This window comes from Rattus rattus, chromosome 10 (assembly GCF_011064425.1).
Source record: "Rattus rattus isolate New Zealand chromosome 10, Rrattus_CSIRO_v1, whole genome shotgun sequence".
Classification (NCBI taxonomy): domain Eukaryota; kingdom Metazoa; phylum Chordata; class Mammalia; order Rodentia; family Muridae; genus Rattus; species Rattus rattus.
The window spans coordinates 58,873,024-58,938,385 of record NC_046163.1 but is presented as its reverse complement, the minus strand read 5'-3'; the positions used below and the strand labels follow the sequence as shown (position 1 = coordinate 58,938,385).

The following is a 65,362-nucleotide window of genomic DNA, read 5'->3' as shown; positions in this document are numbered from 1 at the left end:
CACATAAAGACGAAGCTGCACACTACAAGTGTGTAGGTGGTCTAGGTCCAGCCTCTGCACGCTCACTGGTTGGTAGTCCAGGGTCTATGAGCCTGGGCTAGTTGACTCTGTGGGTCTTCTTGTGATCATAAATGTAATTTTGCCACTGTTACGGGTGGCACCATCCCTTGGGTTAGGATCCTGCACTGTGTAAGAAGGTGAGCTGAGCACAGGTATTCATTGCTCTTCTTGATTGGAGATGCAACGTGACCGGCTGCTTACAGCTCCTGCTGCCTCCACAGACTGTACCTAACCCTTCCAGGGGCTGCAGAGATGGTTCAGGCTGCTCTTATAGAGGAACCAAGTTTGATTCACTCTCCCACAAACACACTCTCCTTAAGGTGCTGATGTCAGGGTGCTAAGACAGTGGTGATAAGGATAAAAAAAAAAAAAAAGCACTTTGGGAAATACAGAAATACAAGTTCTCCAGAGTTCCAACCTGTTATTGAGTCTCAACTTCCAGATCTGCCGCCTCCTTGCTAAGTGCCACGAAGCACCACCTATGAGAGAGCTCCAATGTCTTCTGGGAAAGTGGTCCTTCTGAGGGTTCAAGATGCAGCTCAGCATCCAGAAGCTGCTCGGCGGATGACTCAAGAAGCCAAGGTAGCTGGGGCTCCATTTCCATTTTAACCAGGAAGGCAAAGAACAATAGGTATCCCTAGGACATCGATGACACCAGTAAGGTGGCACCAATGGTCACGTGTCCACTCCAGCAGTTTTGATCATCTGCTGGCGTCACAGCTTGGGCCTTTAATTTGGAGAAACAAAATCCTTTAAAATAGTGTTTCTGAGATCCCCAACAAATGCTAGGCACACACAGAAGTCACAACTCAAAACTTTGTTACTGGCTGTAACCCAAAGTAGCACGCTGGCTTATTCAAATCTAGAAAGCCTAGCCTGGTCCCTGGGTGAGTAATGGCACATGACTAAAATTAGCCTGGCCATCTGCTGAGACAGCAGCTGGCTATTCTAAGCGCTTGAGAGCCTGCCTGAAAGTGGGGCTGAGCTTCCCAGGGAAGGAGCCAGAGGCCTGTGGCCTCGCGGTCAAGGGGAGGACAGGACAGCAGTTAAAGACTTGAAGGGAGCCAGGCTAATAGAGATTGGAAATGCAGAGTTGTGTTTTCTAGTTTCTTATATTCTCTGGATCTCAGATTGGCTGATTTAGAAGAGTGTCACACGCTGTTGGGGACTCTGGCTCAGATGACCTGTGGAGTTGAAGGCCTTCTATGGACCCTGTGATAGGTTTGTATATGCTTAACCCAGGGAGTGGCACTATGCACAACCCAGGGATGGCTTAACAGGGAGTGGCCCTGTTGGAGTAGATGTGTCACTGTGGGCGTGGGCTCTAACACCCTACTCCTAGCTGCCTGGAAGTCAGTATCCATCAGCAGCCTTTAGATCAAGATGCAGAACTCTCAGCTCTTGCAGCACCATGCCTGCCTAGATGTTCCCACCTTGATGATAATAGACTGAGCCTCTGAACCTGTAAGCCAGCCCCAATTAAATGTTCTTATAAGAGTTGCCTTGGTCACGGTGTCTGTTCACAGTAGTAAAACCCTAAGACAGAGCCCAGAGCCCCATCTCTCATTTCTGCTCTCAGAGAGAAGTGTACCTGAGTGAAGATTTAAACATTTATCTAACAGTCGCTCATAGCTTGTTCTTTGATTTAGAGCCGCAGCCAGTGGCCCTGTGTGGCTGCCCCAGCCTTACCTTGGACACAAAGCCTTAGCTGGTCCTCTCGCCATTGTTCACAGCCCAGTTCACACTTGACTTTGAAACTTTCCCCCTTTCCTTTTATATGACTGAGTATTTTTGCCTGCCTGCTAGCCTGCAGAGGCCAGGAAAGGATGGCAGATCCCCTGGAACTAGAGCTGTGAGTGGTCGGGAGCCACTGCAAGAAAACCAAACCTAGATCCTCTGCAGGAGCAAGTGAAGTGCGTCAAACACTGAGCCATCTTTTTGGCCCTGTCCCCCGGACCTCACTCCTTTTAGCTGGTGCTGGTAATAGAATTCTTGCACTTGTCAAGTGTTTATCGCTGAGCTATGCCCCCAGCCCAATAAAATTACCTTTTGGGGTATTGGCACATTTGTTGCAGAAAGTAATGGATCCCACTGCAACATTCCCTACATATTCACCACCGTATCCTCTTACCTTTTCTCCAATATCTTATAAACATTGTGTGGTGTCATCACTATGTGGCAGGATCCACATGTCAACGTTGGGTGTCCCACTTCCCATTCCCAGCTTGTGCTTTCAGATGGAGGCCTTCGAGAAGCCTAGTCCTCCCCCAGCCCCCGCTGTTCTCAGCCCCCAGTGCTGGAGTTAGAGGTACTCTCAGCCCTGCCTGGCGTACGTGAATGTTAGGATCCTGACTTAGGTGCACATTTTTATGCACTAAGCACTTTTCCAGAAACATCGCCCCAGCTCCAAATCAGCTTGTCACCAGACAAGTGTCTCATAGTGTAGTCCAGGTCGGCTTTGAAAAAGCCTGCTGCCTCTGCCCGCAGTGGCGGAATCTCAGGTACCAGCAGCTACCTGCTAATGCTCAGTGCGGATGTGCAGGCTCTAATAGAGACGCCCCTTTTCAAGGCTAGGAAATCACCCAACAGGAGCGGAATGACTAGCTGCCCTTTTTCTTTTTTTAATTAGAAAGAAAAATTGAGACCATTTCACGTAGCCAGGCTGGCCTCAAAACTTCCAAGTGCTAGGATTACAGTAATGTAATAATATGTAATAATGTTATCATTAGTGTATGCTATGTCTACATCAGGGCCCGTGCCACCCCTGGATCTCTGCTGTCCTAAACTCATTCCTAAAAGCCAGACCATGATGTTTACACCGAGGCCAAGTTCCAGGCAGGTCGCTCTGCAGCAGTTTTGAAGCGTGCTGGGGGTGTCTGTTGCAGTTGTCTTCGCCTCTCTAAGAGGGTCAAACAGAATCCTGACGCCAGCACACTGCAGGAACTCACGTGCCTCTCAGGACCTCTGTGAACACGGCATGGACGTGCTGCACTGCAACAGTGCAGTCTGAACGGCTAAGGATGGGCTGGACAGACACTGTCCGAGGGCTGCTTGTCCAGATGCAGGCAGCGGGGCAGCTCACCAGATGGGCATAGCACAGCACTCAGACCCTGGATTTTGGGGTAAGATTGTTGTTGATTCTGTGAACATGGCAGCATGGGCCTAGGCACTAGTTTTTAATCGTATATCGATCTCATTTGTGGTTGCTGTGGTTTGAATGAAAATGGCCTTGTTCACAGGGAATGGCACTATTAGGAGGTGGCCTTGGAGGAAGTGTGTACTGAGGGGTGGGCTTGAGGTTTCAAAAGCTCAAGCCAGGCCCAGTAGATCACTGCCCCTTACTTTGGATCCAGATATAAAACTCACAGCTGGGTTGGGGATTTAGCTCAGTGGTAGGGCGCCTGCCTAGGAAGCGCAAGGCCCTGGGTTCGGTCCCCAGCTCCGAAAAAAAAAAAAAAAAAAAGAACAACATAAAACTCACAGCTACCCTCCAGCATCCTGGGTGCCTGCGTTCCTTCCATGGTAACAATGGATTACACCTCCGAACTGCAAACCAGCCCCAATTAAACGTTTTCTACTTGGTTTTGGTGGCACACACCTTTGACCCCAGAACTCAGGAGACAGCCAGTCTCTGATCCAGGCCAGCCTGGTCTACAGAGTGAGTTCTAGGAGAGACGGGACTATACAGAGAAACCCTGTCTGGAAAGAAAAAACGCTTTTCCTTTGCCAAGAGCAGCCATGGTCACGTGCTTCTTCAGTACACTAGAAACCCTAACAGAGAAGCTGCTTTTCTTAGGGGGGACCAGAGGTCCTCACCCAACCAAGGCTTCTTTTTGCAGCTTCTTCCTTTCTGGCTGTCTTAGTACTCAGAGATCCATCTGCCTCTGCCTCCTGAATGCTGGGATTAACGCAATGAGCCACCACTGCCCTCTAAGACTTGAATTTCTTAAACATGGGGAGCTGTAGCAAGTGAACATTGCAAGAACCCTCTTCTTAGAATGAAATAGTCAAGAAATAGGAGTCAGTTTGATTATAGGGAGCCCATTAAGCAGCATCTCCAAACTAAGACTACGCTGTTCACCAAACCCCGTGAGGTACTTGCTCTTCTCTGCTGGCAGAAAGGCAACCGGGAGCTCATGAGCTACTGACCGTGACCTGTGAAGGGCTGGAGACGGTCAGCACCGAAGAGGGGCACGAGCTTGACCGTTGTCACGTGCCGAGACATTCACACTTCTCATCAGAAACCTCACACTCACTTTTGTCCCTCGGCCTAACTGCAGCTACAGACCTGATTCTACAGAGCAGAACGCCAGGCCACAAATGAAGTAGAAAATTTAAGTTTTCTTCTTTCCTGTCTTAATTGAATCCTGCTTTTTGTTCCTCCCACCAAAAATCAAAACCACCAAAACAACTCCAAGCATTTAAGTCCTTGAGTTAGGGGATGGTGGGGGTTGATCTTGGATCTGTCAGCCCTACACACTTCTACAGAGGTCACAAGGGGCCCTGACCTCAGAGCTGAGTGTAGCTGTCAAGCAGTTTCCAAATCCCAGCTAGCTCTGGGTGGCCTGTAGTTTTGTGGTTTTAGGACAGGACAGTGCAGAGGTTCTCAACTGGGGTCACAACCCTTTGGGGGTTGAGCAACCCTTTTACAAGAGCTGTCTAAGACCATTGGAAGACTATAGATATCTACATTATGATTTCATAACAGCAGCAAAATTACAGTTATGAACAGTAGCAACAAAACCAATTCTACAGTCGGGGTCATCACAACACGACTAACTACATTAAGGGGTGCAGCATGGGGAAGGCTGAAACCCACTGGCATGGTTAGTCCTACTGCCTTGCCAAATATTGGAAATCTGAAGGGAGATATACTTTTGGGGTTCAGTGCTATAGGGGCCCAGAGGAGATGAGGCACACAACACAGGAATAGATAGCCATTTGCATTTTAATTGAGAACCATAGCCCTTTGGGTGGCTATACTGATTACAGACGGTTCAATGTGGAAGACAAATTGCTCAGGGATGAATCAAGAATCCCAAGCGCGACTTCGAACCGACCACACTACAGGCTCAGTTCCCCAGCTAAGTGCTTCAGGAGCCCTTTTTTGGTTACCCCACGCTATCACTGAAAAAACCAGCAAAACAAAAAAAGCCAAGAAGGCTAAGAAGGGGACATACAAGATAAAAAAGAAAATCTATATAGTATGAAATTAGTTTTTATTTTTAGCTCAAAATAAATGCTTAACATTTTGCCAAAATCAAACCAAAGATGAACCCTTGAAAGAAGGGAGGAAGCACATTTTCCTTCCCTGGGGAAGCCAGTAAGGCAGACATTGTGACTGTGACGTGGCGGTTTCTTCCCTCAGGACTAGTCTAGGCAAACAACAAAAACCTCTCCCCAACTTTCCCTCTACTGCCAGCTGTCTATCATGGCTGCGCCTGGTTGGACAAACCACAAGCAGCCGTCCCACTCCAGCGCAACCTATCTGTGTAAAGCCCTTCCTAAGGAGATTCGGTGAGGGTGCCACCCTGAGGCGGCAGCATGGCTGAGGTGTTGTGGTGTTTGGTGCAGAGGCACTAGGGGAATTATCCCCTAGGCCCTGGGTGCTGGCACAGCCCGCCTTCGCTCTACCACAGGGAGGTCTTGAAATTGAACTTCAGTTTCAGTAGGTATTTCAGATTCACCTGAGCAATGTCGTAGACAATGTACCTGGGGAGGGCGGCTGTCAAGGAGCCAACAGTTGAGACCCCAAGACCTCCTCCTACCCAACACTCAATCTCCCAAGGGTGGGGAAGGTTGGTGCCCAGAGAGACAGGTTTACCCGTGCAGCAGGGAGTCAGACCTCAAGTCCACACAGGAGACCACCCAAGGGCAAGTTGCCACTGTCCCCATAGAAGCTGCCCTGGGCAGTAAGAGCACACGCACAGCTCCACGCACAGCCCGGCCATGAAAGGATACTCGTTATACAGCAGGCAGGTGTCATTAACACCAGATGGGATCCCTGTTCCCAGCGGAACCTCTACACCATCCAGGGTGATGCTGGCCGAAGGGTCAGGGGCGGTTTTGCCCAAACCTGTAAGGTGGAAGGGTCAAGTGTTAGGTATAACAGGGGGTGTGGAACAGGAGGTGTGGAAATGTCCTAGGTATACAACATCTATTTGATACAGGATGTGTGTGTTCACTTTAAACATCCTTTAGATGCAAGCACAGACACTGTAAAGAAAGGTTCCAAGGCAACACTCTAAACCAGTAAAGTTATAGTGGTCCAGCTGAGGTTATACCCTAGGCATTGACCATCATATGCTACCCATAATTCCAGGTGCACCAGAGGTCCTCTGGGCCCTTATATCACTGCTCAAAATCTGAGGTGACCTGTGCCCTGCTTAGTTCATGGTACCCCACAGAACTCCCATGGCATTATGACACAAGGACTGAGGCAGTTGTTTCTAAATGAACCTCCTGCAGTGAGAGTGCAGTGCTGGAGGAAAGGCGCCCCCACCCGAACCTGCTATGTCAGGCTGGGGACAGTACCTTTGACACTGTGCTTGCCCTTGGGTAACTTGCTGATGTGAGAAGCATGCTTGAGTTCGTACCTATTCAAAAGAGGACAGTCTCAGAAGAGCCTCTGGTCACTGGGCTCCCAACCAACACTCCCTCAGCATCTTTACTGGCATGGAAACTAAGCGCTTACAGAATCCTGTCCACCCTTACCCTGGCACCTCCCTCCCCAGCTCCTGACTCTTCTCAAGTAGGGAGTCTGGAACTGCCGCCACTGCTGGGGGGTTATTTCCAAAGAAGGGCGGGCACATCTGGAGTTGTGGCCAGCTGCTTGGTGGTTCCCGTCTAGTCTACCCTATGGCCTGCTTCACCATCTCGTTCTTCTGGTCACAGCTCACCAGATGGAGGTTGCCAGAGGATGGAGGAAACGGATCTTCTCTTTGAACAATGATTTCCCTGCCTCCCTGTTCCGCAGAAGGACTGTGCTGCCAGGTCTCGGCCTCTGCATTTCTGCCTTTGGTTTCATAGCTTCTCTGAATCTCCCTTGATCCCGAGGTGCTGTCTACTGCACTTACAAGCCAAAAAGACTCGACTCTCCTTCTAGTCCACTCTACCCACCCTGCTCAGAGTCCGGACACTCACATGTTTCCAAGGGCAACTTCTCCCAACAGTATTAAGCCAATCGGGTCTCCCTGAGACGTGTGGCAGTAGTTCGCACTTTTGGACACCATATCAGCAAAGTAGATTCCTTTCCCAAACATGTAGCCTGTCTGGAGAGTTGGAAGAGGGACAGCGGTAAACCTTCCAGTGGTGAATCCCCACACGAGCGGCTGCCCAGCTAAGCTCCACACCAGCACCTCCCAAGAGGAAGGGATAGCTCTCTTTCATCAAAGGCCAGTGCTTACAGGCGGGCTGTGTGAAGTCATGCAACAGCCGAGGATGCCACTTTCTCTTTACCAGGAAGTCTCATAAGGCTAATGTGAGTGAGTTAATAATCACTACTCACACTAAGCCAGGCACACATATACATCCAGCAAGCACTGATGTCACCATCCAGCCACACACCAGTACCTAGCACGAGAGCTATAGTCACCAAGCCCCTTCCTTTTCTTTACTCTCTACAGTGAGTGAGGGGCTGGGATGGCATCTCAGAGGGCCTGTTCAGTCCCTTCTGTAACCCAGCAGGGGACATCATCTATCCCTTGTCGTCCTTTTTTTTTTTTTTCTTTTTTTCCGGAGCTGGGGACAGAACCCAGGGCCTTGCACTTGCTAGGCAAGCACTCTACCACTGAGCTAAATCCCCAACCCCCTATTTTTTTTTTTTTTAATGGTGGAAATCTGAGAGCTCATGGATGCTGCCAGCTGAGGAAAGGCAGAGGCATGTCTGGGTCCAAAGCCTGTTCTCTTCTGACAGGGCCTGCTGCAGGCTGGACTCTCAGGGGGAGATCACTGCAGGAACAAGTAAGTACTTCTGTCTTCCCATAGAGGGCAGCCACTTACCACAGGTGCTTCAGGTGGGGCTATCCGCAGACCCTGTGACAGGATGCCTGCGAAGTTGGTGGTCCTGGACCCGTGCCACAGCAGTCTCCGGTTGTGAAGCTGCCTGAAGGGCTTGTAGCGTTGGCTCTCTCCCTCTCGCTCTATCTTAAAGATCTGGGCAGAAAGTTGGCAAAAGGGGGACAGAGATATTGTTACTCAGGTTCCCTGAAGGGATAAGTGGACTCGGGAGTGTCCAGTACTGACCACTGTCACAAGAGCTAGGACGGTTTAGCTCTGCCACATCATCACAGATGGGGATGGGATGACCCAATGCAAGTGTTCCAAGGCTCCATTTAACAGGGACGAGCCATTACAGACATCGGGGTACACACCTAAGGAACCTTTTCTCCGAGACTGTTCTCACTATGTAGACCGTGCTAACCTGGAACTAAGTATGTAGCCTTGGTCTGTTAAGCCTCCCGAGTGCTGGGATTAGAGATGTGTATCACATCTGGCCCGGGGAACTTTATCATGAACTTCTTTCTGGTAATCATATTTTCTGACAAATCTGGGGCACTTTCAATACCCAGAAAAAGCCAAGGCCAACTGTACACCACCACTTACTTTCCTGCTCAACAAACATGTCACCTCTGCTTACTAATAGTACAGCTGGGCAGCTGTGGCACAAGCCTTTAATCCCAAGCACTCAGGAGGCAGAGAAGGCAGCTCTCCTTGCCAGGCTCGCCTGCTGTAAACAGCGAGCTTCAAAACAGCCAGGAGTACATAGAGATCCTGTCTCAAAAACAAAGCAAAACACTTTCTGAGCCAGGAAAGAAGTGGCTAGGGAGACCTGGCAGGACGGAAAAGGGGAAGAGGAGTCTTACGTCTATCACTTCCAGGTCATAGGCATTGTGCGTGGTTGCGTGAGTGTTCTTCACATACTTCCTGATGACCTCAGCCTCTTCAGAATCTCTGTCAACCACCTGGAGAACAGACATCTGGAATTAGGGCAGGGAGACACCCAGAGAGGAAGAATACTGACATACTAACCTAGAAGTCGCCAGGGGCAGTTCATACTGCCCCAGGACTGACCCTGTAGGCCAAGGCCAGGGCCCCATGAGCCTGAATATTTACTTATCCATTCAGACTGCTAGAGGAGAAGCTCAAAGTTCTTGCCTCATGCTAGACTATGAGTTAAGCTGGAAACAGAGGTTCACCATTACTGAGGTGGAACAAGGGAACTATTCTGACCAGGAGTCGAGGAGACCAGGATGTCACAAGGTGACACCATACAATTTTCTTTTCCCTATCCCAGTCCTAGGGATGGACCAAGGGGCCTTTCACATGCCTAACCACCAACTATCCCCAACTCCACCTCAGGGTTCTGGGGACAGTCTCTTGTCTATGTGTACCACAACTGGTTCAGTGCATGCCCAACTAACCAGTGATGTCATCGTAGTCATGCGCGGGAGACTATAGATGTTCTGTACATTTTCTTGCTGTAAGTTTGGAAAACCTAAGAATTCTGATTATCTGTGCTCTCAACTACAAGCTTTGTAAGAGTTAAAAGCAGGAGCTTCTTCACCACGAATCTTCGCTTTCCCATTAAGAAGGTGCATTGGCATCACATTCTAGTGGTGAGGATGGCAAGCTTAGGGAACAGTTTAGCCACCTGGAAGTCCACTTGGTTTGGGCTATATGGGCCACCATTTTCTTTTTTTTTTGGTTCTTTTTTTTTTTCCGGAGCTGGGGACCGAACCCAGGGCCTTGCGCTTCCTAGGCAAGCGCCCTACCACTGAGCTAAATCCCCAACCCCCTTTTTTTTTTTTTTTTTTTTTGGGCCACCATTTTCTAATGTGAGACCCACTTGTTCATTCTGTACACATTCCTCTCCATTCAAAGCTCCTAAAACCTGTACCCCTCTATCTGCTGTGGGACACCAACTTCCAAACAATGGAGTAAGCTAAGAACCAAAGGGGCTAGAGAGATGCTCTTCCAGAGGTCCTAGGTTCAATTCCCAGCAACCAGTGGTGGCACACAACCATCTATAATGGTATCTGATGCCCTCTTCTGGTGTGACTGAAGATAGCAACAGTGTATTCATATAACTAAAATAAATAAATCTAAATAAAAAAAATTTAGATAGATTCTATTCAGTTATATCCCACTTATGTCTGGGTTTGAGTAGGAAGGCTGCTCAAGCCTCAGTTGGTCTTGGGTAATAAGGCAAACTGTCCTTTTAGTGGACTTCTGCAGAGACTACTGTGCTGGCTGGTTTTATGCCAACTTTACCTAAGCCAGAGTCACGGGAGGGAACCTCACATGACAGACTGCCTTGATAAGACTGGGCTGTAGACAAGCCTGTAGGCATTTTCTTAATTAGTGATTTAGATGGGAGGGCCCAGTCCACTTTGGGTAGGGCCGCCCGTGAGCTAGTGGTCCTGGGTTCTATAAGAAAATAGGCCAAGAGACCCATCAGGAGCAAGCCAGTTAGCAGCCTGCCTCCATGGCCTCTGCATCGTCTCCTGCTTCCAGGTTCCTGCTGAGTTCCTTCAGTGACAACTGAGATGTGGATGCATCTTCTCTTTCCTAAGTTCCTTTGGTTTGGTGTTTCAGTAGTAAGTAACTCTAACTAGAATAAATCCTCTCCTCACTATTTCATGCCTATGGGAAACGCGGCATCTCTAATGACTGAAATCACATGCACATGGAAGGATATGCACGGGACCAGGGTAGACACAATCAAGACTGTGATTAAAATAGAGCATCACCCAGCCCACACTACTTTTGCAAACCTTTATTTCAATCCTTTGATTAAGAGGCCAAGAATCTGGAAACATCTGGCCCAGACTTCAACCACCAGTAATACTTGGACTGCAGTGAGTCCATGCTGCCTGGCAGAAACAGGGTCAGAGGATGGGTGTACTGCTGACCTTGTGTGTCAACTTGACATAAGCTAGAGTCATTACAGAGAAAGGAGCCTCAATTGAGGAATTGCCTCCATGAGATCCAGCTGTAAGGCGCTTTCTCAGTGATTCATGGGGAAGGCCTTGCCCATTGTGGGTGGCGCCATCCCTGGGTTGGTGGTCCACGGTTCTAGAAAAGCAGGCTGAGCAAATCATGGAAGGAAGCAAGTGGGTAAGCTGCACCCTTCCATGATCTCTGCATCAGCTCCCGCCTCCAGGATCCTGCCCTGTTTGAGTTCCCACAGGGATGGATTACGATCCTGAAGTATAAGCCAAACAAACCCTTTCCTCTCCAGTTTGCAGTCTGCGTGGCAGCAATAGAGACCCAAGACAATGGGCACGCCAGATTCAGGCTCTGGCTGGGACAGTGGCACACACACTTCAGACAGGGCAATTCCCGCCCACCTGAGCCTTCAACACAGCCCAGTTCAAGTGACTGCTTGGGCCCGAAATAGAAGAAAAGGAACTTTCTAAAACCCAGTCTCCACCCCGACCTGAGGCTCTAGCTAGCTCAGACTTTCCAGGGGGTCTCAAAGCCCAGCAGCAGCACCTGGATATGTGAGAATGCAGCCTCAAGGCTTAGCCACACACCTGAGGAGCTGTGAGGACGGCCCACCTGCACACGTAGGTTGGGGCCGCTGCTCTGGGGTGAGCTACTGAATGCTACATGGGAAGGGCAGGCCTCTCACCTTAATGTCAGTTTTGAGCTTCTCATAGTTGACATCGATGGGGTCCTTACTGCTGTCATCAGACCCACCCCTGAGAAGACTATAGGCAACCTCGATGTCCAGGAGGTTGTCCAGCATCTCCACCTTGGCCTGGGGACAGAGTACAGAGCTGGGAGCTAAGTCCATAGGGAAGGAGACAAACAAGCCCTGACAGGAGTACATGCAGAAAGAAGATGACACCCGCTATCTCCCCTTAAGGGGAAGAGCCTGTGCTGGCCAGACCCTGCCACCCATCGCTCCTCACTCACAGTGGGCACTCAGGCATTTCTCTGCATGCTAATAAGGCTGATGCCTGGGGAAGGGAGGGGAAGATGTCAGACGGATGCCACAAACTGGCCTAGGTCAGGGACTCATGGGGACCTTTACGTGGGACAGAGAAATGGTCTTCGTGAATGACAATTTCCTAAACTGACTTGGTAAAGCAAAGGAAAGAAAGGGGAGATCCGACTCTTAGAGAACACAGAGAGGAGGGCAGTCCCAGTAAGACCCAGCCCCGGCCCCAGCCCCACAGCCTATTTATTACCTGTACACTGTCTGTGTTGTTCAGAAGTGGGGGCTTCTTCATTCCAAAGTCATGGGGGATGAGGGTGTAGAAGCGATTGGAGAGATCCAGGATCTGAGATTCACTGCTGCCTTGGGACACTGCCTAAAAGGGAAGGGGACAGACAGAAGGAACACAGGACTAAAGCAGCTGCTGTCAACACAAGCAGGGTCATTAGCATACCTTCTCAATGGAGTAGTGGCACTGGGGCCCCCAGGGTAATGGTCCTGTAACTGCAGCTTATTTACACAGAGAACTATATGCTGTTACCTACTTCATACAAAGTGCTACTGCAAGGCTACATGGGGGCTCACGGCTACTGTGGAAAATTCCTGTGAATTTTTGTTTGAAAACTGTTCAGCTGGGCATGTTGGCACACACCTGTAATCCCAGCACTCAAGGCAGGTGGATCTGTGAACTGGAGGCCAGCCAGGTCTCACAGTTCTAGGCCAGTGTGGGCTACATAGAGAGACCCTGTCTCAAACAAACAAACAAACAAACAAACAGAAAACTGTCCACAGCGTTGGGGAGCATCCACCCGCTACAGTGGCAGATACAGTCTGCTCCTGCTACCCAGGGGCCATGAGCCAGACAGACTGAGATGGGAGGCCCAAGTGTGGAAGCAGGGACACAAGCTCACTGCTCAGAGGCACCCAGGTTCTACAGCTCACGAGGCCCAGGAAGTCTACTTTGCTGGGTGCTTTGTTTTCTTCTCAAAGATGCTACACCCCACCTTCAAGTACAAACAGAGCCTTCTGGTCTCTTGAGGATGAAGTGTGACATAGGGCTGGACTAGACAAAATTCTCTCCCATATTTCAATTTCTAAGGAGTTTATTAACTATCCGATAACTAAAATCATGACTACGTGAATTTTGTTAACAGTCTTTGAGCAATGAACTGGACCATAATATTTACTGAACTGAAAAAAGTCCAAATCCTCATAAAGTACAGTTTAGTAATGTCTGTCACTCTTCCCACACAGTAGATGTTGCTACTGTTTCTTACTAGAAGAGAAGCCGATGGCTGGAGGACTGGAGGTACTTGCTTACCTGCTGGACCTCACTGAGGATAGAGTAGGCGGCCTGGATCTGCCTTCTGCTCAGTTTCCCCAAGGGCATCTTCTGAAGGTCAATCTGAGGAGACAGGGAACCTAAATGCATTCTGCATTGTGGTGACACACCACTGTTCCCTCACAGGAGAGCGGTGGCCCGCTTGCACAGAAGGTGTCACCCTCCTACCCCACCCTGTATGCTGTGTAACACAAGCCCAATGCATACAGCTCAGCACTTCTGAAGGAAGACCCAACATAACTCCTACAATCCCACAGGACCGAGCTGATGGACTAAACCTCCCACTGTACTCTAGGGCAAGGAACGGTGTGTGTGTGTGTGTGTGTGTGTGTGTGTGTGTGTGTGTGTGTGTGTGTGTTCTTATGACCTTTGCTGCCATCCAGTTCAGAAACAAGAGCCTCAAAGTTCTGATGAATGTTATTTTTCAAAAATACACGTGAGCCTTTCAAATCGGCCACCCTAAAGGCTATGCACACTTAACACCACTGTGACTAACCACACTACTGCAGGATCCACTGTTAATCAGGGTACTGGGCTGTGAAGGCAGAGATCATTGTGTTAGTGATGAAGAGCGGACAGATCCACACTTGTAAACTGGACCAACTGTTCTCAAGTGACATCTACTCCCTCCTGTAAGTGAGCCGGCCTGCACCGTCTCTCAGTGCCTGAGGAGACGCACCTGTGTGCCCGTACATTACTGCCCTAAGACTGCGGCACTGGGCACATCCACCAGAGCTGCCTGATTTGCAGAGCAGCCTGTAGCTTATGGACTTGTGGCCAGAGAATAGGAGGCTGTGTGGCCAGCCAAGTACACAGGTCCCCTCCTTGCTAGGAAGACTACAGGTGAAGTGAGAAAGCCTATTCTTGACAGCCTGTTGTCCATGCCATGTAGGCCCACTTAGGAGCAACGTGGTTCCAACTGGCATCATCTCACCCCACGTGTGTGAGATGAGCAAGGCCTCTTAACACAGCTGCACCCAGCCCCAGGGTTTAAGAGAGCTGACTGGAGTTTGGCTGATTGACTGGAGCATGGATCAAGACAGTAGTGGTCACAGAAATTTTCTTTACAGTTTAATTTTTTTATTATTTTATGTCTATGACTTCTTTGCTACTTGTATGCCTGTATCACTTGGGTACCAATGCCTGTGGAAGCCAAAAGAGGGATTCTCTTGGAGCTGACGTTACAGAGCTAGGACTCTTATCTACTGAGCAGTCTCTCCAGCCCAGTTTTCTTTGTCTACAAGTGAGTGGAGGTTGGGACTTCCATTGGCATCAGCTAGCTGGTCTGTCAGCGTCGCAAAGAACCAGACCTTCCTAATACAGAAATCAAAATGGCAACAGGCAATAGGGGCCCGGGGCCCAGGATAGTCCTCTACAGTCCACCACACGTCCCACCACAGGGTTACGGGGCAAGCGGGCGCTGAGCTGGGTGGACATTTGTGGCCACTTGAGTTTTAGAAAGGGAAAGTAACACAGTTGAACTCGCCTGGCTCAGTGCAAAAAAACGAGCAGAGAGCATGGCCTCAATACCCACCTCGTACTCCACCAAGGCCTTCTTCATGCTCTCCACGTCGAAGATCATCCCGACGAGCTCCTGCACCGGCTTCGGCAGCTTCGACTTAGTGCCAGGCTTCACCGCCAGCTTCTTTACTGCCTCTTCGTCCTTCAGGGAAGTGGGGAACCAGAAAGAGGACAAGGAACATGGGTTAGGTACAGCTAATGAGGACACAGGATAGAATACTGCCACCAAAAAAGTCAAACTCTCCAGACAATGGCGGCCACAGGGCACAGGCCCATGCATTCCCCCATGCCCTCCTGACTGCTTCAGGTTCACATCCCAGCTGTTCTGACGATGTCTGTCTGCCTGCCTGCCTGTCTGTCTCTGGTATGCTGGTGCCCCGCAGAAGCTGCCCGGTGCGCATCCATACTCATTTTAGAAGGGAAGGCTGCAGTGAAAATGAAGCTCAGGTCACCACAGGAACTTGTTAGACAAAGTCTTCCCTTTGCCTGCAGCTGCTTGCCCGGGGCTGCTGCAGGACCCCGCTTACATGTTCTCTACAGAACCACCCTGAGGCTTGGTCTCATGCTCTGCCAGCCAGCTCGACAAAAACATGGCACATCCCAGCATCCGCCATCCCTGCTCTGCCTCCACACAGCACTCTTCACCTATGAGACAGTGAGATTGTACTCCTGTCTTCCCAAGAATCTGGTTAAGATCGACTGCTTTGTGATTGCCTCACCTCGTTTCATACCTGAGGTCTGAGGAGGCAGGTGCTGTGCCTGGATTCTCCTTGGGTTCAGCTGCAGTCACCTGTGCTGCCCAGTGCTGCCACCATTCCCAGTAGACCTACTCTGTGTACAGAGCTTTAGAGGTGCTTTTCTGTCCTGTGGGTATGGCCCCACTGGAGGGCAAATGGATCTATATGCTTTAGGAAGCCATAGTAAGTAGATATTTCTTATGACCCAGTGACTCCATCTCTCAGAAATGAACCTGAGAGGCACTCAGGTCTGTGTGCTCACCCGAATCACCACAACGGGTGCCTGAAGAGAATCTAAATGTCTAACCGAGGGGGAAGGACTTGCTGTTTTCATCAACTGTGATTTCTGGCCCACCACAAGATGGAATTCTATGTAATCTGAAGAAATGATGCTTTAACTGTGCAGGGTGGTTTAAATTATTAAGATTAGCTTCATGATTTCTGCTTTTAAAATGCCAAACTACTTCTGTCTCACATTGTGGCCCCGTGGAGAGTGGTGTCTTTGGAGAGTGTATGGCGTGGTCCTGGCCGTGAAGGAAGAAATGGGTGAGCACCACGTGCACTGCAGGATTAATGCAGGATTCCAGTATTATGGTGAGAAGTGGCTCCGAAGGTGAGACAGCCAGACACAGACATGTGCTGGGACAGTTATGGCTAATCCCGGGCAAGGAGGGTACTACCCTGTCTGCCTCTAAGTCCAAATATCACCTAAGAGGTAACCGAATGCTGCCTCATAGCACAGAGACTTTCAGGATAGGCACAGTCTACTCGGGGGCAGAGCACACCAACCATCCTGACCCTACTTCACTTCAGTTCAGTGGTGACACATGGATTCCAATGCAATCTTCTACAAGCAACTTCAGAAACCGCCTTTCCTTGGTGCCCCAATCTCTACTACCAGTGGACCTGACAACACTGCGACTGCACACACCTGTAATCCTAGTGCCCAGGAGGCTGAGGAGGATGTGAGTTCAAACCCAGCCTGAGCTCCCCCCACTCCTTCCTTACATTCGATGCTCTATGGCATACATTTTACAAAATGTTTTCTGTGGCTCCCAACATGCTCATGTGACGTCCACCCCTCACTCTCAGAGCACACTGAAATGTCAACAACCCCAAACTTGTTTGTATTGTACTTGAGCTTGGTGTACAAACCTCATACACGGCCTGATTTACTAGTTAGGATTTTATGTTACAGAGATGGTGTTCAGCATATTCTTCTGACGTTCTTGGGTAACACTGGCCTCATGGAATGAGTTGGTTCAGTTTTCCTCCACTTTGGGGGGAAGAATTCGTCACCTGGTATTGTTAACTCTTCTTTAAACATATCTGTGGAGTTAAAGGAACAGACCTTATTGTGATTACCTGGCCATAGTCAATCTCCAGAGGGTAGAACTTCTTGGGATACTTTGTGAAGTTTTTCGAGTGCCAGGCATTTCCAGTCTTCTCTTCGTATAACTTCATGAAGTGTTCAACAGCATCCTCTTTGGACGGCATCTGCTCAAGCTTGTTACTGCCGATAACTGTGCCCACTCGGCCCCAGGACCGGAAGATCCAATACCTGTAAAGGGACAGAGACCAGGGTAAGCTTCTGTTCTGTTAGGCCCTCCTCCATAAGGGGCAGCATTAAAAGCACGCTCTCTCCTTCATGTGTTGATTGAGTGGTGCTGCAGGTGGAACCCAGGGCCTCGAACACACTAGGCAAGCATCTATAACTGAGAGAGGATGTTTAAACTATAACCTTCATTCTAGTGATCAGCAAGTGTGGAATAGCATAAAACGATAAATTTGAAGTCAGGTGTGGTAGCGCACACCTTTAATCACAGCACTTGGGAAGTAACAAGAAGGTGGGCCTCCGAGTTCAAGGCTAACAGAATAGCCCAGTGGATCAGTGGAGCTACACCCGTGATGGTTAAGCAAGGCAGCATAAGTGACACTCAGGAGTGGCTATTTTTTATGGAGGAACTTCAAACGCTATGGGCTTTTGTGACCGTTTCTCTTGCTCCAGGCCCTGCAGCGGCCTGACTTCCCCAGGTGGGCAGCACACACTCAGTGTGGAGGCCCAGGCTCACCTGCTCTCCTTGTCGGACTCCAGAAGTTGCAGTTTGTAATAGGAGTTAGTCCCTTTCACAATGTCCACCAGGCCAAGCGTGGCACTGAACACCTTCCCGCCTTTCTCCAGGACATGTGCAGAGTGTTCCAGACCTGCCCCAGAGACAAAGCTCCTATGGTTCTCTCCCTTGAAGGGAGAGGGTGCACAGAGGCCTCGTGTCCCCAGCTAGTTTCATGTCACACCACCTTCAGAGGTACCCACTGACCCTCATGCGTCCAGGACTGGCCTGCTCCCCTCTGGCTACCCTGACTAGAGACATCTCCTAATCTCCCAGGGCATGGGAGGCTCTGATCACTCACCAGAGTCAGGATCAACGGCTGCTCCTCCCTTCAGAGTTAGTTTCATCCTCTTTTCAGACTTGTTGACACCTTCGGAGGGAAGGGACAGATGAACACAAAGACTCAACTAAGGCAAAGGCAGAACAGTTTCCAGAGGCGTCTGTCATGGCAGCTGCACACCACCTGTTGCCCCATAGGGCCTGCTGCTTTGTGTCCGCTCAACACTGAACTAAAGACACTGCTCGCCACAGCACCTTAGGGACACAGAACCAAGGTCACAGGTAGGGCAGCTGGGCCTCACCTTCCTCCTTGACAGCACCCTTGCTCTTCTTGGAGGGTGCAGCTGACTTCCCCTTGGGGACCACCACTTCACCAGGCTCTACCTTCACCTCAGCCCCCCAGGAGGACAAGCTATGGGCTGAGAGCAGCTCTTGGAGGCTCTTAGCTGAGGCAGACACATCCTGGAGGAAGTCCTCACACACGACTCGAACATTGGCTGCTTTCACTTCCTCCATCTTCTTACTCATCTTCTCCACCTCCTCTGTTTACAACCAGACAGGGAGAAATGAAAACCTCAATCGATAAGCTGAACGGCCACCTTCCTACAGTCTGAGAAGGCCAACGACCCCATGACCAACAACTTCTCTCCCAAGCTGTACGCTGAACCTCATCTCGGCAGTCACGCTCCAGTGGTACTGGCTGTCCCTCTGGTCCACAAAGCCAAGGGTGGCCACCGTCTCTAAATCCTGAGTGTGGTGTCAGGAGGCACTCAGCAGAAATGGACTCTTAGGCCCAGACCATAACACTTAGCAGAACAGTCTTAATATAAATGTGGGTCTGGAATCCATCACCAGACCACAAAGTGGTAACCTCCGCCTGCCTACAAAGGAACCCAGGGTCATCCATGAACACTGAGCAGTGTAAGCTTATGGTGACTGGGACCATGAGCCTGTGTGAACACACGGAATACAGTACAAATACCAGTTTTACCTTCAAGCTACAGTGACAAGAGTCTGACCCTAGCTGTGCCACAGAACCCTCACCACCTCTGAGAGGCACGCGCCCGTCAAACTTACTCTTAGTGCTGATACACAAGGAGGCCTTGTTGGCAGATCCTGTCAGCTTGCCTCCGAGTTTCTCAATCATGGCCTTTGCTTCGTCCTTGTTCTGGGAGAGCTTACCAAGAGTCAGGATCTTCATGTTAGACAGGGGTTTGTCTGGGGTAAGAGATCAGAAGCGTCAGGCTAAGACCATTCTACTGCGCTCTCAGGAAAGGATGAGCGAAGGCAAGACAAAACAGCTGGCTCTTCAGGAGAAGCCAGAGTCTGGCCAGCCCTGGCCTTTACTCTTCTCTTTGGGAAAATCTTATGAAGAAGACAGAGCAGTAGGGAAACAGAAGGCAGAACAGTGTGCAACAGAGAAAATGGGGTAGGGCATAGGCTACACAGAGAACAAACGAGTGATCCATGCTGGCTACCCTGGGCCTGCTCAGGGGCAGACTAGAAAGGCTGAATCTAGAGATGAGGCCAGAATGCTCGGAAGAAGGTGGGTGGTGAGAGCTCTGCGTCCTTCCATACTCTTCCTCCCAACTCCCGAGTAAGAAAGCACAAGCTGACCAAGCTGAAAGGTCTGATCAGTCTGGCCACACTGAGCTAAGCACCAAGTACCCAGCACTGACTGCCAGGTTGGCATGGATGGATGGGCCTCTGTGAGTAAAACACAGCACTAGTTATAGTCAGGCCATGGCCTCTGCTTCAGATCTCACAACTGGGAGATCTAACTGCTCTTTCTAGGGGGTGGAGAGTGAGGACACCACCTGCGTTCACTGAAGTCTCTGTAGAGAACAAAATCACTGATTTGGGTGTGAACTGCAAGCAAGGAGACAGCAGAGAAAGGGTCTGTCAAGGAGGGAGCAGAAAGCAGGCTCTAACTGACCACATGTGTTTGCAGACCCCAGGATTCAAGCAGCGGAGAGGACTTGGGATAACGAGTTCACCATTAGGGGCAGACTAGGTGCAGCTGGGCTAGTGCCCAGAAGCAGAACCTTGTCCTCTGCCCACACCAGCATGGCCTCTACAGCCTTTAGGAGTGTCCACATACCTGAAGGAGCAAGTAGCACTCTCCTTCCCAACAAGGCACAGTGATTCACTGCTTATGTGGCCTCGGTCATGTCTATCCATGACCAGGGTCTCCCCAGGCTCTTGATGGTCGGTAGTGCAGGGAGGACAAGGGGCCTGGAGACTGGGGATGTGGTTCACGGTACACCGGTCGTATATTCTGAACACACTCTAAGGAATGTTAGCCACATGGTACACAGACCACAGGACATCCACTTCACTATGCTATGTCCTTGCTTGGCATGACTCATAGGTTGAACCCAGTCCATAATCCTTCCTGGAGCCATACCTGCTGGTGCAGAGGAGTTCACAGCTGTGGGTGCAGAGGTGATCGAGACGGGAGGTGCTGGTGGTGCTGGGGCGCTGCTCTCTGGAGGGAACAGCCGGTCCTGCTTTTTGATCTTTAATTTCTTGAGGTAGGATATTTCTCGGAATTCCTAAACAATGTCAAGTTTTAGTTTTAAAGACATCAGAGTTTTCTTAAAATAAATTTACAATAGATTAAGTGGGATTTGCCCTGTGAAATTAAATCATCTTTTAAAAATCCCTATAATTAAATAGGAAAGGCTTAAAGCTCCCAGGAAGGACGCGCATTCTTGTTGTGTTTCTCAGGCCTTATTCCCTACACCTACGAGAATCCAGGTACTGTGGGTGACCTAAGGGAGAAACCTTACCCTTAGGGAAACAATGCCAGTGAGGCGGCTCAGTGAGCACCAAGTCAAGGGTCTGATGGAGTTTGGCCCCAGAGCCCACACAGTGGAAGAGTCTCCCACAAGCTGTCCTCAGCCCTCCATGTGCCCCTCCCTAGCTAAGGGTAATATTTCAAAACAATAAAAACCCAGCTGACAACTTAGCGGGGGGAAGTAGCGCTGACCTGGGAGGTACACTGGGACCCGCCTGTCCTCAGGCCACTTCTCTCGAGCATCTATCACATGCTGTTAGGTGCTACGGCATGGCTTAAAGCCCCTTAAGACTCATACACTTAGGCCAGGGCTGACAGGGTGTGGGTGACAGACCTTTAATCCTAGCACTTGGGAGGAAGAGGCAGGAAGATTTCTGCGGGTCTGAGGCCACCCTGGTCTATAGTGACTTCTAAGACAGCTAGGACTACATAGAGATACAATAAACTATTATCCAACATCAAAATCCAATCAACTATCCAGGCACAGGGGAACCCTGAGCACACATTCCCAAGAAAAGGAAGCTAGCGTGAGAGGCTGCACAGGCGTGAGAGGCTGCACAGGTGTTCTAGACCACCTAACCACAAGGAGAGCTAGAGAACCTGGAGCTGATGACAACATCAGCAGTTTCCAGAGTCTGGATGAGGAAAGACAAGGAGAACACCAAGAGTATTGGGGCAACAGATGTTGTAAATGATGTTTTCCTGATGGCTACATTTCTTTCTACATTTACCAACACCCACAGGCTGCACACCACCTAGCGCGGCCTTAATGTAATGCAGACTGCAGGTGATGCTGTGTCAATGTCGCCTGTCAGCTCTCAGGGTGTACTACTCTGGGGCAAGGCATTTATAGTGGGAAGGGTGTGTAGGATCCAAAACCAGGCAACAAAACACACCCAGTAACAGATTCTTCCCAAAGGAAAGGCTAAGTCACTTGCTCATTAGGGAGGAGCACATGCTTGCAATCACCGTGAATTATTCAGTATCATTACAATCATTGATTATCATCATTATTATCCTGCGGCTTACAGTAGGCCTTGCCCTGGGAGGATGGTACTTGACGGTGTCTGGTGAAGAGCAGTCCCTGTGCTGCAGAGCACCTAACAGAAAAGTGACTTTCTCAGAAGCTGTGCCCATACTCAGTGAAGGGTAAGTTAGGTGCCAGACACCTCAGACGCACACTCACCAATGCCATGTGGCACAGGAAGGTTAGAGGGCATCTGCCCTCAAGAAAGCAGTCCTGTCTGAACCGAGTACAGCACACAAGGGCCAGGAGGTGGGGAATTCAGGAACACGTGCAGGCCCTGACAGATCTGCCAAGAGCCAAAACAGCAGAGCTGCCTGGGCACAGGCATCTGGTAATACACAGGAGCCTATGGGACCCTGGGGTGCAGAGACTTAGACAGGAAGGGCATTAAGGGTTCTAGGGGACACCACATAGCTTTTAGTCTGAGCTAATCACCTAGGGGAATAATAAAGTCATAAACTCCACAGTGTACGGGGACAGCAAACATCACCAGACTGTAAAGTATCTTGCAGCACCACTCCAAAGGACAGAAGCACAGTCTGCATCTGATGGCTAATTCTGTTCACTGCCGTCTTACAAATGTTCCCACCAAAGGCAGTAAAAGGCACACAATGCTACGTGAGAGAGTGAAGCAGACACATTGAAATGAAAAGGCGAGAGAACAACAACAGGCAGACTACAGAGTGGCTACTCAGGCCAAGGCAGAGGGAGTGAACAGAGAGAACGAACTCTTAGTATTGATTATGAGAAAGGATGAGAAACACGGACTGTCATCTTGTGGCATGGAGCGTGGACATGTCCAGAAGGTGGAGGGAGTCATGCTTTCCGGCTGACAGATTCCAGGAAGCTCCCCAACCCTTACCTTTGGAGTTACCCATTCCTTTCGGCTGGGATTCTGTGTCTTGACCATGCACTTGGTCCAGGCAGTGACATCCCCAGTACAGTAATAAGCGTCGCTCTTAAAAACCAGCTGTCCTGAACACTCCTTACAGGGCAGAAGGGCCCCAAACGCCATGCCATCAGCGACTCGGTCCAGGATCTGAAAAGCATGGCAGAGACCAGGGGCTCAGGAAAGGACTAGAGCAGATGGAGAGACCTCTAGCAGGCTCTGTCCCCTAGAAAGAGGCTGCCTGGGCTTTGCAACACAGCCCAGGCTTTGCGTTTTTGAGTCCTTATCTCCAAGTAAAGGGCTCCTGCAGCAAACACTAATATAGAAATGGCCTAAGTAGGTGCGGGTGGGCTTAGCAGCCCTGGGACATATGGCAGGCAGCGGACAGCAGTTCTCAGGAGAGTGTGATGTCAATCCAAGGCAAAGGCACCTGCCCACCTTGTTACCTCACTGGGTTCTAAACCAGGAGAGACATGTGGCAATGCATGGCATGCTGGGGTAGCTGGGGGAGGAGATGGTGACCAGGACTGTTTTTAACAAAATCTCATCAAACATTTGATTTTACCAATAAAGACTTGGGAGCCAGATGTCTGCTGCTCAGAGAGGCAGAGAAAGCACCTAGGTGGCCTTCCTTCTCAGCTGAGGTCCCAAAAGGAAGCTCTCCTAAACCACACCATCTCAAAAACCCCGTAAACTGAACGTCCCTCCCTCTCCTTTGGGTATACCTCTCTGTCCTCCTGCCTCCCTCTTACTCTGTTTTTCCCACTGTTCACTTCCTGTCACCTGGTTGCTTGCCTCTTGACCCATGCTGACTTTACTGAGTCTTATTTACAATTAACAGAAGCTTAGATGGAAGGTGTGTGTTAGGATGAGCCACACCACAGCCAGAAACCAGTTTTCCAAGTAAATGACGCAATATCCTGCAGCACAGGCCAAGTCACTGCCATGCGACAGCGCCATGGAGCTCATTTCCTGCAGGGCCTCCTGTGTGTCCCCCACAGCATAAAGGGCACTCACTGCTGACTCTCCAGATGGTACTTGCTGCTGGTTGAAGATGAGCAACTCCTTCAGGTCGTTGGTGGAACAGGCTTTCTTCAGCTCATCTTTGATATTCCAGATCAGCTCGTTCTGAGCCTGAGGATGAGAGCCCTCAGCTGAGATCAGTTCTTTTCCAAACCTTAATTAATAGCTTTCTTACCTTACATTTAAAAAAGTTACATCCAGTCATTGATGTGTGTGCACTATCGTGTTTCACAGGGCACGTTTAGAGGCCTGAGAGTGTGGGGGTTAATATTCTCCTTCCATAATGCAAAGGCTTGGGTTTTTGTTGTTGTTTTTTGGGGATGGGGTGGGGTCCTCACTTTCTTATGTGACTCTGCTGTCCTGAAACTCACTATATATACCAGGCTGATTGGCCTCTAACTCTGCCCCCCAAATGTTAGGATTAAAGATGTGTATTATTACGCCTAGCCCCTAATGTAGGTTTTGTAGGTCAAACTCAGGTCACTAGGGGTCAGTGAGGGCCTGGCCACAGGGCACCTGGGACACTGTTCAAGGAGGTGGGATTCGCTGTTACTGAAGCAGGGAGTATGGGCTTCTTTCTTCTGGGATAATAAAAGTCTGGGTTATACACTTTAAAAGTCCAATCAGTAACTTTTAAGGAGAGACTGAGGTGGTGAGTGAGACAGAATCTGACTCAGGAACCCAGGCTGGCCTGAAGTTAAGCATGTAGCCCAGGCTGCCCTCAAATTTACAGAAATTCTCTTGCCTCAGTCTTTGCTGGACTTTGGCCTGATGACCCGAGTTTGGTCCCTGGGACCCGAACTGTGGAATTGACTCCATCATGGAGGCTCACAACACCACCCCTAACTTGGTCTGGGTTATCTGGATACCCTTTTCTGACATCTTCTGGCACCAGGCAAGCATGTGGCACAAACACACACACATATAAAACAGTTATTCACATACAATTAGATATGTATGATTGACTGAAACCTCAACTCAGGTTACTAGACTAGGTGAACAGTATCTTCCCGGCTGTTTCTCCAGGGCTGGTCTGACCAACTCCACCCTTAGGTTTACCCCTCAGGCAAACCCCTGCACACATCAAAATAAAGCATAAATCTCTTGGGCACAGTACAGAAGCATCACCTGTCAATAAAAAAGCTGTTGGCCTATTAGCTTAGACAGGAAATAGAAAGTGGGAGTTTCAGTAGGAAGAGAGGAACTCTGGGATAGTCAGGCACAGGAAGTTAATTAGCTGATGGAGATGGTCGGATAAGCCCAAGAAGAAGTAACTATCCACGTGGCAGGACTTAGAGTAAACAGGGCAATGACAGCCAAAGCTTTGGCCTAGGCATTTATTCATTGATAAATCAATCTCAGAGTTGCTATTTTGGGAATTTGGGCACAGATGGCAAAGCCCACAATTATAATAAAGCCAGGCAATGCTCTCAGAAAACATTTGCAAAGTAAGAAGGAGACCACTTGTAAGTAAGACTGAATCCCTTATTGCATGGGCCCTGGTATCAACCCTCAGAAAACTGTTTCAAGGCACAGAGAAGGGACTGGAAGTTCTGGGCCCCATTATCTTTCCCAATACCCGCCTACAGATTTTCCTGCACACTCAAGCTCAAGCAAGAGCATAAGTGATCCCTTCTATACTGGGACTGGAAAACCCTGATTTCAATGTCTAAGTGCCCACGCTTCGATGGAGCTTTTATGCACATCTCACTCATTCTGCCAGGGAGGTAGGCCGGGGTGGACCTCTCTCCCTCCTTGGGAGAGCAGGCTATGTGGGTCGTGCAACGGCTGCACCTCCTACGATGGAAGCAGGGGTGCTGGCCCTGCCCACACCAAGGGAAGGTTTTAACTCCACTGACCGAGGCCATCACCTACCATCCCTGCTTCCCACTTCCGGTGCTTGGGCTCTCAATACCAACGCCCTTCTCTCTTCTCCCCAAGGCAGGGCGCACAGTGGGAGGGCAGAAGCAGCAGTCTGTGAGCACAGGTCTCACAGAAGTGGCAGACCCATCTCCCTTTTATGGCTGAGGCTAGAGACTACAGAGACAGACTGAAGTAGAGGAAGGAGCTGAGAGAGTGAGCCAATCCTTCGGCCTGCTTTTATCACTGGCGATGCTGGAGAGAGAACACCACCACACTTACTGAAAGGCAAATGCAAATATGTGAAAGAAAAATTAAAAAAAAAATCAAACAGAGGGATGACTGGAGCCATTCATGACTCAGTTAAGAGCACCGGTTGCTCCTACAGAGGATCTACATTCATTCCCAACATCCACACGGCAGCTCTGAAGTCTCTCCAGTCTAATCATAGGGCTGCAGGGAGCAGACGCACGTGAGACACACAGGCAGGCAAAACACCCATACCAAGAAGGAAAAAGAAGCAGTTGAATATCACACACACATTTAAGCAGAGGGCTCCACCAATCAAAACCAGATCACATATGCTTATAATTGAGCCAGTAGCAAAAGCTGAAGATCACAAACTCAGGCTCTGGAAAAATCACGTTCCCAAGACTGTCCAGCGCCCAACGTTCTACAGGTGGCAACCGCTTCTCAGCCCCGACAATCAACTCTAAGGAGCCTTCCCTGGCCAACAGCCACCGGCTTAGTGTGGGGAATACTGCACGCGCTCCAGCCCTTTGTTGACCTTCCTTCCCAGGCGCCTGCACTGAGAACTGGCATCTGAGGACTCAGTCTCATTCTCCAACACTCATGAGTGAGCTGCAGGTGTAGGGTGCCACATGATGCCTCGACGGGACTGAAGCATCACCGTGTCTGTCACCCAGGGTCTAGGAAGACACGAACATTCTACATGGTTGGTCCTGGCTGCAGACCTGGCATCTAAGGCCTCATGTGCTCCATTACCCAAATAAAAATGGTCTCTATGAACAAGGACAAGCTCGGAGAAAGCAGCCTTGCACACGAGAGTTTCTCCTGCTCTTGGTGAGTAGGGACAGCCAAGTGTCCTGCATGAGATAGGACAGAGGACACACAGCCCAGGACTCACCTTGAGCGCCTTTTCCAGTTTACTACTCTCCTTGTCCTTTCCTTTTTTAGATTTCTTTTTGGCTACTTCATCTATTCCATCCACCTCGTCACATTTTCTCTTTCTGAAAGAAATACAGGACTTAGTAAGAACCCTCGAGACCGATGCCCAATACCAGGTGACATGCCACAATGTCACTTTAGCCTTGTTAGCTGCAGCCCAGGCAGACGGGAGATGCTATGCCATTCAGGGCCTCTTCTGCCAATAAGGAGGGGCCTGGAGCTCATCCCAGTGTCCAGAACAGCCAGGACAGACCAAGGGCTTAGGTCACATCTCATGCTAAACCCATATGTCTCTTGCATACAAAATGACTGGGAACTGTGGCAAAGTCAAACACAACTATAAGAACTGAGTCTGGAGTGAGACAGAGCTGCTCCCCAGAACACCACGCAGCCCGAGTTCACCCTGGCACTTTCTAGAGCCACGTGCTAGGAAGAGCAGGACTTGCAGGGCTATGGTGATAACGAGATCAGGCACAGAGCTGAGCATGCTCCAGCTCTCCAGCATCATGTCATAGAGACAGCTGGAGGAGCCCAGCACCCTGCCTGCAACTGGCCAAGGGCATCCTCACCCTCTGGCCTGACTTGCTAATATCACATTCCAAAGCCACCCGTGCTGCTCTACAAACTTGTGTTAGGCCCACTGAGAGCGCAAGAAGCTGCCTGGTGACAGCAGCATTGAAGTTGCTTGTGAGCACAGCACGCCCATTAATAGGCTAGTCTAGGAGGAGGCCCTTCCATTCTAGATGCTAATTCCATGTGTGCCCATCTGTTCCAATTCCAGGCCCTTCCCACTGTTCTTCTTTTTGTGAACAGCCATGATTCTCCTTCCCAGAGATCCAGACACAGAAATGCCCCTGCCGCAGGACTGTGGCAATATTAAAAGAACACAAATGTGGATCTTCACAGGGTTTGGAACCATGGCCATCACCTGTGCAAGGAAACTTGGATGGTCCACAAGGGTGGTCTTTTACTATCTGAAGCTTGTAAGAAAAAGTGTCATAGTCTGTGGAACCTGGCATCTGGGGGCAGATGTCATGGCTGGTGAGCTGGTGGGTGGGTTAAGAAGCAGCAGATGTCCCAGTCTCTCTGTGACCTCTGCTCCTATTGCCACAGCTCCTGGCTTTCTGATCATCATTGGAGGGATGGAACCCACAGGCTTGTAGACCTCCCCTAGAACCCCACACTCTAACCAAAGCCCACCTACCCTTCACTCTTGACTGCCGGGAGCTGCTTCTTCAGAGCTTCTTTGTCTTCTGCAGAGAGGAGGCTAAAGCCCTTGAGCTGGCTGGCACTGTACTCAGGCCGGAAGCCCAGCTCGTCCCGGTTCTTGACAAAGCAAGATGGATGGTACCAGCGGTCAATCATACCCAGCTGCGGCTTCTCTGGATCCAGCATCTTCTTGGACAGGCGCATCTGACCCTGTTGGGAAAACCATGTGGCATCTAGGGAATGACAAGGCAGGACAAGGAGTAGCTAGCCTAGGGCAGAGGCGCATGTAGCCGATTTGAAGCTTTTAGAAAGTTCTGACTTTTATACCATCAAGGACTGTAAGGTAATGTTAGGCCCCAGCACTCACATTCAATGAGACTGACACATGACCTGCTGTGCTAATAATCTTATTAGTTAGTATTGCTTACACATTCTAAATGACTATCTACATACCTATACTTGGACAACTAACAGTAAGTGCTTGTCTAAGTGCTAACGTGTCCCTGATGGGTTAAGATGCTGACAATGTGCTGCGCTTCCTGGGACGGCTTTAGTGTGGCAATTTATCCAACAGGGCCTTTTTGTCCGTCTCACCCTCCCGTGGACTCTGGTCGCTATAATGAAGGGTCTGATTAAGCTGCAGCGATAAACACGAGCTGGCTCCTGCCAGCCTGCCAGGTGTATAATTCACCAACTGACATTCCCGATGTTCCCATCTGTGAGGCAGCTGCAAAGAATTGGGCCAACAGGGATCCGACGATGCAGAGAACTCCATCTCAGGCTGACGCTCTAGAACACAGAGCAGCTGCAGCTCCCTCAGAGGCAAGAGGACCACAGTTTTTGCCTCCAATTTTTAATGGTGAAAGGTGAGGACATTTACCAACTACATTTTCCTTAGTTTCATGTCTGCTACATTTAGATCTTGAACTATTCTCAAAGGTCCTATTCTAGCTCTTTCTTGGGAGGCAGTAGGTAGTAAGGCCTACTAGAAAGAAGTTAGAGCTTTGGGTTTCCCCCTGATATTAAAATGTTGGTCTTCCTTTTTGATATCCCACAAACTAAACAGGCCTCCCTTGCCACATGCTCCTGCCACGACAGGCTTAAAACAACAGAACCAAGGGATGGACCGTGACTGAAATCTTTGAAACCGTGAGCCAACACCAGCCTCCTCCTCCTCAGGTGGACGATCTCTGGCATCACATTGTCTACCACACAGAAAACTGACTCACACACTACCCAATACAACTAATGCTAAGTGAGTCACAGCCCAGAGATGGGAATGCTGGCAGGCACAGGCTTAGCTTCTACCGTTCCCAGCAGCACAGCCAGTTAGCCACTCCACCTGACTGGCCGCCAGCCTTCAGGGACAAGAGCTGGTGGCAAGGAGGGCTGGACTGGGAAGTTTCCCTGATTAAAACAGGAGAGTTGGAAGCAGGATAACCCTAACCTCAGATCCATCAAACAAGAACTGCCCCATGCCTGTTGACTTTGGGCAGAACTATACAGATTCTTCCAGGGCCCCCACCCGTAGAGGCGGCTAAGGAAAGCAAAGGTCTGGGCCTGCCCAGAGTGAGAAACCATCACCTCCCACCTCCATTGCATTTCTGTGTTGAGCTATAAGGTAGAAGCAGTTTGTTCTTTCCTCCTGAAATGACCACGCCCCCCAAGCTTTACCTTCTCTATCTTCTCCATGCAGCCCTTGCACGTGCTCCTGTTGGACTTGGCATACTCTGCTGCAAAGTCGCCCAGCGTCTTCTCTGCCTTGCCGCCACCTCCATGCTGGCCTTTGCCTGAAGAACCAAACCCACGGCTCTGCTCAGCTCAGCAGCCTCATGCTACAGTCCCCAAAATGCCTATTTCTTCTGTCTTCCTTCTCCCAGGACCGTCCCACAAGGACACTGTGTTCTGGGTGACCACATTCATCTCTACTGGCAACGACTGTGGCCAATTTTTCTTTTAATTTCTACTGCTCAGCCTAGGGCTACTTCAGTCTTTAAATTATGTGTCTCTGTGCCTGTGTGGGTGTGTGTGTAAATGAATGCAGATGCCAGAAGATGGCATCAGGTATCTGACAGTTGGGAGCTGGGAGCAAATCTCAGGTCTACCGTAACCAAGGAGTAAACAGCGAGCATCTCTCCAGCCCCTACCTTACCTTTTGACACAGGGTCTCTCTCTTATTGAACCTGGAGCTCACCAAATTAGCTTGGTGGCTGTCTAGTGAGCGCAGGGATCTGCCTGTCTCCATTGCCTATACCCCAACACTACAGCCACACCAGGTTTTTGACAAGGGTTCTAGGGATCTGAACTCAAGTCTTCATGCTTTCGTGGTATACTTTACACACTGAATTATCTCCCCAGCTGCTGTACTAACATCTGTGAGGAATTAAAAGGACCCACAAAGGAATAGTAGTGGAGTTATACTGTACAGTGACACAACTACACGAAGCCACTACAGTAATGGAACCATGGACCTGGAAGACAAAGTGAACCAAATGGAATCCAGACACAGGCTCTGGTGACAGTGTCAACTGGTTCTGACTAACAAGGAAGTCAGGTGGTTTGAATGACCAATGTCTTCCATAATCTTGGGCATGTCAGTTGGTCCCCAATTGGTCCTGTTTGGATAGGTTTAGGAAGGTAGTTTTGCTGAGGAAGATGTCATTGAGAGTTTAAAACCTTGTGCCAGCTCGATTCCTGCTCTGTGCCTCCCACTTGATGTCACACTTCCCTGTCATGAGACTCTTACACAGAAACGAACTCTTTCTTCTCTAAGTTGCTTGCTCATGCTATTTTTACCACAGCAATAGAGAGGTAACTAACATAGCCTTCTCCAAGAATGCTGCCTTACAACAGGAAAAATCCCCCATTATCTTCCTTACAGCTAACACGAGCCTGAGTTCCATCCTTGGACCCAGTGGGTGTTAGGAGAGAATTGCCATGCATGGATGCAACTCCTTCCCACATATAAATAAATAAGTGTGAAAATTTACAATTAAAGTGAAAGTCGAGCCACAGACTGGGAGGCAGTAGCAGTTCCAACATGTGTGCTTACCCAGGGACCTGCAGAGGCTAAGTACTCTGAGAGTTCAGGAGTAAAAGTCCACAGTGGAATCACAAGTGGGCTGGGCAGATGGCTCAGGGGTAGAGAGCAACTGTTACTCTTGTAGAGGATCCAGGTTCAGTCCACAGGACCATACATGGAGGTTCACAACGCTCTGTAACTCTAGTCCTATGGACCAGAAGTCCCTTCCGACTCCACAGGAAGCAGGCACAAACACGGTGCGCGTACACACATGTAGGCAAAACACGCATGCACATAAAATAAATCTAAACATAAAGTTTAAAAAGAAAAAGAAGCCACAAGCTACAAGCTGAGCGTTAACAGAGCTCTTCAGGAGTGCAGGTTTTTTGTTCTGACTTTTGAAATAACCGCACATACACGTAAGACATCCTGCAGGAATGGGCTGCAGGTCCACACATGAAATCCACGTGTCTCACAGATACATTCTCGTTGTACGCACGGCCTGAAGGTGAGGGTGTACAGCACTTCTAGCCTGTCTATCATTAACTCCAACACTGCCATGAAATCAGATGTGGAATTTTCCATCCGTGGTGGCGGTGTGCAGCTACTCAAAGTCTCCAATTTTGGAGCACTTCAGATTTCTGGATGAAGGTCACTCCAACTTTATCAATATTAGAAAGCCTGCTGGAATGAAACTGACCATCCCAGAGACACCAACAGAGGGACAGGCAAGCAAAGTGTGGAGCTTAAGCAAAGGACACCAATGGGCAGCAGGACAGAACTAAGGGTATTGCGCTGAATCAAGCAGCAGAGAAGAAAGCACAGATTTCCTTTTGTCCCTGAAACTAAACCTTGGCAACGCTAACCCATGAGGCTAGAAATCAGAAGCCGGGCTGAAGATGAACACCTGTAATCCCAGGACTCCTCAGCAAGCTAAGGCAGGAGGATTGCCTTCGAGGTATTTATTTATTTGTTTTAAGATGTGGTCTTCCTACACACCACTGGCTGTCCTTGAACTCACAGAGAGCTGCCTGCCTAAGGGTTTTTTTTAAAAAAAAAAAAAAGGAGGAAAGATTGACAGAGGCTTCCTCCTGGGTACCATTTATGTACAGGACCTGGAAGGCATCAGTGGCAGGTGCGTTATCCATCCACCATCCATCCATCCATCCACCCAAGCCCACAGAACACACAACAGCAAAGGACAACAATGGGGGTGGGGGTGTCGGCTATGGGAGCATTGCACTCTTGTATTTCTCTCAGTTTTCCTAAAACTGGTTAGATGGATTGGCTGTAAGGCACATGCTATGCAAACCTGAGTTCAAATCCTGGAGTCCATGTGGGAGAGATCCAACTCAGTTAAAGCTGTCTTTTAACCTCCACATACATATTTTAACACACACACACACACACACACACACACACACACACACACACACACACTCTAATAATACATATACTACTAATAAAATAAAAAATTAAAACCTATTAAAAATAAGAACCATGCAAAGTCGAAGGCTACCTTTCCTATCTGGAAAGGCAAAACAGCAAGCGCCATGCAGCAGACAAGCTCTTGAACCCTGGCTATACACACCTGCCACGCCTCCAGCCTCTGCCGTCTTCTTGACCTTCTGCTGGTCATCCCACCGCAGCTCAGAGAACCCGTCCACCTCCGTGTCAGGCTGCCGGATGGAGTGGCCCACCTTCCAGAAGCAGGAGAAGTGATACCAGTGTGGGACTTTTCCATCGAACATGGGTGACTAAAGGACACAGAGCAGAAGTGAGGGCCATTAATCTCTGTGTAGGCCCCAGCCCAGGCAGCAATGGACTCCTGTATTCCCCGAGGCTCCAAATGCTCTCTCGGGTCACACAGTGACTTGCAAATGGAAGCTTCTGGCTTCTCATCTAAGTTATTTCCCTAAAAGCTAAAAATTATGGCCGGCCACCTCCAAATCCACTGCTCAGGATGAGAGGGTAACCCCGGTTCCTTTTAGGGTGTACAACTTGCTGCACAGCCTGGTGAGACACACAGAATATCTCAGTGTCCCTTAGCCCTGTTAGAAGAGCCAGGAAGCAGCACTTGAGCTCAAGGGTCTGGGTGGCCCAGAAATGGCTCTAAAGCACCTCTGCGGTTAAAAATAATAAGGAACAAGACCTAGATAACGAGCCAGACTGAGAAAATGTGTCAGCAGAGTGTCAGGCACAGTGCAAGCATGCACGAGTGAGTGGAAGGAATGGCTTCTGTGAGGGGACGGGAGAGCCTGAGGCAGAAGGCTTCCAGGCCTGGAGCTAGGCTGAACAGGGCCTCAGGGTGGCACCTGATCCCCCATGTGCTGGAGGCAAAGGCACTGTGCTGCTTCAGGCGTTGTCTTTTCCTATGAGGCTCTACACCCAGTACTGCCTGTTTTAGAGATGGTGACAGTGCCCGCATTAACCCAGTTTCCTGGTACCCTTCCCTCACAGGCCACGCCTCTGGGAAGGCGGCAGCAGCATCTCAGATGGTGGCAACAATGGAGACACAGTGAGGCAGATGGGACAAAAATCTGATACCAAGTTCCCCCATCCCGACTTCGGACAAGCTACTTAACACACACTGCCTTCTGAACAACCCAAGCAAGAGTGTCAATTACGGCTGCTTCAGGGGCAGAGGTAAAGGCCATGAAATAAACACATCCAGCAGCATTGAAGACGACCGCTGAGGCTTTAGGATGGAGTCGGCCTCCTTTAGATGCATTAAAATGTAAGGCTAAGGGCTGAGGCGATGGCCCAGTGGCTAAGCAGTCCCTCCCCGGGACCTGGGTTCTATCCCCTGCACCCACATGGCCGTTCACAACCTTCTGTAACCCCAGTTCTAGGGGATCTGATGTCTTCTGACCTCTCTTGGCACCAGGGAGGTGACGCACAGACAAACATACAGGCAAAAAACGCATAAACACAAAAACTAAGTAAGTAAATAAAAACCTAAAAAAATGTTAGGCAAGACCTGCCTAGGTGACCCGATAGTAATCATCTGCTCCTAGGCCTGCAGGGTTCCGGAAAAGTCTTTCAGGAGCTGCAGGAGCTCTGCAGACCACCTCCAGCACCTCACAGGCCCCACCCACTACTTTCCTCAGAGTAGGTATTACCTGGAGTCAGAATCTACCCAAACTCCCCAGCCAGGCACAGAGGAAAGGTAGGGGAACTGTGGCAAAAATGGCTTCTACACCAGACAATAAATGGCATTTCTGAGCAGACTCAGCTTCTGGCTCTCAACACTCCATCAGATCACACCAGGCAACAGCTCCAGACCCCTGAGCCCCAATTGCCATATGGCTCTGCAAGAACAAATACCTACAGCCTCCTCGGCGGGGTGCTGTGGACTGGTGACACCAAGAAGTACTTCCTGGTAGTGTACTTAAGATACAAAACACATACCACATAAGAAAAACAAACTCCTGACCACCGCAAGGCCTGAGAATGGCTGGCCAGCATCCTAAGTTGTTGTCTTTACCTAGGAGTCATGAAATAGGCAAGGTACAGACAGAATCTAGGACTCAGACCTATGAAGCAAGCACAGGGCACCAGGCATGGACCAAGTGCCTCAGCCAGACCACAGTGTTTATTTACCATTTCCTTCCAGGTAAGGCAAGTCAAGAGTCCTGCCTGCAGGAGGGAGATGGCCTTGCCCTGAGCTTAGATTGCTCAAATCCTCCCGGGGACATCGCCATTCCTCCCAGTTAATCTGTCAGAGGGCCCAGGTCCTCCCTCACTCAGGGCTCAAAAATATCAGGTTATCGCAAGCTCAGAGAACAATTCTCTCATACAAATGTAAAAGGTTGCATTTAAATTCAAACTCCAGGAAAAAAAAGGTCTCTTTCTTTCAGGCCCTCCCAAGCTCAGCCAGTGAGACCAACTTTAAATTCAGACCTAAACTCCCAGTCTCAACAAGGAAGAACACCACCTTCACTCAGAATAATAGTTTTCTTTCAAAGTCAAAAAGACCTGGATATTTTCAGTGTCCCCAGTCTTCCCAAAATTCCTTTTTTTCCTCTCTTCCTAGGCAGTACTGGTGGGGAGGGAGTCATCCTTTCACAGAAGAGCTGTTCTCCGGCAAGGACTAACATCTCTAAGGCCTGGTGTGGTAGTGCATGACTTTAATCTCATCACTGGGGAGGGAGGCAGGCGGATCTCTGTGAGTTCAAGGCCAGAAGGATGACAATAAGCCCAGGTCTCAAAAACTGAACAAAGCCATTCATTGGGGCTGGGTGTGGCTGTAGGGCAGGCCTGTATTTCTCAGCACTCCAGGGATGGAGGCCAGGGGGTCACAATCAGCCTTGAAGTCTGGTCTCAAAACCAACCAACCTACTTCTGGAGGTGCCCTTACTTCATACTCTACTAACACCCCTCTAGTAGTTGCTACAATCGAGGAATCCCCAATTATAAACTATGAAAATATAAGCCCATGACACTTTTGTTTCCTGGTTATGCTCAAGGCTGGAGGAGATAATGGGGTTTCATCTATAAACTGGCAAGGATGTGGATTTTTTTTTTTTCTCTTAAATCCAGAGAGCTTCGAATTCTATTTATCTTGTCACAGGAAGGAGGGAACTGTCCTTCAAATCTTAGCTCTCTCCATCTCCCAGTCCCACTGGTGAATATTGACTCTTAAGCTCCCACACTTGACTGGGACATCTTGGGCTCCTTCTCTCTAGGGCAAACTGCCTCACAGTCGCCAGCCCCACCAGATGCAAGGCTTATCAATCCTCCCCACACCACCTTAATGAAGCAGAAAGATCCCAGTCATAATGGCAGGCAATAAAGATGTGCCTAGTGGTTCTTGGGATTTTTGTCACCAATGATAATTACAGGCACTAATGCAGCGCCTAGCTGCTACTTAATGAATGTGTTCAGAATGAATGAGGACTGTGTGCCAAGCATGCTGAGTTAGGGTACCAAGATGACAGCTTCAGTTCTTGCCATAAAGATAAGTACAAGAAGCAGCGTGGTATCTAGGTAACTACTGGGTGAATGTCTTCTTCCCCTTTCCCCAGTAAGTACAGACGCCCCATTGAGGGCTAGCCTGCCTCTTCTGAAACACATTACTGCAGCTGGACAGCAAGGGAAAAATCAATTACCTTGACCATTAGCAGCGTGAGCTTGGGTAACTGAGTGTAAGGGGGAGGTGGGAACAGGGCAGGTGAGAACCACACTTGCAAAAGGCAGGAATCAGCAAAACAAGAAGCCCAGCCAGGGACAGGAGCCGCTGGAACTCCAAGGACCTCTGGATCCTACCACCTCCTGCCCATCTCGGAAGTGTCAGTGAAGAGACCAGGTAACTGCAGAAAGCGCAGAGACCTTGGGAAGTTTGGAGGAAATGTTATTTCCAAGTAGAAATCAAGGCCCAAAGCGCGCACTGTAAAGAAACGGCACTGCTTTGCATAACTAAAATAGAAATATCGAGAGTGAGCGGATGCTGAAAGGATAATCAAAAATAGGCTTAAGGAAGAAGGGGGAAATTTTTTCTGTATTCATGGAGAACAATCTTTCAGGACAAGATAGGCCCAAATCAGGGCAGCTTCAAAGACCGCACGCACACCCTCCACCCCCGCGCTAAGGGAAGGCAGTGAAATAAACAAGAACTGAGACCAACCAGACCTAGCGAAGAGGCCCGTTGTCTTTACAAAGCAAGAAGGCACCGCCAGATGCTCTTACTTCCCGGGCTTTTCTTGCAGGGTCAGCGCAATGTCCGGGAAGGGCCGGCCCGGTGGGCCTCAGGGACCTCGGCGGCAGCGCCGCCGGCCTTTCCCGCCCTTCTCTCCCAGTCACGCCGAGCCGCAGGGGGAGTGCGGCGGCCCGGAGCCCACACAGCGGCCGGGCCGCGTCGCCCTGCTCCTCCGGCCCGGCCCCACCGCACCTGCACCATGATGGCCATGCGGAGCGAGTCCTTGGGGATACTCTCGCTGCATTTCTTGCAAGAGGCGCGCCCGCTCTTAGCGTACTCCACTCGGTAAAGCCTCTCCGTGGCCTCCGCCATCCTCCCTCTCGTGCCGCAGCGGCAGGCAGACGCCGCCGCCGGTCCGCTCCGCTAACGTGTCGGTTCTCCGCAAGCGTGCGGAGCCGCCTCCGCTCAGGATAGATTGCTGATGCCTGGCGGCGGGACCGCCCCTAAGCTCGCGCGCGGGGGCGGAGCCTCAGCTCGGGGCTTCGGCACGCGTCTTGGCGGGGTTGGGTTCCAGCGCGACTGCGCCTGTGCGCGCTGGTCTCATTGCCTCTGGGAAGGGGCAGGGGCGGGGGCCGAGGAGTCTGACAGGCGCCACCCCTTTTGTCGGTTTGTCCCAGAAAGGCTTTTTTGTTCGCGCAAATAATTCCACCTCACCCACTTCCATTTTTTTCTAGGTAAGTCTAGAGCGAACCCTGCTGACCCTAAGTAGAGCATTCTGGTTTACAGCCACTAGATTGCTGGCACAAAAAACCCAACTAAAGCCTAACTTTTCATTAGCTTAAATTTCTTAGTAAATTAAACGGCATAACTATAAATTCCAAGAGATTGAGCAGTGCCTGTGACAGTTGGCAGTAGTTGCAAAAGATGTCGTGTCCTCACCCCCTATCCCCGCTCTGACTGACACAGGGTGTCCCAGTGTAGCCCAGGCTGTTCTGCAACTTGTTCTGTAGACCAGGCTGGCCTTGAATTCACAGGGATCCACGTGCCTTTGCCTCCTGAGTGCTGGGATTAAAGGCGTGTGACCCCATCGCAGATATTTTCATGGGAAGATCTCAAAATATTTAAGGTTATCAACAATTGAAGCTATGGTTCTTGTTAAACTTGTTACTGTTAGATCTTGTTATTTAATGTGGCACTACGATTTTTAACATAATTGGTATTTTTTAAAAAAATAATTATATGAACATATGAGACACAGGGTCTCACTATAAAGCCCTGACAGGCATAGGACTTGCCATGAAGTTGGCTTCAAACTCATCAGAGCTACAGTTGCCTCTGCCCTAAGGTGTGGGTAAACTGTATGTCTGGCAGCAAACTGCTTAGCGACCTGTGGCCTACTCGCCCAGGAGTCTTTCTGATTCAGCAGGTATGAACTGGCTCCAGGTGTCCTGCTTTGTGCTGCCTCTGTCTCTGCTCTGGTCTAACCCCGCGCTCGGTGAGACCCTGTTGTGGCAGACAGAGACAGGACACATGGTTGTTCCCTAACCTAGTCCAGGGGGTGGAGTCCTTCCACTTTGCCTTGAAACTGGTCCTGTGTGTATATCCACCTCAGCAAATGCTCCTTCGCTGCAGAGGGTCTAAACCAGGCAGGCTAGGCTATCCCAGACTTAAAGACAGAAAATCTCCCAGACCAAATTACAATGTGTGAATTGCAGGCATGTTTCGCCCGTATAAATGTTTATATATCGTGTGTGTGTGTGTGTGTGTGTGTGTGTGTGTGTGTGTGTGTGTGTGTACAGTGTTCGAAGAACCCAGAAAACGTTTTTATATCTCCTGACTGGAGTTACAGATGGTTGTGAGCTGCCATGCGGGCACTGGGAATAGAACCCAAGTCCTCTTGAGAGCAAGCAGTACTTTTAACCTATGAGCTATTTCTCACACCCTCTTGCTTGCAATAGGTTTAAAGAGAAACTTAGGAACAATTGCATTAATTAGAAGCATCCAGAATGTCCACAAACATCTGCAGCTTGCACACTGCAAAGAAATATCCGGCGAGCAGCACACATGCTTCATTTGTCCGAGTTACGGATGCTGGTTTATTTGTTTGTCTTCAGCTCTGTCTGAAGCAATGTACATCAAGCCATCGCTGCCTTGACTTCCCCACCATGATGGACTGAGAGTAAAGTAAACCCTTTCTCCGTAACTAACCTTTGTCACATGATTATATCATGGTGATGAGGAAGGAAACCAAGACAGTTTAAAATGTTTTCTTCTGAATTATGTATCATACATTATAAATATGTGTACACACGGACAGGCAGACACACACTACACACATAGACAGACACACATCCATATATTTTGGAGATAGAGTCTTACGGAACCCAGACTTATCTTTACCTTGCTATATAGCCAAGGCTGGCCTTGAACTCCTGATCCTCCTGTCTCTACCCTCCAAGTACTGGGATTACAGTACCACTATGCTTAGCTCTTACTATTATTAAGAAAAATTCCAAGGCTTTTTTTGGATTTATTTTTGTTTGTGTATATGTATGTGTGGTTGTGTGGGTGTACACCACGTACGTGGTTGTGCCCTCAGAGGCTAAAAGAGGGTATCAGAACTTCTGAAGCTGAAGTTACAGGGCATTATGAGTTACCCAATATGGGTACTGGGAACCAAACATGGGCCCTCTGTGAGAGCAACACTACTCCTATCTGCTGAGTCATCTCTCCAGTCCCCTGTTATTATTTTGAACATACTTTTGGATTGCCAATAAGAATGAATATATATTCTTTTTCTTCTTTTTTCCTTCTTTCCTTTCATTCTTTCTCCTCTCTTTGGTGAGATGGGGCCTCACTGTGCTGCTAGGCTGGCCCCAACTACAGGTTCAGTGATTCTCTTGCTTCACCACATGACTGTCTGGAACAAAGGTGGACTCTACTCCCCCAGCAGTACTGACTGTCCTATGCACTTCACTGGCCTTTTTAACTTCCTCTGTGGATTTCCTGTGCTACTTTTGTCAAAAAAAAACCCCAAAAAAACAAAAACAAAAAAAACTTCCCCGTGCCATTTGTTAAACGTCATAGCTTTATGAAAGATTTACTTATTTTTTATTTTAGTTTGCTTGCATATATATGTACATATGTATACTGTGTGCACACTCATAGAGGCCAGAAGAGAGCATTGGGTGGATCCCCTGAAACTGGAGTTCTAGACAATATGAGCCTCTATGTGGCTACTGGGAACCGAACCTCCTCTCCATTCTCTGGGACAAGAAAATTCCCAAGAGCCCTTAACCTCTGAGACATATTGCCAGCTTCCAGCTGTGTGTGTGTGTGTGGTTGAGTGTGAATGTGTGTGTGTGCACATGTGTGAATGTGTGTGTGAATGTGTGTGTGCACATGTGTGAATGTGTGTGAATGTGTGTGTGAATGTGTGTGTGCACATGTGTGAATGTGTGTGAATGTGTGTGTGAGTGTGTGGTGTGAATGTGTGTGTGGGCAGTGTGTGTGTGCCTGTGTGTGTGTGTGTGTGTGTGTGTGTGTGTGTGTGGGTGGTGTGTGTGTGTGCTCATGTGTGTGTGCCTGTGTGTGGATGTGTGTGTGTGTGTGCCTGTGTGTGTGGTGTGTGTGTCTGTGTGTGTAAGTGTGTGCGTCTGTGTGTAAGTGTGTGGTGTGTGGGTGTGTGTGTGTATGTGTGTGTGTGTGGGTGTGTGTGTGTGTGGTGTGTATGTGGGTGTGTATGTGGGTGTGTGTGTGTGTGTGTGTGGTGTATGTGTGTGTGTGGGTGTGTGAGTGTGTGGTGCATGTGTTTGTGAGTGTGTGTGTGTTTGTGTGTGTGTGTGTGTGTGTGTGTTAATGACATAGACTTGTCTTACTTATTTCTCCTGTTTGCTCTTAACTTGCGAATGCTCTCTCTTTACTAGTTTGTGGCCCAAAGCTGAGATGAGACACAGAAATCTCTGTGATGAAGGGAAAAGGAGCCTGGGCCAGTGGATTAGCGCAGCCTGTGGCGTGGGAGGCAGCGCTGTGCTGCTTCTCCGGCAGCCTCCACCACACACTGTCTTTGCTACGCCTCCTCTTTCCACCGATGTCAGACAAGAAGTGTGTGTTGTTATTTTTCCTTGCATTGCTGGGGATGGAGCCCAGGACTAGGCAAATCTTACTGATGAGCCCAACAACCTTACTGCCTTAAAAAGTTTTTTTTAAACAATTATTTATTTATTTATGGCGAGCACGTGTGTGTGTGTGTGTGTGTGTGTGTGTGTGTGTGTTGTACACATGCCATGGTGTGTGCAAAGGGGCTAGAAGACAGTTTGTGGGGGTTGGTTTACTCCATCTTTCATGTGGGTCCTGGGGATTGAACTAAATGCCTTAACTTGCTGAGCCATCTCACCAGCTAGCCGTACAGGACATCATATGTTCACTGTCTTGTATCTACTAGCCTAGTACCTGGCATATGGTAGCTATTTGATGAAAATATACTGAATGAACAAATGGTGAATATATAAATAAATATGTACAAAGAAGGTGGGAAAGAAAAAAGCCAGGACAGATCCCCAAGGACGTGCTGAAGCGCTGGGAGCATTGTGTGATGCCGTTGTTAGCTAGTTAATTCCATTTCTCCCAAACAGGCAGGAGCCAGTCGTGTTCAAGGGCTCTACCCACGTGGGCAGTATCTACCAAGCACATTTCTCACAGCAAATAAACCCAGTTATTTTAAAACGCAAGGCCAACATCATGAAACTCACAATTGCCTCTGAAAATTATGTTCCCTTCCAAGCCTACGCAGTTGTCCTGGCTGCTGATTTTTCTGTCGAGAGTGGAGTTTGATTGTGTGGGAACAGCCGTCCCAGGGAGAAGTAACTGGGCCCACAGCCCATCTGAAGGCTGGTAGATGTGGAGAACTCCAGGACACAGTGAATCCTTTCTTTGTCCCTGCAGTGATAGCAAAGTGAGGGGAGGTGGGCATCCTCCTAGCTGTCTGAGAATCTTCATCCATTCTCCAGAGCTCAGGCCCAGCACGGATCTAATAAAAATAAGGTTCTCTTGTGCTTTGAAAAATGCACATACAGCAGGACAGGAAGGAAAACTATAGATAGAAATCGCTGTTGGTTAACTGTTTATCTGGGCAGGTGGAGGATAGGAAAGAACTTGTCCCAGTGCAGGAGGGAAATGGTTTCACCAAACCAACGTTACATTACAGCCCCACTGGGAAGCCTTGTGCTTATGAAGTCAAGTTCCTTTGTCAACGGTTACATAAGTCTAATCAGGGTGTAGGTTTCCGAACCCTATTCGCACACAGGCGCTTTTCAGTTGCTGTGATTTATTTTTCAATAACACTTCCTTTAAAAGAAAATAGCTTCAAAAAATTCTGTCATTCTCCTTCCTGTATAATTTCCAAGGGCAGAAAATTTCAACCGAAATTGAGTAAACACATGTAATTTCACATTTTTTAAGATCTGATTTTTTTTTTTGAATTACAGTTGAGCCTTATTGCAGCATGATTTATTTGACATATCGAGAAATAGTTGAGGCAGATCTTGTTCCCTGGAAGACAATTACATGCAGCGAAATCTCCAGGAGTTTCAAACAGGAAGGGATGGTAGAGGCATGAGGGCGGGAGGGAGTGGGTGGGTGGGAAGCTCTAGAAAGCAGAAATCTCCAGTTTTTCTGAAGGTCGCACAGCTAGTGCAGCCTCAGGTGAACGCACAGTGGCTCAAGATGTCGTCAGTGCCTCCACAGAGACACGACTCATTGATGAGCAGTGTTCCGAAGGGCACATTCTACAGCACTTAGCTGAGGTGCAGTAAGACCTAAGTAGTGGTCAGCAAGCCCTGAGATTACTTATACTGGGAAGCCGGGTCAACTCAAGACAGGCTGGGTCATCGGACAATTCCATAGATGGTGCCTGGAGAACCAAGCCCCTCTCCAGGGTCAGGAGGGGATGATATTTAGGGAGCTTGACCTATGGGGACCTTTGTACAAAAAAAAAAAAAAAAAAAAAAAAAAAAAAAAAAAAAAAAAAAAAAAAAAAAGCCTTAAGTTAAGAACTCAAGGCATGGCTGGCTATGGTAGTGTACACCTTGGATCCCAGCCCTTGGGAGCCAGAGGCAGGCATCTCTGAGTTTGAGGCCAGCCCGGTTTACAGAGTGAGTTCCAGGACAGCCAGGGCTACACAGAGAAACCCTGTCTTAAAAAAACCAGCCTCCGGGGGTTGGAGATTTGGCTCAGTGGTAGAGCACTTGCCTAGGAAGCGCAAGGTCCTGGGTTCGATCCCCAGCCCCGGAAAAAAAAAAAAAAAAAAAAAAAAAACCAGCCTCCCTACCCCAACCAAGAAAAGAACTTAAGGCAGGAGCTTGACACCTGCCACAGCCCAGCCTAAACTACGTGTGTTTCCTTCCACCGAGTGGTAGGAGATTCTGCCGTATAATAACCCCCCTCACGTATCTGGCTTTTCTGTCTGTCTTAGTCCATTCAGGCTGCTACAGCGAAATCCCACAGACTCGATGGCTTGTAAACAACAACAGTTTGTTTGTCACAGTCTATCAGCCGGGACGTCCAAGACCAGGGTACTGGGAGAGGCGGCATCTGCCTCCTCACAATGGGTGTGTTTCAATCAGAACTACTCATTGCAGAAGGGGTGAGGAAACCTCTGGGGCCTCTGTGTATGTCAGACTCGTATGTGTGCATGCATATATGTGGTGCACGCATGTGGGCCACAGGAAGGCATCAAGTGTTCTGCTCAGCCACTCACCACCTTGTTCCTCCGAGACAGTTTCTCGTTGAACCTGGAGCTAGGCTGGCAGCCAGCAGGCTCTGTCCCCTTTTCTCTGCCCCCTGCCCCCACAGTGATGGGCTTACAGGCTCATGGGGCTGAGCCCTATTTCTTCTTCTTTTTTTCTTTCTTTACAGTGGTACTTGGGCTTTGAACTTGGGTCCTTGTGTTTATACAGTAACTACTTTTACTAACTGAGCTGCCACCATCACCACCACCACCACCACTTCCAGCCCCTGGGGCCTCTTTTATAAGGGCACCATTCTTCTCTCAAAGGCCTCACCTTCAATTTCTGTGAGTGGAACAAGACAGAAGGGGCACAGTGGTCAAGAGCTCTTGTTGCTCTTCCAGAGGATCCAAGTTCAGTTCCTAGTGGCATGACTAGACAGCTCACGACAGCCTGTAACTCCAGTTCCAGGCGATCCAACACATTCTACGGGTATCTGTGGGTATCAACACGCACACATGCATGCATGTGTGCGTACACACACATGTACACATAAATAATAATATAAAAAGAATTGAACAAGTAAATTTGGAGGGATCGTGAACATTTAGCCCATTGAACCTTCTAGCCTATGAGATCCTTTAGGACAGCGACAATGTCTTCCTCATCCTTCAGCTCCAGTACTCAGCACAATGTTTGCACAGACAGAATTCCATAAAGTATGCCGCATACATGAGCAATGGCAGTGGCCCCGTACAGGTTCATCCAGAGTGGTACAGAGTGGTATGCCCACCCATTGCCTAGTAAATCTAAACATGGTCTGTGATTCCTTTTGTAGGTGTGCTCTAGGAAAACCTGCGCTTGAGTAATGGGGAGACAAGAAGATTACAAAGATGTTTGTAGATTTTTCATAGTAGAACCCAGTGGAACTAGTATAAATATTCACTAAAGGTAAAATAACTACATACATTACAGAGCCCTCGCCTGATAGAGCTCCAACACAGCAGTGCAAACGAACAAATTACAGCTCACGTATCAATACACACAGCCCTCAGAAACAGCGCTAAGTGAAAAACCACATCCGAGTCACTAAGCTCATTAGTGTGGATAGGTCCATTTGTACAAAATCCAAGCCAAGAAACACAGGGTTGTATACCGCTTACTTAAAGAAAGACAAAGAGTATGGCCATGAAATGCTGTGAAAATATCTCGTACATGCTAAGAGACTTGGACTTTTGCTGATCTCACAGCCAACGTTAACAATACACCTTAAAGTCATTTAAGACTTAAGGCTGCACTCCTACTGTGTGCTCATCTTGTCTGTTTAACTTGCCTTTAAAGAGAACAGTGTAACAACCAATCTTACTTGCCTCGGGTTCCCCCCATGTGACCAACTTTTACAAGCAAGCTAACGGCATAGCTGTAAATCGTAAGTTACACACTCGTCTGTGCTCCTGACCCAGACAACGCCTGGGTCATCTGCCAAAAGCAGCAAGTATAGAAGTTGAAAGCAGCTGCCTAGAGGGAGAGAGAGAGAAGCCATGGCAGGACAATATGGCGGGTGATGTTAAGATTCTATGCTATACATTTACAGGTTATTAATGTTTTTAAGGGATGGATGGTACTGGGCTTTGTATGTTTATGTGGGCAGCTGCCTAAAATCTACCATAGAGGTTCAAAGTCACCACTTGTGGATATTGGGTGATAAAAGTGATTCCAAATAATCATACATTCAACTTCTAGCTGAAAAAAAAAATACTTTGAAGCTCCTCGTGTTTCCTGTCTCCATTTTGTTTCAAGTATCCCCCTAAAATAACTACCATTTGAAATGTCTTTATGAGTATTTGGAATACTGCTTGTTGTCTAGATCACTTGGGACTACTTGGAGCCAATGACTCAATCCCTTACAAAGCCCCGTTAATGACTTTTGTAGAGTATCCCATTCCTTCCCCCATGCAAAGCCTTTTATGCTGTTCAGTAAATACAGAGAGAAGCCCTTTGTTACAAACAGACACACACAGCTCACACAGCAGACCAACACAGACACACACACTCACACACACAGAGGCACACATACTCAGATTCATAAGGCAAGTCTTCAGACAGGCACAGATGCAGGCTCACACAACAGATAGAGGACAGAAGACACAGGCAACATGAAGAGGAGAGTTCAAAATCTGGATGCACTCTTGGTTAAAGAATTCCAAGAAGAAACCCTTCCTTCCTTCTTCCTTCCTTCCTTCCTTCCTTCCTCTCTTTTTGAAAAATGTGATATTACCTATGCATTATTGGTGACTCAGGGCTAATCACTAATGTATATAATCTGTGTAAAAGTGTTGACATTTCAAATGGTAGTTATTTTAGGGGGATACGTGAAACAAATGGAGACAGGAAACCCGAGGAGCTTCAAAGTATTTTTTTTTCAGCTAGAAGTTGAATGTATGATTATTTGGATTCTTTTGAAGGGTTATAAAATATTTATATAATAGCATCAACAACATGGAGCCATGGCTGACTGTCCAGGGAGTGAAAAGATCTGATGGGATTTAAAGATTTATTTATGTTATGTGAGTACACTGTAGCTGTCTTCAGACACACCAGAAGAGGGCATCTGCTCTCATTACAGATGGCTGTGAGCCACCAGATGGTTGCTGGGAATTGAACTCAGGACCTCTGGTAGAGTAGTCAGTGCTCTTAACCACGGAACCATCTCTCCAGCCCAGTGATGGGAGTTTTTTGACAGTGCTCCATCTCAATGTGCCTGTCTGCGAAGTGATGTCCTGACTGACAACCTGAGCTCAGGTCCCTGGAACCTAGCTGACAAGGCCAGCTGTGGCAGCATTTGCAGTCCTAACTCTTCTTCCTCGTGGGAGTGAGATGGGAGGAGCAGGAATCACTTGGAAGGTCAGCAGAAAACAGGGAAAGCAAGAGAGATTCAGGCTCAACATGATACAAGGAGATAACTGGCTCCTAAAAGCTGCTCTCTCAACTCCACATGTGTGTTGAGGCATGTACATGTCTGCACCATAATACAAACACCACATCCCCTGTCTTAGGTAGCGTATCATTGCTGTGAAGATACACCATGACTACAAAAACTCTTATAAAGGACAACATTTAATTGGGGCTGGCTTTCAGTTTCAGAGGTTCAGTCCATTATCGTCATGGCAGGAAGCATGGCGGCCTATGGGCAGACATGGTGCTGGAGAAGGAGCTAAGAGTTCTACATCTTGATCTGCAGGCAGCTGGAGACTGTGTACCACACTGGGTGTGGCTTGAGCACATAAGAGATTTCAAAGCCACCTCCACAGTGACTCCAACAATGCCATGCCTCCTAATAGTGCCACCCACTATGGACCAAACATTCAAACACAAGATCTATGGGGGCCATTCCTAAACAAATCACTGCACACCCCAACAATAATATAACAATAATAGATTTATTAAACCAAAAAAGCAGGGGAGAAGGAAGAAAATGTTTGGTTATCCCTCATTCTATGTCCCTCTTCCAGAGTCATGCAAAACTCTGTCATTAAATCGCTCTGGAGGGGCTGGAGAGATGGCTCAGCAGTTAAGAGCACTGACTGCTCTTCCAGAGGTCCTGAGTTCAATTCCCAGCAACCACACGGTGACTCACAACCATCTGTAATAGAATTTGATGCTCTCTTCTGGTGTGTCTGAGGACAGCTACAGTGTACTCCTATACATAAAATAAATAAATAATTCTTAAAAAAAACAATAACGAAATAAATCTCTCCAGTTGGAGGTGGAGAGATGGCTCAGTGGTTAAGAGCATTCTGTTGCTTTTGTAGAGGACCCAAGTTCAGTTCCCGGCACCCATGGTAGCCCACAACCATCTGTAACTCCAGTTTTAGGGGATCCAGTGCCTTCTTCTGACCTCCCTGAGTACTAGCCACACACACATAATGCACATATATGCATGTAAGCAAAACACTCACTCACATAAGTAAATCTCACAACAACAACCACAGCAGCAACAAGAACAAAGATCTACGTCATTTAAATCCCCTAGGTTGTGAAGTCCCAGGAAGACTTGAACTTGTCTTTTGGAAGCTTCGTGCTGTGAGTGAGCACAGTGTTTGGCTTCCTAAGAGCCGTCAGTTGGTGGTGGTAACAGACACTTATGAATACTAAGTGTGTTTGGTGTGAATACTAAGATGATGCATGGATACTTCGATGGTTTGCATATGCTTGGCCCAGGGAGTGGTACTATTAGAAGGTGTGGCCTTGTTGGAGGAAGTGTGTCCCTGTGGGAGTGGACTTGGAGACCCTCCTCCTAACCGCCTGGGGATGCTCAGTCTGTTCCTGGCTTCCTTCGGGTGAAGATGTAGAACTCAGCTCCTCCTGCACCATGGTTGCCTGGATGCTGCCATGCTCCCACCTTGATGATGATGGATTGAACCTCTACATCTATAAGCCAGCCCCAATTAAATGTTGTCCTTTATAAGACTTGCATTGATCATGGTGTCTGCCCACAGCAATAAAACCCTAACTAAGACAGATACTATGCGTATTTGGTGTGAATGCTAAGAGGATGCATGTTAAGCCCCTTCCCACAGAAGCTCAGTGGATTTCTGTTGACAGAATGTCCGCTGTCCAGAGCTTGTTAGTCTCTAAAGGCTCTGGACAGTTGCATCTTTTGGCTTTGACCGTCGTGATGACAGTGGCCTTCCCACAGGGAGACAGCTGACTGGTGCTGGGAAAGAGTCACCTGGATGGACTCACCGTGTTTCAGGCTCTGGTCCTTGACTTAGTCTTATAATGCAGATTTGTCCATACATTCAGAGAGAAGCAGTTGGGACTGACTGGGACAATGATATGAAGATCATGACACGAGTTTCTTACTTTACTGTAGGAAACAGCAAGGTTTGGTAGACTCAGATTTACAATCTATGAGCCCAGCGGTGTCATATCCCTTTAGGAAAGTGACGGAAGTCAACGGAAGGGACAGTCAGGTGTTAGAGCTTAGGCTTGGAATAACCCCAGGGTTCTAGCTTGGTGCTAATGGGAAGCTGTATGACAGGTTTTCTGGGGGAGATGCAACACTGCCCACTCACCCCAGACAGGAAGCCTGTGACAGACCAAAGTACAGATACCACCAGAGTCCAACTCGTGCACTTAGGGGTTTTATTGGGGTTACTTACAGGAGCAGAAATGACTCACAGAGGCTGCATCACCAAAGCCTACCCCAGCATGGGCGACAGCTCACAGGGCTGGGGACCTGGAGCTCACTGCACAGGCTGCAGGCAGCCCAACATCGGGCACCTCAGATGATCTACACTCTTCCAGGCGGGGCTGCTGTGTCTGCTTCTTCCGGGCAGCTGCTCTGGCCTGAATTTTCTTTGCTAAGTCTGAGAGGGACTCTCAGCGCTTATTTTGACGGGGAGGGGCCTAGTAGATCCAGACAGTTTCAGGGATTTCCCCGAAGCTATTTTGAGTTGTTCTACCTTCTGGCCTAAAGAGCTTCCCCACCCCGAATCTCCCAGGAAACTGTTTAACAACAGAGGTGGTGAGACCTTCAAGAAGTACGGCCTGGTAGGAGGTCTTAAGTCACGTGGGCATGCTCTTGAGAAGACAAACCCTTGAAGGGACAGCGGGACTCTAGCCCCTTCCTCTTCTTGCCCACATCCTGGCTGCGATCCAAATGATTCTGCTCTGCCACGTGATCTCTACCATGAAGCTACTGCCTCAGCACAGGCCCAGACAGTGGCTGCAGGGGCAACCGATAGAGGATGGAAACTTCCTGAGCCATTGAAACAAACCTTTTTTCCTCTATAAGTTGATTATCTCAAGTATTTGTCATAGTACTCAAAAGCCGACTAATGGCTTTGAACTGGCGACCAGGGCACTGATGAAAGGCTGCTGGAGGTAAGGCAGCCCCAGCGTTCTACTGTCTTCCTTTTCCTATATCTGGCTTCCGGAAGCAGGTTTTTTTTTTTTCTTTTTTTCGGAGCTGGGGACCGAACCCAGGGCCTTGCAAGCGCTCTACCACTGAGCTAAATCCCCAACCCCTGGAAGCAGGTTTTGCTACACTGATCCTGTAATGAAGTCAAGACAAAATTTTCCTAAAATGTAGCTAACAAGCCATCTTTGAAACTAGGAAGAGTAACTTGAGCCTTCAGAGATCTTTCCCTAGCCTGGAAGTAAATTTCCCTAATGTCCACTAGATGGTGTCCAATATACACCCACAGTCCGGCCTCACGCTGCTCCGGAAAGGCCCCGGGGATCCTGACCGGCTGCGGATGAAGGAAACCTGTGAGGTGTAACACACCTGGTTTGGGTGCTGTGCTTTGATTTCTGGTAGCTGGAGAAGAAGGGAGCTGCTAGGTTGCAGGCAGAGGCTTGTGGAGTTGCCCTAGAGAGAGGTGATGGGCCTGGGCCAGGACTGGGCAGTGGAGTGAGGGGAGGGGAGACTTAGGGGTCAGAAGGACAGGAACTGAAGGGCAAGTTGGTATTTATTATGTATTTTTGGTGATAACGAGTCACAGAGTTCAGTGGTTAATGCTCATTACTTTGTCTGGATTTGGGATTACCTAAGGAACATCCACGGTTTCTCTGTGTAGCCCTGGCTGTCCAGGAACTCATTCTGTAGACCAGGCTGGCCTTGAACTTATGTAGAACCGCCCACCTCTGCCTCCCAAGTGCTGGGATTAAATGCGTGTGCCACCACCGTCTGGCTCCTCCCTTCCTTCTTCTTTCCATCTTTTCATTCCGTCCATCTGTCTGCCCATTCAATCTTCTGTTTGTCTGGATCTGGTCCAACCCGTCACCTCTACAGGCCCCAGCTAACTTGACTCTAACAGTGTCCAGTAGAACTCCAACCTGCTTGGTTACCTGGTCTGCCGTGGACACTCCCTTCTCATTCTTAGCGTCCCACCATTGCCGCTAAGTTTGGCCTCTCTGAGACTCTGTTAACCCATCATAGCCATTCTTTAAACACCTGTCTGCCTGCTGACTGCATGATGTGTGATGTGTGTTCTGAAGGTTTATATTAGTTAAGATCGGAACAAAAGGACCCATCCTTTCCTTGGCTACACAGCAAGGAGAGCAGAGCTACTTGGCAAATCATTGCCAACAAAACCTCCATAGCTTGTGAGCTTATTATGACATTGTGGGAAGACACAAATGTATTCATCTATGTTCCTGACACAGTGAAATGGTGACATATGGCTGCAGGATTGAAGTGTGCTTCTCATCCTCTCTGCAGAGTATCTCCAGCCTCGTTTATTCACTCTGCATCCTTCATTCCCTCAGGGATGTACATCTGTGTGAGTACACGGTGGTGCTGGTTCCCCCATGCAGACTCCTGTCCACTAGCTGTCTTCCAGAGTGTCCACGGCTCCTAGCTGTCCTTGCAAGGTTGGCAGCTCGATTTTTTTTTTTTTTTTAATCTCACATCACACAAATTCTCGGGCTCATGGCTGTGCATCACAGCAGTCCTCAGTCCTCTCAACAACCAGTCGCTTGCATCAGGGCTCCCAATGGCCGGAGGTGTGGCGTCTCAGCTCCCTGCGTTTGTCTATCAGTGCCTAGGCGCACAGGAGGATGTGGAGCCCAGGCCACAATGGCAAATGCAGGACCCTGGGCAAGACTTTTGCTCCTTCTGCTTCTTCCCCATCAGAAGCGCAAGACATCATTGTATTTTATTCAGTTGGACAACCACTGCTGGGAGAATCTCTGTTCACAGGTCACTGTCCTAGGTCCTGGCTTGCCACGGGGATAAGATGCCCTTCCAGCATGAGACCTTCCTTGCTGTTTACAGCGATGCACAGTTCCCTGTAGAGAGAAGCTGAGGTATGCTCAGGGACACTCAGAGAGATGAAGGGAAGCCGAAAGACTCTGAGAGCTCCAGGAAGCCTCAGCTCAGAGGCCACCTTCCTGTGGACAACCCTGGAGCTCCTCTTTGGTAGACCCAGGGCTGATTAACAGCCGTCACTGGCTTTTAGTTTCCCTGCATCACTTAATACACCATTTAAAGAGAACATCTCCAGGCTCACCCTCTGTGAGCAGTGAGGGCCTGGCGCCCTGGGGGTCTTCATCTCCTCTTCTGAGAGAAAGCAGTAGGTGCTCGGCATTTGCCTGTGAAGTGACTAGGAGCTGCGAGGTCTTTGTGATCAAGGAGAACTCGAAGAGCTGGGATCATGGAGGTGACACCGGGAAAGCAGGTGGTAAAGGCACCAGCCTGCGGAGCTGTCCCTCTCTCTGGGTCCTCTGTGGGGCCTATGAGCAGCAGCCCACACCCACTCCAGAATCCTAGTTTCGCATGAAGACTCTCCTTTAGGACCAAGTGTCCTTACCCCGGGCTTCCACCACAGTCTCTTGATATTTGCGTGGCCTCGAAGGGAGATGTGGTCACTGTACAGCCCTAGGCTCCTGGGCTTTCAGTCCTTTCTCCCCCTGCAGCTCTGCAGCTAAACCTATTGTCCCGAGTGAGCTCTAGATCATCAGGGGAGCCGTTGAGAAATGCCAGGCCTTTTGTAATTGGCCAGAAAGCCGGGGTTGGGGGCAGCCTCTTTTCTTCAGCTTCTCTGACGGTAGTTGCAGCCCTGTCTGGAACAGGGCTTCCTGGCCCCGCAGCCAGCAGCCTGCTTGCTTTGTTCTGCTCCAGGCCCCACACCAGCCCTCCTTTCAGGCGGGGCTCCTGGGCTCCTCCCTGTCCCTCTGCCCTTTGGTCTCACTTGTCTCTGAGTCCTCTCAGTTCCTGCCCCAGCAGACTGTTGCCTTGTGAATTACAGAGAGCAGAGCCATAAAGACTGCGCCTGGGAAACAAATTAAAACACTCAATCATTCAGCCAAGACAGAGAACAGAGGTAGAGAAACTCTCGGCCCCCGGAGAGGGGCCAGGGAGGGATCCCGAGAGGGAGGAAGTGGCTGGATCACAAGATGATGTTCATGAAAAAAAGTCACTGAGGCAGATGGAGGAGGAGGAGGAATGGAGGGCACACATTAGGAGACACCTGATAAAGGGTCCCAGTGATGGTTACTATGGACGGTCCACCGGCAGGATCTAAAATCACCTGGGAGACAAATCTCTGAGCATGCACCTGAGTAGGTTAATTAACAGCAAGTCTGAATGAAGGGAGAAAGGGGGCCGAGTTAACAGCATTTAGTCCTCTATACTTCCTGACTGTGGACACAAAGTGGGACTAACCCTTCCCTGTCAGGATGGACTTCATCCCTTAGAATTTAGCCAAAGTAACCCCTCTCCCACTCAGATGGGGTCTCGCTCTACAGCCCTGGCTGATCTGGAACTCACTATGTCCCAGCCTGATCTCAAATCCAGAGATCTACCAGCTTCTGCCTTTCAAATTCTGGGATTAAAGGCATTTGCCGCCACGCCCTGGAGACCCTCCTTTTTATGTAGCTATTGTCAGGGAGTTGGTTGAAGGGATGAGACAGATGACAATACAGTCCTCCCTGACGATGACCATCTCTGAGGAACGGTAGGACAGAAGACACCTAGCAAGGAAGGTTTGATATGCCCGCTGTTCGAAGCTTGTGCCAACTGGGCATGTAAGGTATTAGCCAGATAAAAGTGGAGAGTTGGGGCCTAGGAGATGGCTCAACAGTTAAAACGCTGTGCAAATGTGAAACCTGGAGTTCAGACTGCTAGACCGCATGCAAATGCTGAGTGGGTGGGACAGCTGCCAGTAACTCCAGCCTCCCAAAGTTAGGATGAGATGCTCTCAAGCAAATTAGCTAGGGGTCTAGGAGTCACCCCACAAACCACATGAACACCAATCTCATTCAGATAGGGATGGTTTATTGAATGCACACCCTAAATCTGATTGATCCATTATGGGTGTAACTGAGGCTATGACCCTAAACATTTTTCTATGTCAGCTTATAAACGTTAAAACCGGGATTGGGATTTAGCTCAGTGGTAGAGCGCTTGCCTATGGCGCAAGGCCCTGGGTTCGGTCCCCAGCTCCGAAAAAAAAAAGAAAAAGGAAAAAAAAAAAAAGGTTAAAACCACAAACCACAATGAGAGCTCATACCAAGGTGCTGGAAGTGCTGCCTGGTGGTTAGCTCTGACTCAAGCCATTTTAGACATAACAGTTCACAATGACCTTTAATTTGATGGGTCCTACATGAAGCTTATAATTGTGGGATTTCTTAAGATTAATAATTAATATGCCTTATAACATACAGAACATAACAGGGTATGTGGTCACAAGACCCTCCTCTGAGTCAAGCTATTTTTCTGTGTCAATGACTGGCAGGCATATTACAGCTACAAAATGAAATAGTTGGCAGTCATGGAACAAAATGGCTGCCGCCATGCTAGGGGGCTTCACCAAGACTAGCCATTTGGTGAGCTCTAGGTTTGACTGTCAGGCATGTTACCTTTCTGGCTGTAGCCCTTTGGGGCCTGAGCTCAGCGTTCCTTCCCTGAGGAGCTAGACTTTTGCCTCACACCCCTGGGACCTGCTGTCCATAGTCAAGGGCTCCTTGGGGCTCACCAATCAACTTTTCCTTTCTTTTTCTTTTTTTCTCTTTGTTTCTTTTTCTTTCTTTTCCTTTTTTTAAGGTTTATTTATTTATTTTATGTATGTGAGTACACTCTCGCTATCTTCAGACACACCAGAAGAGGGCATCAGATCCCATTACAGATGGTTGTGAGCCACCATGTGGTTGCTGGGAATTGAACTCAGGACCTCTGGAAGAGCAGTTAGTGCTCTTAACCACTGAGCCACCTCTCCAGCCCAACAACTCCTCCTCCTCCTCCTCCTCCTCCTCCTCCTCCTCCTCCTCCTCCTCCTCCTCCTCCTCCTCCTCCTCCTCCTTTTTTAAGACAGAGTTTCTTTGTATAGCCCTAGCTCCTGGAACTCAATCTATAGACCAGGCTGACCTTGAACACAGAGGTCAGCCTGCTTCTACCTCCTGAGTGCTGGGATTAAAGGCGTGTGCCACCACCACCCAGCTCAACTTTACTTTATACAGTGCTAAGTGGCACCCCACCAGCACCCCCAGCTCTGAGTAGAAAGATTCAACATCTTATCTGTTGAGCTGGGGGGTTCAGTGCATGAACTCAATGTCTTAGTTACTTTCCTATTTCATCGATAAAACGCATGACCAAAAGAAAGCATCTAATTGGGCCTGTGGTTTTGAAGGGTTAGAGTCCGTAATGGTAGAGAGAAGACATGGCGGCAGGAACAGCTGAGAGCTCAGGTCTCGATTCACACGCAGGAGCTGGAGGGAGCTAACAACACTGAGAACAAGCAGAGGCTTTAGAAGCCTCAAAGCCAGCCCCCGGTGACACACTTCCTTCAGCAAGGCCACACTTCTTAGTCGTCTCCAAACAGTAACCAAAACTAGAGGCTACGTATTCAAACCTATGAGCCTTGAGCCCTAGGGTAAGTACCTGGGAGCTTTATCTGGGAGCGGCCGTGGAGAAAGTCAGCTACTGGCCGTAGATGTGTTCCACGTGGAGCTCTGTCTGTAGAAACTGATCACATGGCAGAAGGGCAGTGAGCACACATCACTCACAATGTCAGACACTCACATTGTTTTGGGCTGAGACAAATATCACCACCATAGCTCAAGGCCAGCTTGGTTTAGGGCCAGGGTGTGACGATGAACACACAGACACACAGACACACACAGACACACACACACACACACACACACACACACACTTGCTTGCCCACAGGTATCTTGGTGGAGGTATTTCTGTGAAATTCCTAATAGCTCAGTTACTTGGTCACATAGCCCATTTGTTACTTCTCTCATTGCTTTAATAAATACTTGACAAAGGTGATGACGTAAGGAAGGGAAGGTTTACTTAGGTTCTCGGTTCGAGGGTACAGTCTGTCAGGGTGGGAAAAGTGGGGAAGGCTTGGTGGTTGTGTCGCAGCTTTAGTGACAGAGGGGAGGGAGAGGGACACTTGATCATCTTGTTTCCACCTTCCCAGTTGGGATCCCAGTCCATCGGATGGTGTTGCCCATGGTCAGGTTAAATCGTCCATCCTTAGACCTCTTTGGAAATTCTCTCACACATGCCCAAAGATACAACTCCTGGCTTTTAAAAGCCAGTCAAATTCAATAAAGATTGATCATTGTGACACAGTTAAAATGTCATGATACACACCCTAAACAGGAAGCCATTGAAGAGAACTCTTAGACCGTGTGATGAGGATGCTGAAGTGTGGCTCTCCACAACTGATGGCTTACAGCAGGTGTGCAGGAAGGGGAAGACTCAGCTCTGTTTAAGGAACAGGCCACTCAGAGTGCGACCATGCTCCAGTGACTATAGATTAGACACGAGAGAGAGAGAGAGAGAGAGAGAGAGAGAGAGAGAGAGAGAGAGAGAGAGAGAAATAAGCCAACTGTAAATAGACAAGAGGGGTTTATGTGCATGCCTGGGTAAGGGGCTATTTATTTTTTATCTATTTATATTTATTTTGGTGTGTGTATGCGCATGTGTGCACATATGTGTGGAGACCAGTGTTGTTGTAAAAATATAAAAATAAAAAAGGTATAGTTGTCTTTTACCTCGCTAGGTCCACACCCCAGTGCGCCAAGATTTCTGCTAGATATTTTGGCGGAAACACATCCCAGCCGCACACTTTTCTACACTCAAACCCTATAAAAGAACACACAATACAATAATCTTTGACCCAATTGATAAGATATAATTGCCCACTTAAACATACAAAGCCCAGTACCATCCACCCTTAGGAACATTAATAACAACCTGTAAATACACAGAGCAGAATCTTAACATCACCTGCCATGGCTTCTCACTGTCTCCTCTGTCCTGTCTCTCTGTTTCCTTCAGTCTCCTCCTCTTCCTTCAAACTTCTCTCCCGCCCATCCTTCCTTCTCCTCCAATGACAGGCCTCCTTCTATCCTGTACCTGCCCCTCACCTGTACTTTACAAATTCAATGGGGAGGTAGCTGTCCTTGGAGCAGTGGAATTAGCATCAAAATATAGATAACTCCAGGGCAAACCACAACAGACCGGAGGCTGAATTTTCTGGTCTTCTTTTGATCATTATTTATCCTGGAGTGAGACAGGATCTCTCACTGAGCCCGGAACTCACTAATGCAGCTGTGCTGCCTGCCCAGTGAACTTGAAGGACCCTTGTGTCCATCTCCCCAGTAGCAGAGTTATAGATTTGTGCCACTGCACCCAGCTTTTACAGGGGGTACTGCAGATTTGAACTCGGGTCCTTACACTTACACAGCAGGTGCTCTAATGACTGAATCATCACCCCCCAGCCTCCTGGTTAAGAATTTAGAGTTGGGCTGACAAGATGGCTTGACGGGTTAAAGATTCTTGCTTACTATTAAGAGATGACTTGAGTTTGATCCCTGGGACCCATACAGTGGAAGGAGAGAACTGACTCCCACACGGTGTCGTCTGACCTCTGTGTGGGTGCATGATGAGCCCCCGCCCTGATAAATGAAATGTTAAGACAATAATGCTGTCCTTAACGTTCTAGACTTTCACGTGGTAGTCCTTAGGCTACAGTGGGATTCCCTTCTGTTATGTTTTGAATGCCTTCTCCCCAGACTCATATACTTGCTGGGTCCTTGGCTGCTGTATGAGAGGTTTTGGGGAAGCTGTTGAATAGTGAGGATTCTGACCCAATCAATCAATCAATCAATCAATCAATCCCTTGGTGGATTCATAATGTGGAGGTTTAATTAGGAAACACTGACAAGTAGGAGGCCAAAACAAATTGGAGGAAGTGGGCTACTGAGGGCGTGCCTTAGAAAGATGTCCCTTTCCTTGTTTCTGCTTCTCTGCTGTGAGCTAAGCTGTTCCACTTCATTATAAATCCTGCCAGGATGCCCTGCCTCTCTCTGAGCCCAGAAGCTAAGAGTCCAGTAACCCTGAACTAAAACCCTGAAACCATGAGCCGCACAATCTTTTCTTCCTTTTAAGTCTTTCACGGGTTATCTGTTATAGCAACGGAATGCCTGACTAAAACACTCCCCATCTGGGCAGCAGAGTCCAGCCTGTGTGGGATCAGAAGCCCAGAGACTATGGGCAGAGCCTGTCTTCTCTCTGGCAGAGACTGTCAATTTCCAATTAACTGGAAGCTTGGCAGGCAGCTCTGGGCTCCAGGCTACACATATTAATGAAGACCCAGTCCCTGCTGGAGACAGCATTGAACGAGGAGAGAAGTCAAATTAGGTTCTCCTCATAGAGGGACATTAGTCTTTGGTTGGGAGTCATTGGCTTTTGTCTGGTGGGGATGGACATCTCTCTGGTTTGTTGAGTATTTCAACCTCCTCCTCTGGGCTGTGGTACTTGGATGGAGAGTTTTACCCTTGGAGATGAAACGTAAGACGTCTGCATCTCCTTCTAGCGGAGGCAAGCGGAAGCTATGACAGAGATGGGAGTTTTGTTATACCTTGGACTTGGGGCAGGAAGCAGGGTTCTAGAGGGTCCTAGTGAGTTTCGAATCTCGGCCCTTGACGTGACCGGACAGCACACACCCAGACAACATGGTTCCACGTGGAGAGGTTTAATGAGAAAAGAGCAGAAGAGCGGAACGGCGGCCGGCTATGGGCATGTGGGGTGGGGGTGGGGTGAGAATGGGAAAGGGGGCAAGAGCAGCAAAGAACGAAGAGCCAGATGGGGTAAGAGGGGAGTAAGAGAGGGAAAAAGGAAGAGGAGGGGCAAGCAGTCCTTTTTATAGTGTCAGGCACACCTGGCTGTTGCCAGGCAACTGTGGGGCGGAGCACACCTGGCTGCTGCCAGGTAGCTGTGGGGGTGGAGCTTAAACAGAATACCAACAGCTGGGCCTACTGCCCTGACTAGATAAAGCAAGAGGAATGGCTTGTCCTTTGGATAATAAATTCAACCCAGACTTCGTGACGGGGAGTTGACCGAGCCTCAGACTGAACTGAGCCAGTTTGCAGTAACAGGAAGGAGGGGAAACCAGAGACTTCCAGCTCTCTATTTAGAAAGCAGACCCGTTGAAAGGTGCCCTAGAGGGGGTCTCCAGGAAGTCCCCAGGGAGCAATACAAGTCAGAGGCAAAGCCCTAGAGAGTAGCAGCTTCCCCTAGTCAGCCCTAGCCTGTCAGAGGCAGACAGGTTTTCATAAAACCCAAGGAGACATCTGCTGAGGAAAATTGAAGCGTTTCTCTGGGGAGTCACTCGCTTGTACTTTTCTTGGCAGTCTCCTTGTGCTGCTCGGAGGCTCTGAGGCACCTGAAGCCAGGAGACCTTCAGGGAAATTCCTCAGGGAAATTCCGTAGAGGAAACCATCTTGGTGGGACCTCAGATGGATCCCGCACCCTTTTAGTAGTCAAACATTCTAACAAAATGTAATACAAAAATACACTAAATTGATCCTTTGATATTTATATAGTAGATTATAACCTCAAAGTATGAGTCAGAATCAACCCTTTCTCCTTAAGCTTCCTTTTGTCAGGGTATTTATTACAGCAACAGGGATGTAATAACCAGTACTGTTGGGCCCTTAGGCTCTTTCCAGAATTGTGCTGTATTGCAATGGGAAACCTTGTACATAAATTGCTTTTGCATGTGAACACTGTTATTGTGGCATAGATTTCAGAAATGTAATTGCTAAGTCAGTGGAACACATCGTTCCAAATTTGATTGATTTGGGAAGTTGTCTTCTATAAACAACCTGCTTATTTGTATCACCACCAGCAAAATTACAAACCACCAGAGTGCTGTTTCCCATGCTTACCAACCGGCTGTGACCAAGTGTTTAGGATTCTGTTGTTCGATAGCTAAAGAGTATTTCAGTGTGGTTTAAATGCTTCTTTACAGAAATAGTGTGTGTGTGTGTGTGTGTGTGTGTGTGTGTGTGTGTGTGTGAGTGAGTGTGTGTATGTGTGTGTGTGTGAGTGTGTGTAGTGTGTGTGTGTCTGTGTGTGTGAGTGTGTGTGTGTGAGTGAGTGTGTGTGTGTTTGTGTGTGTACATGTTTGTATGTGTGCGTGTGCGTGTTGTGTGTATGTGAGTGTGTGTATGTGTGCATGTGAGTGTGTGTATATACGTGTGAATGTGTGTGTCTGTCTGTGTCTATCTGCACATTGTATGCACAGATGCACCAGCATGTCAGGGCAAAGGAAGGACATAAGGTGGCTTGCCCTAATGTTTCCTGCCTCACCCTGGAGACAGGGTCTCTCCTTGACCCTGATGCTCACTGCTGCCTAGTGAAGTCCTGGGATCTGCCTGTCTCTGTCCTCAACACTGGCATTATAGGCACTTATGATCATGACTGGATTTTTTTTTAAGGTTTATTTTTATTTACTTGTGTATATTTATGTGCGTTTGTGTGATTATATGTTGCATGAGTGTGGATTCCTGCAAAGGCCAAAAGAGGGCATCGGAGCCCCTGGATCTAGAGCTACATGACTATGACCCACCTGACGTGGATCCTGGGGACTAGAGTTGGACCCTCTGGAGGAGGGCTGAGGCATCTTTGTAGTCTCCCATGTCCAGCTTTTTAAAGGCATGGTATCCTGTTCAGCTTTAGTTAGCAATTTGACACGTCTGGAAAGCGGACTCTCAGTTGAGGAGCTGCCTCTGTCAGATTGGCTGTGGGCAGCTCTGAGGGGGCATTTTCTTAATTGCTGATTGCTATCAGAGGGCTCAGTCCACTGTGAGCTCTGCCAGCCCAGGGTGGATGGTCCTGCACGGTAGAAGAAAGGAGGCAGGGTGAACCAGTGTCTTAGTCAGGGTTTCTGTTCCTGCACAAACATCAGGACCACGAAGCAAGTTGAAGAGGAAAGGGTTTATTCAGCTTACACTTCCACACTGCTGTTCATCACCAAAGGAAGTCAGGGCTGGAACTCAAGCAGGTCAGGAAGCAGGAGCTGATGTAGAGGCCATGGAGGGATGTTATTTACTGGCTTGCTCCTCCTGGCTTGCTCAGCTTGCTTTCTTATAGAACCCAAGATCACCAGCCCAGGGACGGCACTACCCACAATGGGCTGGGTCCTCCCCCCTTGATCACTAATTGAGAAAATGCCTTACAATTGGGTCTCATGAAGGCATTTCCACAGCTGAGGCTCCTTTTCTGTGATAACTCTAGCTTGTGTCAAGTTGACACACAAAACCAGCCAGTACAACCAGTAAGCAGCATTCCTCCATGGTCTCTGCTTTAGTTCCTGCTTCCGGGCCTCCAAGTTCTAGTCTTAGACTCCTGCCTTGACTTCCTTCAGTGATGGCTCAGGAGTGTAAGCCAAATAAACCTTTCTTTCCTCTAATCCTTTTATCTAAGTATCAGAAAACAAACTAGGACACTAGTTTTTGGGATTTGAACTCGGGTCCTCATGCTCACACAGCAAGTGCTCTTACCCACCGAGCCATCTCCCCAGCCCCCAACGATCACTGCTATACAATAAGAAAGTGTACACACCTAGTCGATTAGGTTTAAGAATTGATAAATGTAGGTCCCTATGTGACCGTCCCAATCAAGACACAGAAGATTTCCACCTCCCACGCTATGGCTTGAATGTGGTTTGTCCCCTCTGAGCTGGAGTTCAACCCCCATTGTGCCATATGAGAAGGGAGAAACTTTATCCTGGTACCTTTGTGAAGGGATTAAGATGAGATGAGGCTCCCAGGTTGGAACCTCTGGGCCTGAATAGAGGTGGTTTTAAGAGAAGTAGAGATACTAGAAAGCAGTCTCTCCCTGCCCCCCTCTCTACCTCCTTCCTTCCTTCCCTGTCTCCCCCCAACCACTCTTCCTCTCCCTCCCCCTCCCTCCCTCTCCCTCCCTCCTTATGTCTCTCCATGTGTACCTTGCTGTATTTCAGGGACTCTGCCATCAAGAAGACCATCCACCATCAGATACAACCCCTAGACCTTGGACCAGGACCAGGAGGCAAACTGAATCTCCTTTCTTTATAACGTCACCATCCCATGGTAATATGTTATTAGCCAAGTGGAAGAGACTAAGGCATCCCTGAAGATTTTGCCTATGTCCTTATGCGACTAAGGCCCTCCCTGCCCTGTCTGAGGATAGCACTGTTCTGATTTCACTAGAAATTAGTTTTGCTCACTCTGTAATTTCACGGGAATGGAATCACATAGTTCACACTCTTTCACGACTAACCATCTTTTGCCCACCATTTCCGAGCCCCACCCATGTGACCTGCACACGAAGCTGGATGCTGTTTGTATCAGTACTCTATTCCTTCTTATCGCCCAGATGAGTTCTGTCTTAGTTAGGGTTTTACTGCTGTAAGCAGACACCATGACCAAGGCAACTCTTATAAGGACAACATTTGATTGGGGCTGGCTTACAGGTTCAGAGGTTCAGTCCATTATCATCAAGGTGGGAACGTGGCAGCATCCAGGCAGGCATGGTGCAGGAGGAACTGAGAGCTCTACATCTTCATCCGAAGGCTGCTAGCAGAATCCTGGCTTCCTGGTAGCTAGGATGAGGGTCTTAAAGCCCACACTCACAGTGACACACCTACTCCAATAGGGCCACACCTTCTAGTATTGCCACTCACTCTTTGGTCGGAGAATATCAAACTGTTACAAGTTCTGTTGAAAGAATACATCACTTTCTTTGGTCTTATCCAAAGAAAACAAAAATTTTGGGGGGACTGAACAGTTTTCCCAAAAGTATTACCCAGAATTCCCTCTGTCCTTGCCAGCCTTTGTGAGCTGCAGTGTGCCTCAAGGCTCTGCATGGTTAGCAGGCAGACTGGCTCCCAGAGACTTCCTTTCCCTAGCAATTGCCCACTGTTTGAGGAGAAGCCTTGTGAGTCTTGTAAAGTTTTGAACTTTGTAAGTGTCTTTGAGTTTCTGGGTCATATGAGTGTCCCTCTTTCCTCCAGGAGGGATTGTGTCAATTAGGAGAAATTTTATACAAGTTAAAATAAGAAACTGTGGGGCTTAAAAAAAGGATGGGGTTGGGGATTTAGCTCAGTGGTAGAGCGCTTGCCTAGGAAGCGCAAGGCCCTGGGTTCGATCCCCAGCTCCGAAAAAAAAAAGAACCAAAAAAAAAAAAAAAAAAAAAAAAAAAAAAAAAAAAAAAGGATGGGGGAATAAAAAAAAAGCCTTTGAAACCAAAACAAAAAAGTTTGCTCCCCTCTGACAGGCTGAGTTCTGGTGGCCTCAGAAAGTGGATGAAGCCCTTGGTGGATCTGACCCAGGGCCAGGCTGGGGTGCTTGAGAAGTGGCTAAGGAGGAGGGGTGGGTTGTTCACCGTCAGCTTCTCTGGCAAAACTTCCAGGACAACTTCATCTGCAGTGTCTACCTGTGGCAAAGGTCTTTGCCTGGGGAAGGAAAAGTGAGCACATTTGCTCCTTCTCCCACTCTTGATGACACACCCCAACCCCTGCTTCATCAAAGCTATTTCCCCAGAGGGTAAGAGGTCATGGGTAGGAGACTCCATCAGACTTGGCTCTGGTATCCACTTGTACTGTCTGTGTCTTCTTATGATATAGAGATGAAGTAACCCCCACAGGTTTATGTGTGAACAGTAGTTCTCAGCTTGTGGTGCCATTTAGGGAGATAGCGTCTTTAAGAGATGGGGGAAGTGGGTTCCTGAGGGGCTGGCCTTGGAAGTACATGTCCCTGTTTCCTGTCCAAGCTTTCCATTTCCTGACTACTCGAGTGACAGTCAGCTCTCTCTTGCTTCTCACGCCACAGCGATGAGCTACTTCTTCTCAGCTCTAGTGGACGGTGTTGCCTGACCCCTGTGTGAACCAATGACATTACCTATTGAGTGTCAATAATCACGAAACGTTTTCTAGACAGAGTGCTGTGCACAGTGGCCTGCAGGGAGGAGACAGGCGTCAGTGATAAGACAGCTTGGGGAGGAATCCTTAACCAGGGTGTCTGCTGTCCTTTCTGGGAACTCACAGCTCACGGCTACCTCTCTTCAAAGACTGGAAAGCATGTCTTCTCTTCGCTAGGCAGAATGTAACAGAAGAATCTGGGGGAAGCCTCTGGCTGAACGTTATGCATTCATTTAATGCATCTGAGAGATGAAATCCAAGTTTCTTTCTAAAATTGGCTCCTATACATTGTCGTCTCAGCTGCTTTACCCAATCTGTTCCCCTGTTTTATTCCTGTTTTAGTTATTGAAGCATTTTAAAGGTTTTTTTTTTTTTTGGAGGGGGGAATACTCGTATCTTATCACTTTTCATTTCGAAGAAAGGTTGTAGCAGTTTGATTGTTAATTTATGATTCTATTTTATATGTGTGGGTATTTTGCCTACATGTATGTCTGTGCACCTTGTGCCTGGCTAGTACCTGCCAAAGCCCAAAGAGGGTCTCAGATCCCTGGGGAGTTGAGTTACAGATGGTTGTGAGTGCTGTGTGGGTGCTGAAATTAAACCTTTTAGAACCTCTACTGAGCCATATCTCTAACACCCTCCCTCCTTGACCCAATTTTAGTAGTTTTAATTGGAAAAGATTTGCTGGGGAAGATAGACAGATTCTGGGTGATCTTGGGACTGGCCTCAGAACAATAACATTTAATTTTTTTCTTTTACATTTATTTGTGTGTGTGTGTGTGTGTGTGTGTGTGTGTGTGTGTGTGAACAATTTGAGGGGTCCACTCTTTGTTTCTACCCTGTGGGTCCTGGAATCAAACACTCAACCCATTAGCCATGACAGCCCATGCCTTTGCTGGGTCACAGAGCCATCTTGTCATAGAGTAATGCCATCCTCACTCTCTCTAGCAAGCTGACACTGCTACTTTCTCACACACTGGAGTGTGCTGTCTGACGAGAAGCTCATCACCACTTCCCACCCTCACTTCTCCCATCTCACCTTTCTTCCTTTGCCCTTTCTCCCAGAAGCTCTTTGAAGGGAAGAAATGAACAAAGAAGCTCATTCATTGCTGGGATCTCTGTTCCCTCCCTACATTTAGAGTCCGGCTGAATAGCTTTGTTAAAGGAGATGAGCATCCTACATTCTGCCCTAGGACAGCAAACCAAGCCTGCCTGTCTCTTCAGATGTCCTCAGATGGAGGATGGTCAGTCAGGTGGCCAGCGGCTCCGAGTAACAAAAGCAGAGCTGAAGCCACTTAAGCAGTAAAGATAGTTCCAGCTCTGTGCACTGAAGCTCTGAGTTGGGGTGAGTGTGCAGAGGCCATGCACAGAGCCTGCCTCAGTTAGCTCTTCCCCTGGCGATGACTTCATCATTAGGATTGAGCAAGATGGCCATCCAAGTCTAGCCACATCATAATAATGACATCATAAATGATGATTATATAAATGCGTATTCAAAAATTATATAAACATAAAGACATCATAATTGATGGTTCACAGGAGGAAAGTGAACCCGGGCTGATGTCCCAGGAGACACAATGGTCTATTGGCTTCGAGGAATACAACACTTGAGCTAAGCCAGAATTCTGTCAAGAAGGAAAGAGGAGATAAGGGTGTCAGAGGGACAGCTACTAGAGATGGTTTTCTTGATGTAAAGTAACAGCTCTTCTTTAAGGGAAATAAGGAAAGAGTTTATTCTGAGTCAAATATGAGCAACTGTGGCCTGGGAACATGGATACAAATTACCCCTGAATTACATCATTTATTGCAAAGAGGTTACATGAACTTTCCTAGGCACAGAACAAAGTCATAAGTTAATAGGCTGACCAATGACACCCATCGGTGCGAGTTCCAGGGCAGGCACATTCGGGCATACAGAACAACGTCTCTGCTATAGGTTTCAGATACTATCTAAATTCCATTCTGGGCTTTAGGGTGAGTGCAGGTTGGAGGTCTGTGGTGCTTGGTGATTTATTCTCCGAAGGTTTATTTAGTCCTGTCTGACATGTGAGGTAAGGATCAGAAGTTGAATAAATGAGTTTTAAAAGGGACTAAAGGGGAAGGGGGCAACATTTGGGATGTAAATAAATAAAATAATTAATTAATTTAAAAAAAGGGACTGAAGATACCCAACGGATCTGCAACCTCCATCTCTCTGCAGCCACGTTTTCTTCACGCAGACAGAATTCCTCAGAGGAGTTTGGTTCACAGGTCCAAGAGTCTTCTTGGCAGCTGT

General features: G+C 48.5%; 1 protein-coding gene across 1 annotated transcript; it reads right to left on the bottom strand.

Annotated features, from left to right (window-relative positions):
* Nucleotides 1-5,262: 5,262 nt before the first annotated feature.
* Nucleotides 5,263-37,163, bottom strand: Parp1 (poly(ADP-ribose) polymerase 1). Its single transcript, XM_032914949.1, has 23 exons — nucleotides 36,903-37,163; nucleotides 32,604-32,769; nucleotides 29,665-29,780; nucleotides 27,986-28,200; nucleotides 26,741-26,843; nucleotides 23,728-23,844; nucleotides 22,684-22,860; nucleotides 20,402-20,549; nucleotides 19,072-19,212; nucleotides 18,297-18,536; nucleotides 18,017-18,085; nucleotides 17,677-17,809; nucleotides 16,970-17,165; nucleotides 14,881-15,009; nucleotides 13,326-13,409; nucleotides 12,258-12,380; nucleotides 11,696-11,824; nucleotides 8,925-9,023; nucleotides 8,062-8,214; nucleotides 7,204-7,331; nucleotides 6,595-6,656; nucleotides 6,022-6,136; nucleotides 5,263-5,772 (listed from the first exon to the last, which is right to left on the bottom strand). The coding sequence occupies exons 1-23, from the start codon at nucleotides 37,020-37,022 to the stop codon at nucleotides 5,691-5,693; spliced, it is 3,045 nt and encodes a 1,014-aa protein (XP_032770840.1). The 5' UTR covers nucleotides 37,023-37,163; the 3' UTR covers nucleotides 5,263-5,690.
* Between the last annotated feature and the right edge of the window lie 28,199 nt (nucleotides 37,164-65,362).

Excerpts from the sequence above, each read along its gene's own strand:
- Parp1 (XM_032914949.1), bottom strand. The coding sequence starts at position 37,022 with ATGGCGGAGGCCACGGAGAGGCTTTACCGAGTGGAGTACGCTAAGAGC. Across the intron at positions 9,024-11,695 it reads AGCTCAAAACTGACATTAAG|GTGGTTGACAGAGATTCTGA; the intron begins GTGAGAGGCCTG and ends TCTGTTCTCCAG. Across the intron at positions 6,137-6,594 it reads GGGCAAGCACAGTGTCAAAG|GTTTGGGCAAAACCGCCCCT; the intron begins GTACTGTCCCCA and ends TCCACCTTACAG.